Genomic DNA, 72,089 nt, shown 5'->3' on the forward strand with positions numbered 1-72,089 from the left:
ACCAGAGATGCCCACATTGTCAAACTGAATGAGCCCTTTTCTACCTGGATAGTGAAAATACTCCTGAGATGCTTAATTCTATGTGTCAACTTGGCTAGGCTGTGATGTCAAGCTATCTGGTCAAACACCAGTCTAGAAGTGGCTGTCGATGTTTTTCAAATGGGATTAACATTTAAATCAGACCTAGAACTCTTGACTTCATTTGGCACAGCTAAGACTGCCCCCCTTTTGAAACAATTTTCCCTATGCTTTCTACAAAGGAAGACTTCTCACCTCACACTCCTGCTCTGGTTCACAGTGGAATGAACCAGTCCTTCCTGACATCCTTTGGGCCATGTTTAGTAGGAGTTGAGGGCACTATTGTATAAGATCACAGATGGAGAATGCCATGTCCCCTGCTCACTCTGCCATGGCATTTCCCAGGTGAAATACCAGCTTCTCAACATCTGAGCTAAGCTCCCCCTCTTCCCTGCCTTTTCTGCACCTAAGGATGCCCACACTGTTTCTTTCTCTCTCTTCCTTCTTCCTTCCCTCTCTCTCCACTCTCCCTGGTAGTATCTCTCTCCCCTACCCACTGAAGTTGCCTGGATGGATGAGGTAGGGCTGTGCTTTTGCTTACCCCAGAAATTGAGGGGATGGTCCTGATTGCTCCTGCTTCTTATCCCCTTTTGCAATCAACACCAAGTTTGCTGATTCTATTTTCAAACTAAAGCTTGACTCCAGCCACTTCTCTCAATCCCCTCAGTCATCACCCTAGTCCACCATCTTCTCTCACTTTGATGGTGGAAATACCCCCTGAGATGGTTAATTCTGTGTGGCAACTTGGCCAGGCTGTGGTGTCAAGCTGTCTTGTCAAACACCCATCTAGAAGTGTCTGTGAAGGTGTTTTTCAGATGTGATTAACATTTAAATCAGTAGATTTTCAGGAACGCAGATTATCCTCCATAGCTGGGCTTCATGCAATTTTTGATAGCCTGAAGAGAAAAGATCTAGGTCCCCTGAAGAGGAAAGAATTCTGCCTCCAGATTGCCACTGGACTCAAGACTACATCAACCCCTGCTGGAATTTCCAGCCCACTTGCCCTGTATACTTGCCAGCCCCCACAATTAAGTGAGCCATCTCCTTAACATTCTCTCTCTCTCTCTCTCTCTCTCTCTGTGTGCCCCCAACCTCTAGTCATGCTCTCTGGAGAACCCTAATATAGCCCTCACAGTGGTTTCCCTACCACAGCTCTCCTGTCTGGTCTCCACAAGGTAGCCAGAGCGTTTGTTTTTAAGGCATAAATTATATCATGTCATTTTCCAGTGTAAAACATGTCTGTCACTTTCCATCACATTTAGAATAAAATCCAAAATCCTTAAAATGCTCTTCAAATCTTGACATGATCTGATCTCTGTCCCCACTCTGGAGCCTCCTCTCCATCCTGTGGCTACTTGATGCACCCCAATGGGCTTCTCTGTCCCTCCAGTGTGCCAAACTGCTTCTCCCCTCAGAAGCTCTTCCCTTGGCCTGGGGCACACTTCCTAACCCTCTCACAGGGCCTCCTCCTAATCATCCCTGTCATTTCCTCCATGAGGCTCTCTCCCTGACCCCCAGTAATAATACTAGCTAAAGGTTAACACTGTGCTGGGCTCTGTTCTAATCATTTTGCATATGTTAATTCATTCAGTCCTCACAACAGCTCTATAAAGTAGGTGTTATTATCGCCATTTTACAGATGAGGAAAGGGAGGCACAGGAAGCTTAAGTAATGCACCTAGGATGACACAGCTAAGAAGTGGCAGAGCTGGAATTTGATCCAGGCCTCCTGGATCCAGAGTCTGTGAATTTAACCATTGAGTTAATCTGCCCCTAGGAGGCAAAATTGAATGGCTGCCTTTCATTCACAGTATTTACTAAAATTCACATTTTACATATAAATATACACACAAATACACACACATACACATACATATACACATAGAACATGCACACACACATATACATGTTTGTATGGTTATTTGCTAGCTCCCACCACTATCCGAGCAAGTACCATTAGGACAAGGACACTACCTTGTTTTACTCACCTGTGTATCTAGTTCAGTGTTTGGTACATTAATAGTATGCAATACTTATTAATATTTATAGTCATATGCCCTTGTCCTCCTTGTCCCTAGCTTCTCATTTTAAAGGTTGCAAATTCTCAAAACTCAACTTCATTGCCCCAAAATCAGATAGGAATAAAAATGGCAGTCTGTAATAAAGAGGAAAAGAGAGAACAATCAAGTACACACAATAAAAAATGAGAAAGGGGATATCACCACTGATTCCACAGAAATACAAACTATCATCAGAGAATACTATAAATACCTCTATGTAAACAAACTAGAAAATATATAAGAAATGGATAAATTCCTGGACACATACACACTCCCAAGACTAAACCAGGGGGAAGTCGAATCTCTGAATAGACCAATAACAAGTTCTGAAATGGAGGCAGTAATTAATAGCATACCAACTAAAAAAAGCCCAGGACCAGAGGGCTTCACAGCCAAATTCTACCAGAGGTACAAAGAGGAGCTGGTTTCATTCCTTCTGAAACTATTCCAAACAACGGAAAAATAGGGACTCCTCCCTAACTCATTTTATGAGACCAGTATCATCCTGATACCAAAACCTGGCAGAGACACAACAAAAAAAGAAAACTTCAGGCCAATATCCCTGATGAACATCGATGCAAAAATCCTCAGTAAAATACTGGCAAACTGAATCCAGCAGCACATCAAAAAGCTTATCTACCACTATCAAGTTGGCTTCATCCCTGGGTTGCAAGGCTGGTTCAACATATACAAATCAATAAATGTAATCCATCACATAAACAGAACCAATGACAAAAACCACATGATTACCTCAACAGATGCAGAAAAGGCCTTTCATAAAATTCAACATCCCTTCATGCTAAAAACACTCAACAAACTAGGTATTGATGGAACACATCTCAAAATAATAAGAGGTATTTACAACAAACCCACAGCCAATATCATACTGAATGGGCAAAAGCTGGAAGCATTCCCTTTGAAAACTGGCACAAGACAAGGATGCTGTCTCTCACCACTCCTATTCAACATAATATTGGAAGTTCTGGCCACGGCAATCAGGCAGGAGAAAGAAATAAAGGTATTCAAATAGGAAGAGAGGAACTCAAATTGTCCCTGTTTGCAGATGACATGATTGTATATTTAGAAAACCCCATCATCTCAGCCCAGAAAATCCTTAAGCTGATAAGCAACTTCAGCAAAGTCTCAGGATACAAAATCAATGGGCAAAAATCACAAGCATTCCTATACACCAATAACAGAGAGCCAAATCATGAGTGAACCTCCATTCACAATTGCTACAATGAGAATAAAATACCTAGGAATACAACTTACAAGGGATGTGTAGGACCTGTTACAAGGGATGTGTAGGACCTAGGAATACAACTTACAAGGGATGTGTAGGACCTGTTCAAGGAGAACTACAAACCACTGCTAAAGGAAATGAGAGAGGACACAAACAAATGGAAAAACATTGCACGATCATGGATAGGAAGAAACAATATCGTGAAAATGGTCATACTGCCCAAAGTAATTTATAGATTCAATACTATTCTCATCAAGCTACCATGGACTTTCTTCACAGAATTAGAAAAAACTACTGTAAATTTCATATGGAACCAAAAAAGAGCCTGTATAGCCAAGATAATCCTAAGCAAAAAGAACAAAGCTGGAGACATCACGATACCTGACTTCAAACTATATTACAAGGCTACAGTAACCAAAACAGCAGGGTACTGGTATCAAAACAGATATATAGACCAATGGAACAGAACAGAGGCCTCAGAAGTAACATGAAACATCTACAATCATCTGATCTTTGATAAACCTAACAAAAACAAGCAATGGGGAAAGGATTCCCTATTTAATAAATAGTGTTAGGAAAACTGGCTAGCCACATGCAGAAAACTGAAACTGGACCCCTTCCTTACACCTTATACAAAAATTAACACAAGATGGATTAAAGACTTAAACATAAGACCTAAAACCATAAAAACCCTAGAAGAAAACCTAGGCAATACCATTCAGGACATAGGAATGGGCAAAGACTTCATGACTACAACACCAAAAGTAATTGCAACAAAAGCCAAAATTGACAAATGGGATCTAATTAAAGAGCTTCTGCACAGCAAAACTATTATCAGAGTGAACAGGCAACCTACAGAATGGGAGAAAAGATTTGCAATCTATACATTTGACAAAGGACTAAGATTCAGAATCTACAAGGAACTTAAACAAATTTACGAGAAAAAAGCAAACAACACCATCAAAAAGTGGGCAAAAAATAATGAACAGACACTTCTCAAAAGAAAACATTTATGCAGCCAACAAACATATGGAAAAAAGTTCATCATCACTGGTCATTAGAGAAATGCAAATCAAAACCACAAGCAGATACCAGCTCACACCAGTTAGAATGGTGATCATTAAAAAGTCAGGAAACAACAGATGCTGGAGAGGATGTGGAGAAATAGGAATGCTTTTACACCGTTGGTGGGAGTGTAAATTAGTTCAACCATTGTGGACGACAATGTGGCAATTCCTCAAGGATCTAGAACCAGAAACACGATTTGACCAGCCATCCCATTACTGGGTATATACCCAAATGATTTAAATCATTCTACTATAAAGACACATGCACATTTGTGTTTATTGCAGCACTTCACAATAGCAAAGACTTGGAATCAACCCAAATGCCCATCAATGATAGACTGGATAAAGAAAATGTGGCACATATACACCATGGAATACTATGCAGCCATAAAAAAATGAGTTTATGTCCTTTGCAGGGACATGGATGAAGCTGGAAACCATCATCCTCAGCAAACTAACACACGAACAGAAAACCAAACACTGCATGTTTTTACTCATAAGTGGGAGTTGAACAATAAGAACATACGGGCACAGGGAGGGGAACATCACACACCAGGTCCTGTCAGGAGGTGGGGGCCAAGGGGAAGGATAGCATTAGAAGAAATACCTAATGTAGATGATGGGTTGAGGGGTGCAGCAAACCACCATGGCACATGTATACCTATGTAACAATCCTGCACATCCTGCACGTGTATCCCAGAACTTAAAGTAAAATTTAAAAAATGGCACTCTAGATGAAGAATTGGACTAATACCCTCAATGTCTCACCTTGTCTACATACCATCTGTGTTCATTACACGGACCAGCCCATAGCAGCATAGGCAAACTGCTATCTATGGGGTAAGATCTGAGAATTTCCTAACCTCCAAAATTTCATCCATCATCTACTTGAAATAAAATCATTAGAGTTGCTGTTCCTTCCAATCACTCATTTGAATTCAAATATTCCCTGGAAGGTAACAGCCTAAAGTCACTATTAGTTAACTCCCAGCTAGGATTACAAGACAGATAGCTCTGTGGGATCACAACATTGAGTGGGTGTATCCATACCCCATGTGCTGGTACCTGGAGCTGGGTCACCAGAACTAGAGTGGGAGGGATCTTTGAGTAGAGCAGAAAGGATGCAAAGCTAATTTCGCCTTTGCCACTGTGTTCAGGAGCTCCCAACTTGGCCCTGCTAGAGCTGCTTTGACAGGTATCATAAATGCCTCCTATGGTTTACAGAAAATCTCTAATTTTTATTTGGTTTAGCTAATGCTGTATCCACGCAACAAGAAAACCACCAATTTAAAAAGTGAGAAATTTAGTTAATCAAGAAGTTGTTTTGGCTTCAAGACACCACAGTAGTTTGGCTGATTTGTCACGGATTTAATGAAAAGTGCTGGGGTCATGTAGTTGCAATCCAATTAAACATTGTTTCTTTCCACCTCTCCCCTACTAGGGACAGTGGAAAACAACTTAGCAGTTAGGCTTAAATTGGGAAAATGATGATAGGCATCAAAAAGATTTCAGAAAATTAGGTTTTTCTTCCAACTTCTCAAATTCATACCTTTTCCTTTTAATTGTGCTATGTCAGCATTTACAGACAAACTCTTAAAAACTAACTTTGCATTCAAATTGAGTATTTCAGAAAGGAATTATTGAGCTTGCATTTGCAAAGTTGATCACCTTTCAGGCAAAAAAAAAAAAAAAAAAAGGGTCCAGTTTGTTTTCAGAATAGAGTTGAAGAGTCCTAACTCCAGTCCACTAATTCTGAAAACAAGAGTAGTTAAAACTATTTGAGATTTCACTTAGATAAAAAGTTACATACAGTTATATTGTGCTTACTAATGGATAAAATAGTAAAAGATGATTAACAGGCTTAATTATTTGACTGCCGTTATAAATCAGAACAAATAAAATGTTCCTATTTCTAGATCTGCGGGAAGAATTTCCAGAATAAAGTGCAAAACATTGAGATAACACTCAGATCACCAGTAAAAGGTCTAAGAAATCATCAGAGAAAAAGAACCACAAACACAATTGATCCTCAGAATCCTACTGCTCACCTACCCTTTCTGATTGAACTTGCTGACTAAGTCAACTCTCTTAAACTATTCACTAACACACCCATTGCTCTACATACTAAAAAAGAAAATAACTTTTTGAAATAAGGTTTAAAAGAGGTATAATGTACAACATGGTGACTACAGTCAACAACGATATATTGTATTCTTGAAAAACACTGAGAGTAGATTTTTAAGTGTTCTCACCAAAAAAAAAAATAACTATGTGAGATAATGCATATATTAATTAGCTTGATTTAGCCATTCCACAATGTAACATATTTCAAAACATCACAATGTACATGACATATACAATTTTATTTGCCGATGTAAAAAATAATACAGACACCCTAAACTCCTTTAAAAAATAAAGATTAAGTTTTTTCCCTCTGGCCATCAGTTGCCTAACCATTCTCCCCCATCCCATCAAACTGTTGGGAATGTGTTTATTGTTTTTATTAGCTAACATTTATTGAGTATTTACTGCATATCTGGCAAAAATGCTAAGTATTTTGCATGTAGTATTCCAAAGGGAAAGGGTCTTTTATAATCAGTATATAATGCATCACATTACATTACAGTGGCTGTGAATTAAGTTTATGGGGAGTAAAAGAGAATAAAGAGATAATGGCTCATAAATGTTTTTCCTAAACTCTCTTTAAACCACAGTGTATCAATCTTTTTACTACTCCAGATTGAAATTTAAGGGAAAAAAATGTTTAAATATGTTAAACACATAATAATTCTGGGAGCTTACATATGAAATTTTCATGTTTCAAAAACTCCCAATGCAGTTGTAGGAGGTGAGATTCCACATTAAAATATATCAATTGACAGAACAGCTTTGAATATTGGAAGCATTTATGTTACAGACTGGCAGTAAGAGTTGGCTGACTGACTGGCTGATCCTTCAAGTTCTCATCTTAGAGTTCCAGAAGGTTTCTACGAAGTTTCTTACACTGGGAAACTTTTAAGATTTCAAAACAGAGTTTGTTTTCTCATCATTTTCCCAGACAAACTTTTAACATTCTGTTTCCAAATAGACGAACAAATCATTTCACAAATGGCAAGTGGTGAAGCTGTACTTACTGGAAAGATAAAGACAAAACAAACCTGCCAACACAAAACATCAAATTTCGTAAGGGTTCAGATAAAAAAAATTGCTATTGATTGGACTTGACGCACATATATGTCAGCAGCCTTAAAGCTCTGTTCCATGAAGCATTTAAATGACTGCAACTAAAATTATTTCAAATGAGTCAGAAAACAGGTTGTTCCAAATAAGCAAAAGTCTATCTTCTTAATAACACACTAAATTTTGTCCTTGTACCTCTATTTTTATATTGAGGCCCCTCTTGATTTTTCTCTTTTATGCAACTTCGTTTTTACTGTGCATTTCCATATTTTACCCCATTATAAGCGTCTGTAATTCTGTAGATCATTGTGGTAGTTTTTATTTTTATTCCTAATTATTTGCTGATCCTTCCAGTGGGATGATTTTGCTTTCTGCTCCATTGATGTCAGGCCTGGCCATGTGGGTTGCTTTGGTCCGGAAAACGGGATGAAAATCGTGGCACCATTTCCAAGCTTAAGCTTTGAAAGTGACCACGTGACCTCTATGTCTTTCACCTCTGCCAAGAACACAGGCACGTCCCAGGTAGGCACCTCTTTGGCCTGAAGCATGGAAGAGAGGCACAAGTAAGATGAACGAGAAACAAATCCACATTGTTGTAAGCCTCTGAGGTCTGGAATTCACCCAGTATTCCTTAGACTATTGTTGACTAAGGCAATCAATGGCTTTCACATTTTTTAACTGTATATATCCTAAAATAATTTTGAGAAACTACAGGTCTCCTCTAAATTGTTAAAGTGAACAGCTAAAACTTTCCATTTTATGCCTTAAAATGTTCAAAAGTTGTCATTTGCAGCACATTGTAAAAATCAACCATTTAAATAAAACTATTCCATCATTCTTTCAAACATGCCAAATTGGGTAAAATATCTAGTCATAAGACAAGCTATCATATGCTTTAAAATGACATAAATAAGTTTTCTTTGATAGTTAGAAAATTTACATCATTCCTTTTTGCTCCAGAACTTATATTTTTCAATTTACTTTCCCTACAAAGTCAAATTCTGATATTATTAGTCACCTATTCAAACTCTTTCAAAATCAAATCCATTACTCTTTTTTCATTTCTATAGATGTAAGCAATTAAAAAATTCTTCACATAGGTAAGTAAATTAGAATGAAAAAAATTTTGCTTCTGACTTAAATGCCCAAAATTATATTGCAATCTGTCAAAAATTATTTTAATGTTTTATTGGCTGACAACTCAATTAGATTCTCCTTTAATTCTGTCAAAACCTAAGAATTGTAAATAACTGAGTTTTAAAATTATTCATTATCTAGTCACTATACTCATTCACTTAACTTCTGAGAATTATTTTTTAAATGGCTTAACTGAGGCTTATCATCAAATATATAATATACCTGCTACTCTACGTGAAAACATTTTGTGTAATGTAATATAGAATGAATTTGGAAAATCAAAATATTATTAATTATAGTACTCCTTACTCAAAATATTTTTGATAACTTTTTTTTTTTTTTTTGAGACAGAGTTTCACTCTTGTTGCCCAAGGTGGAGTGCAATGGCATGATCTCCGCTCACTGCAACCTCCACCTCCTGGGTTCAAGCAATTCTCCTGCTTTAGCCTCCCAAGTAGCTTGGATTACAGGCACGAGCCACCGCACCTGGCTAATTTTTTGTATTTTTAGTAGAAACGGGGTTTCACAATGTTAGCCAGGCTGGTCTCAAACTCCTGACCTCAGGTGATCTGCCCGCCTCAGCCTCCCAAAGTGCTAGGATTACAGGTGTGAGCCACCACGCCCAGCTGATAACATATTTTTATCTGATCATTCAATATATGCATCCAAACCTCAAACAGACTCAGCTCTGTCAACTTATGGAGGTATCCACCATGCAAAGCCAGTTGTCATTACAAAACCAATCAATCAAATTGGATTTGCTTTCTATTAGAAAAAGTCTGCCTCATTTTTCAATCTAAGTAACTGTTAACACATGTTCTTGTAACAAGCATCTCACTTCTGAATTCTAACATAGATATATATATTGAAACAGACCTTTTCCATGAGGTTGCTACCTGGACAAAATAAGGCTTCTCTAACCTTCAATATTTCCAAGCATCTTTAGAAGCAACCACGTTTTACTGCTATGTCTCTTCCTTCTCTCGTGAGCACTGTCACATACCAGGTAGGAGCTGCTCTGAGACTGCATCCTGAAGTGAAGAGAGAATGGAGCATATTCTCTTCTCTCTCCTCTCATGTGCCTCTCCCCGGGAAGTATTGCAGTCATTGACAAGCAGGGCATATAAGAAAATGTCATCGCTTCTGCTACCCCACTTTACAATATATTTGAGTTTGGAGAAATAATTAAATCAACCTAATTAACATATTTCAGCCACAGAAGCTGAAATGCCATTTCTAATGCCACAGTTTTCACCCCACAGAAATATGTAAAAGACAGAGAAAGTCATAAAATCCTTTAATCAGTGAAATCATCATCAAAACTGATATTTTTCATTGGATTGGAGATTTTTATACCCCTGAACTATTCACTGTGGTAAGATTTCAGAGGTGTGAATTTATGCCTTTCTTTTGGAAAGTGAAAACAAAGGCAGAAAAGGAGGATGCACGTGGCTTCCTGAATTGCAGGCTCCTTTCCAAGACAATAAATCACAGAAAAGAGTACGTATGGATGTTGAACATATGTAAACTGATGCTCTTAAAACAATTTGTTCCCATGTAGCTTTTGGAAAGATTTTCTATTCCCCAACAGGTACCAGGACCCCAATGTTGCTGTAGACGTCAAAGCAACTGGGAAGATTATATGTAATTCACAATTCTTGAAAAATAAGACATTTTATTCTCTACTATGTGCATGAATTTTCTATTACTGTATAACAAACATCAGCAGAAGAAATATACATTTATTACTTCACAGTTTCCATGGGTCTAAGTACACACAATCCCAGCACATCTTCACTGGGTCTTCAGCTCAGGGTCTCACATGGCTGCCTCAAGATGTCAGCTGGTGCTGCAATCTGAGGCTGAGCTCCTCTTCCAAGCTCACTGGTTACTGACAGGATCCAAGTCTTAGGATTGTAGGACTGAGGATCTCTCTCTCCTAGAGGCTGCACATGTTCCCTGCCGTATGACCCTCTCCACAATGTGGTAGTTTGTTTCCTTAAAGCCAGCAGGAAAACGTCTCTGCTTCTTTTCTCTCTACCTCTAGACCCTCCTTTAAAAGGCTCAACTGATTAGGTCAGGCCTACCAAAGTAATTTCCCTTTTGGTTAACCTAAAGTGAACTAATTAGGGGGTTTAATTACATCTGTAAAATTCCTTTACCTTTGCTATATAATGTAACATAATCCAAAAAGTAATATTCCATCATTTTTGCTATGGTCTACTGATTAGACACAAGCTACAGGATCCACCCACAGTCAAGAAAAAAGAGTTTTACAAGGGGTGAGTCATTGGGCATCATCTTAGAATTCTGCCTACCACACTATTTAAGCCAAAAATAACATTAAAATTATCAATATAACAAACATGGAGTGTTTTCTTCAAGTTTAGAGTATAAAATTTAAAGGACGGCCCCTAGAGCACTCATTATTTAGTGACTTAGAAGGATTACAAGGGAAATTAGTTTACAACATAGATTTTCCTAGCCCTACCCCTAGAGATTCTAATTCAGCTGGCAAAGAGTTGACCAGGAATCAGCATTTTAAATAACTTCTCCCTGATGATTCTGATATAAGCTCTGACCACACATTGAAAACCCCTAAATAGTGCTTCCATAATTAAAGAATGACTTAAATTTTCCTATGGCTCTGCAGTCTGGGCCAAAGAATTCCTCCAAATGGGCTTCTTAGTCCCTTTGTTTTATAAAAGCTATATTTCACAGGCTCCACCTCTCTGCTTAGCACCTAACATATTGAGAAACCTTTATATAGGCTCAGGAAGTACCCTTCTGTGTAGATAGAGTCCTTCTTGTAAGAGTAAGCAGACATCCTTCTCTCTGGTGTAAACCAAATTTAAAAATAGCATAGAGTGGATAGAAACCTGGTTTCTTCTCCAACTGGAGTTTCTACCATTCTTCAGAAAAGAATGGGAAAGGACAAAAGTCTAACTCTAAAGAAGGCCAGGAAACTCCCTTAAGCAGTGACCACTTCATTTATATGTTCCCTACTAAGACTCTTGCTGGTTTCTGAAGATAGGACCTCCTTGGACACTCTTTGGTCAAAATAGGGTGGGAAAGCAGTGGTGGCCCCAATGATGTGCCTCTCTATTTTCCAGATAGACTCTACCTAACTTATGAGACACAGCAAAAGTTCAAGGTGGTATGTAACTTGGGTTAGACTGAATTGTAAGACCTTCAAATGCCAGAGTTTTTCAGAGAAGAAAAACACTGGGAAAAGTTTAGAAGTTACTGAGGGACATCAGGACATCAGTAGACATCATCAGCATCAGTTACAGATACCCAAAGAGTAATAAGGTGCCATAAAGACAAGTAAGAGGGAAGAAACCCACAGCACTTGATTCACTCAACTTATAGCTATTGAGTGCTTATAATGTATTGCATCATGCTCTAAGCATTATCACGGCCCCTCTACATTTTGCACTAAAGAGAAGAGGTTTGCTTTCTCACTGCCTGGTTTTGCCACTTCTTGAAAAGCTTATAAAACATACCATACTCCTCTCAGCATAGGATCACCTGTGATCAAAAGAAAGACGGGTGTTTTGACAACTGTTCCTTATTCCCTCTTAACCCAAGGATACAAAACCAGGCCAATTACAGCTCCCCCTTGCAACTTGACCTTGACTTCTAAGGAAAATTCTCAAAGATAGAAAAAGAGGCAAATCAGTGTGGCTCTTAGGAAGTAGGGAATAATGCATGTGGCTCAGTCCACCTACAGATAGGTAACCCAGAGAGAATAGGTAAAACAAAGGAACCAAGATTTGCAGCCTCATAAGATGGTGGAGGTTGAAACATGCACTGTTCTACTTTCCCCACATGTTAAACTGGCTGTTCACACTGGCTGACCCAAGTAAAATATCTGAGTAGCTGAAATGTGACTGTGTCAACCCAACCTTCCAGATCATTTCTACATTCTTTCCCTGCCATAACCCTTCCTGTGTGTCCATGTTATCCTTCCTGGATTCCACGTACTATATCCTTGAGTTCTCTTCCTATTAAAAAAAAGTTCTCAGGAAAGAATCAGAAAGCCATTTATATGACTTAAAAAACAGGTTGATTTTTTAATCTTTATTTTTATTGTAGTTTAACAAATTATAGTTGTATATATTTATGGAGTACAATGTGATGCTATGATTTATAAATACAGTGAGAAATAATTAAATCAACCTAATTAACATATTCATGACCTCAAATACTTATCATGTTTTGTGGTGAGAACACTTGAAACTTACTCTCAGTGATTTAGAAATGTGCAATGGATTATTATTTACTATATTTGAAAATTTTAGTGGTGAAAGTTACCTAATCAGTTGTCACTACTGTATCTAGAAACCAATCTTGAAAATGTGTGATGGCTTTTTTAGCGCCATCTGCTCGTGGAGCCACCACTGCAACCCTGAGTCCCTGCCTGCGCAGCTCTGGCCGCCTGGCTCCCCACACTAGCTGCCAATATTTGGAGTTCTTACAACATGGCAGACATTGACAACAAAGAACAGTCTGAACTTGATCAAGATTTGGATGACGCTGAAAAAGTAGAAGAAGAAACTGGTGAAGAAACAAAAATCAAAGCACATCAGCTAACTGTTCAGACGATGCAAAATCCTCAGATTCTTGCAGCCCTTCAAGAAAGACTTGGTGGTCTAATAGAAACCCCAACAGGATACATTGAAAGCCTGCCTAGAGTAGTTAAAAAACGAGTGAATGCTCTCAAAAACCTGTAAGTTAAATGTGCACAGATAGAAGCCAAATTCTATGAGGAAGTTCACAATCTTGAAAGGAAGTATGCTGTTCTCTGTCAGCCTCTATTTGATAAGCAATTTGAGATTATTAATGCAATTACGAACCTACAGAAGAAGAATGGAAACCAGATGAAGAAGATGAGATCTCAGAGGAGTTGAAATAAAAGGCCATGATTGAAGATAAGAAAAAAGATGAAGAAAAAGAAGATTCCAAAGGAATTCCTGAATTTTGGTTAACTTTTTAAGAATGTTGACTTGCTCAGTGATATGCTTCAGGAACATGATGAACCTATTCTGAAGCACTTGAAAGATATTAAAGTGAAGTTCTCAGACGCTGGCCAGCCCATGAGTTTTGTCTTAGAATTTCACTTTGAAGCCAATGAATATTTTACAAATGAAGTGCTGACAAAGACGTATAGCATGAGGTCAGAACCAGATGATTCTGATCCCTTTTATTTTGATGGACCAGAAATTATGGGTTTTACAGGATGCCAGATAGATTGGAAAAAAGGAAAGAATGTCACCTTGAAAACCATTAAGAAGAAGCAGAAATACAAGGGACGTGGGACAGTTAGTTCTGTGGATTAAAACAGTTTCCAATGACTCTTTCTTTAAATTTTTTGCCCCTCCTGAAGTTTCTGAGAGCGGAGATCTGGATGATGACGCTAAAACAATCCTTGCTGCAGACTTCGAAACTGGTCACTTTTTACCTGAACATATAATCTCAGGATCAGTGTTATACTTTACTGGAGAAGCTATTGAAGATGGATGATGATGATTATGATGAAGAAGGTGAAGAAGCAGATGAGGAATGAGAAGAAGAAAGAGATGAGGAAAATGATCCAGACTATGACCCAAAGAAGGATTAAAATCCTTCCTCCCAAAAATGCATACCCTGGCCTAATTGCAAAGAAAACAATTTCCAATTAAGGAATATTATACAAAATGTGTAGTCAATACTCAAGGTTTTCAAGTCATTAATGACAAGGAAAGTCAGAAACTGTCCACCAAACAAAGCATAAGAAGATATGGCATCTAAATGTAATGTAGTATCCTGGGTGGGATGCTAGAACAAAAGAAGAACATTAGGTAAAAACTAAGGATATCTGAATGAAGTATGGATTTTAGTTAATAATACAGGCATATTTCTTTTTATTGCACTTTGCTTTATTGCAGTTTGCAGACACTATAGTTTTTATGAAATGAAGGTCTGTGGCAACCCTACATCAAGCAAATTTATTGATACCATTTTTCCAACAGCATGTGCTCACTTCATATCTCTGTGTCAGCATTTTATAGTCATGAAGTATTTTTTAACCAAGGTATGTACATTGCATGTACATAATGCCATTGCACACTTAATATACTACAGTATAGTGAAAACATAACTTTTCCATTCACTGGGAACCAAAAAAATGTGTAACTCACTTTATTGTGATATTCACTTTATTGTGGTAGTCCGAAACCAAACTTGTAGTATCTCTGTGGTATGCCTATAATATATTAATGTTGGCTCATTAATTATAACAAAATACCATACTAATGTAAGATATTTATAAGAGGAAAAACCGGATGTGGGGTGTGAGAAACACATTTAACAATCCAAATGTCTCTGGACTCAGACACACAAAGAACAGTGGAAGCAAGTCTTTTAATGGTGATCTTGCAAGATCAGGTGTCTGGTAGGCAGGCACATCTGAAGCAGTTACAGCAGGTAATTTATCTCCCAGTATGCAAGTCCCTCCCCCAGTTCCTCATTGGTTGAGTGCTATGGGGTTAAAATCTTCCTGGATGTCACCTAGGTTTCATTATCCCCCTTATAAGATTATACCCCAGTCCCTTTCCCCACTTAAGTTTTGATTTCCCAATAATGAAACTTTTTTCCCTTTTATGGGCTAACCCACCTCTACATTCTGTCCACTTATTGTGACTTTCTAGGTGCATGAGCCGTGCGGTTTGTCACATCCGCAGGCTGGCTGCCAGTACATAAGATTTATCATGCCTTGAAAATGGACCATTTAAATGTTTTCTCACAGGGGTATGTGGAAAGTCTCCACACAATTTCACAACTTTTCTGCAAATCTAAAGCTATTCTAAAATGTAAAAGTTTATTAAATGCAGTATCCAGCACACCATAAAAAAGTATGAGATGTGAAAAAAGTAACAGATGACTGATAAACAGAAAGTTAAAAAATAGTCAATGAAAGGAAACCAACAGATTAAAAAGTTATTGGAATTAGAATAAAATGACTTTAAATTGACTCTTATAGACTAAATTAACCTATAAGTAGGTTAAATAAATGGGAGTAAAAGATGAACAAAATGAATAAAAATATGGAGAACATCAAAAGAGAAGTGAAATCCCTAAAAACTAATTCACGTATATCCTAAGATTGAAAAACATAGTATCTGAAATTAAGAATAAATTGGAAAGGCTTAATAGCAAATTGAACATCAGAGGAAAGGATGCATGAATTTGAATACTGTCAATGAAATTATTCATACTGGAGAATAGAGAGAGAAGAATGTGGGGGGAAAACACAATGTGAGAGGCACATGGGATAATACCAAGCCTTCTAACATACACGTAATTGGAGTACATTTATTGACTTGCATATGTTGAACCAACCTTTTTAGACATAATGGCCAAGAACCTTCCAAAACTAATTTTAAAAAACCATCAAATTCACACATAACAATATTAACTTTAAATGTAAATGGACTAAATGCTCCAATTAAAAGACACAGACTGGCAAATTGGATAAAGACTCAAGACCCATCAGTGTGCTGTATTCAGGAAACCCATCTCACGTGCAGAGACACACATAGGCTCAAAATAAAAGGATGGAGGAAGATCTACCAAGCAAATGGAAAACAAAAAAAGGCAGGGGTTGCAATCCTAGTCTCTGATAAAACAGACTTCAAACCAACAAAGATCAAAAGAGACAAAGAAGGCCATTACATAATGGTAAAGGGATTAATTCAACAAGAAGAGCTAACTATCCTAAATATATATGCACCCAATACAGGAGCACCCAGATTCATAAAGCAAGTCCTGAGTGACCTACAAAGAGACTTAGACTCCCACACATTAATAATGGGAGACTTTAACACCCCACTGTCAACATTAGACAGATCAATGAGACAGAAAGTCAACAAGGATACCCAGGAATTGAACTCAGCTCTGCACCAAGCGGACCTAATAGACATCTACAGAACTCTCCACCCCAAATCAACAGAATATACATTTTTTTCAGCACCACACCACACCTATTCCAAAATTGACCACATACTTGGAAGTAAAGCTCTCCTCAATAAATGTAAAAGAACAGAAATTATAACAAACTATCTCTCAGATCACAGTGCAATCAAGCTAGAACTCAGGATTAAGAATCTCACTCAAAACCGCTCAACTACATGGAAACTGAACAACCTGCTCCTGAATGACAACTGGGTACATAACGAAATGAAGGCAGAAATAAAGATGTTCTTTGAAACCAACGAGAACCAAGACACAATATACCAGAATCTCTGGGATGCATTCAAAGCAGTGTGTAGAGGGAAATTTATAGCACTAAATGCCCACAAGAGAAAGGAGGAAAGATCCAAAATTGACACCCTAACATCACAATTAAAAGAACTAGAAAAGCAAGAGCAAACACATTCAAAAGCTGGCAGAAGGCAAGAAATAACTAAAATCAGAGCAGAACTGAAGGAAATAGAGACACAAAAAACCCTTCAAAAAATTAATGAATCCAGGAGCTGGTTTTTTGAAAGGATCAACAAAATTGATAGACCGCTAGCAAGATTAATAAAGAAAAAAAGGGAGAAGACTCAAATAGATGCAATAAAAAATGATAAAGGGGATATCACCACTGATCCCACAGAAATACAAACTACCATCAGAGAATATTACAAACACCTCTACGCAAATAAACTAGAAAATCTAGAAGAAATGGATAAATTCCTCAACACATACACCCTCCCAAGACTAAACCAGGAAGAAGTTGAATCTCTGAATAGACCAATAACAGGAGCTGAAATTGTGGCAATAATCAATAGCTTACCAACCAAAAAAAGTCCAGGACCAGATGGGTTCACAGCCGAATTCTACCAGAGGTACAAGGAGGAGCTGGTACCATTCCTTCTGAAACTATTCCAATCAATAGAAAAAGAGGGAATCCTCCCTAACTCATTTTATGAGGCCAGCATCATCCTGATACCAAAGCCGGGCAGAGACACAACAAAAAAAGAGAATTTTAGACCAATATCCTTGATGAACATTGATGCAAAAATCCTCAATAAAATACTGGCAAACAGAATCCAGCAGCACATCAAAAAGCTTATCCACCATGATCAAGTGGGCTTCATCCCTGGGATGCAAGGCTGGTTCAATATATGCAAATCAATAAATGTAATCCAGCATATAAACAGAACCAAAGACAAAAACCACATGATTATCTCAATAGATGCAGAAAAGGCCTTTGACAAAATTCAACAACCCTTCATGCTAAAAACTCTCAATAAATTAGGTATTGATGGGACATATCTCAAAATAATAAGAGCTATCTGTGACAAACCCACAGCCAATATCATACTGAATGGGCAAAAACTGGAAGCATTCCCTTTGAAAACTGGCACAAGACAGGGATGCCCTCTCTCACCACTTCTATTCAACATAGTGTTGGAAGTTCTGGCCACGGCAATTAGGCAGGAGAAGGAAATAAAGGGTATTCAATTAGGAAAAGAGGAAGTCAAATTGTCCCTGTTTGCAGATGACATGATTGTATATCTAGAAAACCCCATTGTCTCAGCCCAAAATCTCCTTAAGCTGATAAGCAACTTCAGCAAAGTCTCAGGATACAAAATCAATGTACAAAAATCACAAGCATTCTTATACATCAATAACAGACAAACAGAGAGCCAAATCATGAGTGAACTCCCATTCACAATTGCTTCAAAGAGAATAAAATACCTAGGAATCCAACTTACAAGGGATGTGAAGGACCTCTTCAAGGAGAACTACAAACCACTGCTCAAGGAAATAAAAGAGGATACAAACAAATGGAAGAACATTCCATGCTCATGGGTAGGAAGAATCAATATCACGAAAATGGCCATCCTTCCCAAGGTAATTTACAGATTCAATGCCATCCCCATCAAGCTACCAATGACTTTCTTCACAGAATTGGAAAAAACTACTTTAAAGTTCATATGGAACCAAAAAAGAGCCCGCATCGCCAAGTCAATCCTAAGCCAAAAGAACAAAGCTGGAGGCATCACACTACCTGACTTCAAACTATACTACAAGGCTACAGTAACCAAAACAGCATGGTACTGGTACCAAAACAGAGATATAGATCAATGGAACAGAACAGAGCCGTCAGAAATAATGCCACATATCTACAACTATCTGATCTTTGACAAACCTGACAAAAACAAGAAATAGGGAAAGGATTCCCTATTTAATAAACGGTGCTGGGAAAACTGGCTAGCCATATGGAGAAAGCTGAAACTGGATCCCTTCCTTACACCTTATACAAAAATCAATTCAAGATGGATTAAAGACTTAAACGTTAGACCTAAAACCATAAAAACCCTAGAAGAAAACCTAGGCATTACCATTCAGGACATAGGCATGGGCAAGGACTTCATGTCTAAAACACCAAAAGCAATGGCAACAAAAGCCAAAATTGACAAATGGGATCTAATTAAACTAAAGAGCTTCTGCACAGCAAAGGAAACTACCATCAGAGTGAACAGGCAACCTACAAAATGGGAGAAAATTTTCGCAACCTACTCATCTGACAAAGGGCTAATATCCAGAATCTGCAATGAACTCCAACAAATTTACAAGAAAAAAACAAACAACCCCATCAAAAAGGGGGCAAAGGATATGAACAGACACTTCTCAAAAGAAGACATTTATGCAGCCAAAAAACACATGAAAAAATGCTCACCATCACTGGCCATCAGAGAAATGCAAATCAAAACCACAATGAGATACCATCTCACACCAGTTAGAATGAAAATCATTAAAAAGTCAGGAAACAACAGATGCTGGAGAGGATGTGGAGAAATAGGAACACTTTTATACTGTTGGTGGGACTGTAAACTAGTTCAACCATTGTGGAAGTCAGTGTGGCGATTCCTCAGGGATCTAGAACTAGAAATTCCATTCGACCCAGCCATCCCATTACTGGGTATATACCCAAAGGACTATAAATCATGCTGCTATAAAGACACATGCACACGTATGTTTATTGCGGCATTATTCACAATAGCAAAGACTTGGAACCAACCCAAATGTCCAACAATGACAGACTGGATTAAGAAAATGTGGCACATATACACCATGGAATACTATGCAGCCATAAAAAATGATGAGTTCATGTCCTTTGTAAGGACATGGATGAAACTGGAAATCATCATTCTCAGTAAACTATCACAAGAACAAAAAACCAAACACCGCATATTCTCAGTCATAGGTGGGAATTGAACAGTGAGAACACATGGACACAGGAAGGGGAACATCACACTTCGGGGACTGTTGTGGGGTGGGGGGAGGGGGGAGGGATAGCATTGGGAGATATACCTAATGCTAGATGACGAGTTAGTGGGTGCAGCGCACCAGCATGGCACATGTATACATATGTAACTAACCTGCACATTGCGCACATGTACCATAAAACCTAAAGTATAATAATAATAATAATAAAAGAAAAAAAAAGAATTCGAAAAAAAAAATAAAAAAAATAAGGTCAGCTACAGAAAAATAAAAATAAAAACCTAATTGTTCATTGTAAAAAAAAAAAAAAAAAAAAAAACCACAGAGGGTGCAGCAAGATGGAGGAATAGAAGTCACACCATTCATCTCCCCACTGCTGGAACTCCAAATTTTAACAACTATCTGCACACGGGAAAGCACCATCACAAGAACCAAAAATCAGGTGAGCAATCACAGCACCTGGATTTAACTTCATATTTGGGTTTTGTTTTTTTTTTTTTGTAGCAGTTGTTAGCATTTAACAAACCTCCATCCATGTGGTTTCATATCACCAGGACTCAAGCCCCACCTCCAACACCCTTAATCCTCTCCTCAGCTCTTCTGCTGAAGAATTTGGCCTTCGTGATGACAGGTTGCTTTGGTAGATTTCCGTTTCCCAGAACTTTGTAGTAGCCTGATCACACCACATCAATGGTGGGAGCAGCTCCAGTTTTGTCTTTAGCAGCATTCACCTGTGTCTGTACACTGCCCAAAGTCCACAATTTATCGGGGTTGGCATTTGAGCAGGAGCTGTGGTTCCTCTTTAAGTGGTAACCCTTATACCAACTTTCCCAAAGGAACCTAGGTGAGGTTTGTCAAAGTTGATCCTGTGGTGATGCTTGCCACCAGTATTACTCCTGCCTCCAGAGTGCTTTTGGTGCTTGCTGATGAGGCTGTGGCTGTGGCTCACGTGGCCCAGAAGTTTCTGGGTCTTCCTCAGCCTGAATGGTATGTCAGAAACTCTTGGGTTATAGCCTACGTTCTTGATTTTTTCCAACAAACAGCATAGCCTGGAGGACACTGAGCTGTCATGTTGGGTTGTCATGGATGGCACCTTATATTCTAGTTGGGGACATGCTGCAATGTGAAAGAGTTGCATGGTCTTACCATTTCTCACTATTCTGATGTTTTGTCACTGCTCACATTCATTTCTGAAGAATTCTTGGTTTTAACAGAACTCTGTCTCATTATATCTTCACATTGATATGAAAATAAATCAAGGACAAATATAGTCTTATATGACATTAAGTCATAGTTCTTAATTGTGGATATGTGTTCATCAGACTTAGCAGAGGAGTTTTAAACATGCATAACCAGACTTGAAATAAAATTCTCAGTATGGCCCAGGCACATGTATTTTAAACAAGCTCCATAAATGATTCTTTTTTTTCCTTCAACTTTTAAGTTTCGGGGTATATGTGCAGGATGTGCAGGCTTTTTACACAGGTAAATGTGTATCATGGTGGTTTGCTGCACAGATCAACCCATCACCTAGGTATTAAGCCCAGCGTTCCTCAGCTATTCTTCGTGATGCTCTCACTCCCCCACCCCCACCCCAAACAGGCCCCAGTGTGTGTTGTCCCCCGTCATGTGTCCATGTGTTCTCATCGTTCAGCTCCCACTTATAAAAGTGAGAACATGCGGTGTTTGGTTTTCTGTTTGTGTGTTAGTTTGCTAAGGAGAACAGCTTCCAGCTCCTCCATGTCCCTGCAAAGGACATTCCCTGTTATGGCTGCACAGTATTCCATGGTGTATATGTACCACATTTTCTTTATCCAGTCTATCACTGATGGGCATTTGGGTTGATCCCATGTCTTTGCTATTGTGAATAGTGCTGCAGTGAACATACATGTGCATGTATCTTTATAATAGAATGATTTATATTCCTTTGGGTATATACCCAGTAATGGGATTGCTGGGACAAATTGTATTTCTGCCTCTAGATCTTTGAGGAATTGCCACACTGTCTTCCACAATGGTTGAACTAATTGACACTCCCACCAACAGTGTAAAATCATTCCTTTTTCTCTGCATCCTTACCAGCATCTGTTGTTTCTGGACTTTTTAATAATCACCCTTCTGACAGGCATGAAATGGTATTTCATTGTTGTTTTGATTTGCATTTGCTTTTTTTCATATGTTTGTTGGCTGCATGAATGTCTTCTTTTGAGACGTGTCTGTTCATGTCCTTTGCCCACTTTTTAATGGTTTTTCTTTTTTCTTGTAAATTTGTTTAAGTTCCTTGCAGACTCTGGATATTATACCTCCATCAGATAAATAGATCACAAAAATTTTCTCCCATTCTTTAGGTTGTCTGTTCACTCTGATTATGGTTTCTTTTGCTGTGTAGAAGTTCTTTAGCTTAATTAGATCCCACTTATCAATTTTTGCTTTTGTTTGCAGTTGCTTTTGGTGTTTTTGTCATGAAATCTTCACCTGTGCTTATGTCCCGAATGGTATTGCCTAGATGTTCTTCTAGGGATTTTACAGTTTGGCATTTACATTTAAATCCTTCTTGGGTTAATTTTTGTATAAGTTGTAAGGAAGAGGTCCAGTTTCAATTTTCTGCATATGGCTAGCCAGTTCTCCCAGCACCATTTATCAAATAGGAAATCCTTTCCCCAGTGCTTGTTTTTGTCAGATTTGTTAACGATCAGACAATTGTTAACTGTGTGGTCTTTTCTTTGAGTTCTCTATTCTGTTCCATTGGTTTATATGTCTGTTTTTGTACCAGTATCATGCTATTTTGGTTACTCTAGCCTTGTAGTATAGTTTGATGTTGAGTAGCGTGATGCCTCCAGTTTTGTTCTTTTTGCTTAGGATTGTCTTGACTATTTGGGCTCTTTTTGGTTTCATATGGGTTTTAAAATTGTTTCTTCTAATTCTGTGAAGAATGTCAATGGTAGTTTAATGGGGATCGCACTGGATCTATAAATTACTTTAGGCAGTATGGCCATTTTCATGATATTGATTCTTCCTATCAATGATCATGGAATGTTTTTCCATTTGTTTGTGTCCTCTCTTATTTCCTTGGGCAGTGGTTTGTAGTTATCCTTGAAGAGGTCCTTCATTTCCCTTGTTAGCTGTATTCCTAGGTATTTTATTCTTTTTGTAGCAATTATGAATGGGAGTTCATTCATGATTTGGCTCTCTGCTTGCCTGTTGTTGGTTTATGTGAATGCCAGCAATTTTTGTACATTGATTTTGTATCCTAAGACTCTGCTGAAGTTGCTTATCAGCTTAAGAGGCTTTTGGGCTGAAACAATTGGACTTTCTAGATATGGTGTCATGGCATCTGCAAACAAAGATAATTTGACATCCTCTCTCCCTATTTGAATATCCTTTCTTTCTTTCTCTTGCCTTACTGCTTTGGCCAGAACTTCCAACACTATGTTGAATAGGAGTGCTGAGAGGGCATCCTTGCCTTATGCTTGTTTTCAAGGGAAATGCTTCCAGTTTTTACCCATTCCCTATAATATTGACTGTGGGTTTGTCACATAATAGCTCTCATTATTTTGAGGTATGTTCCTTCAGAACCTAGTTTATTGAGAGTTTTTAACATGAAGGGATGCTGAATTTTATCAAAGGCCTTTTTTTGCGTCTATGGAGATCATCAAGTGGTTTTTGTCTTTAGTTCTGTTTATGTGATGAATTACATTTATTGACTTGCATATGTTGAACCAACCTGGCATCCTGGGGATGAATCCAACTTGATCATGGTGGATAAGCTTTTTGATGTGCTGCTGGATTCAGTTTGCCAATACTTTATTGAGGATTTTCAATCAATGTTCATCGGAGATACTGGTCTGAAGTTTTCTTTTTGTTGTTGTTGTATCTCTGCCAGGTTTTGTTAAGGATGATGCTGGCCTCATGAAATGAGTTAGGGAGGAGTCCTTCCTTTTCAATTTTTCAGAATAGTTTCAGTGGAAATGGTACCAGCTCTTCTTTGTACCTCTGGTAGAAGTCAGCTATAAATCTTTCTGGTCCTGGGCTTTTTTTGTTGTTGGTGGTAAGCTATTTATTATTGCCTCAATTTCAGTACTCATTATTGGTCTATTCAGGGATTCAATTTCTTCCTGGTTCAGTCTCAGGAGGGCGTATGCATCCAGGAATGTTTTCATTTCTTCTAGATTTTCTAGTTTATGTGCATAGAGGTATGTATAGTATTCACTGATGGTTATTTGTTTTTCTGTGGGGTCAGTGGTAATATCCTCCTTATCATTTCTGATTGTGTCTATTTGATTCTTCTCTTTTTTCTTCTTTATTAGGCTAGCTAGCAGTCTATTTTATTTTATCCAAAAAACATCTCCTGGACTTGTTGATTTTTTGAAGTTTTTGTGTCTCTATCTCCTTCAGTTCCACTCTGATCTTGGTTATTTCTTGTCTTCTGCTTGCTTTGGGGTTTGTTTCCTCTTGATTCTCTAGTACTTTTAGTTGTGTTGTTAGGTTGTTAATTTGAGATCTTTATAGCTTTTTGATGTGAGCATTTAGTGTTATTAATTTCCCTCTTACCACAGCTTTAGCTGCATCCTAGAGATTCTGGCACATTGTCTCTTTGTTCTCATTAGTTTCAAAGAACTTCTTGAGTTCTGCCTTAATTTCATTATTTACTTAGGAGTCATTCAGGAACAGGTTGTTCAATTTCCATGTAGTTGTGTGGTTTTGAGTGAATTTCTTATTCTTGAGTTCTAATTTGATTGTGCTGTGATCTGAGGGACTGTTTGTTATTATTTCAGTTCTTTTGCATTTGCTAAGGAGTGTTTTACTTCTGATTATGTAATCAGTTTTAGAGGAGATGCCATGTGGCCATGAGAAGAATGTATATTCTGTTGTTTTGGGGTGGAAAGTTCTGTAGATATCTATCAGGTCTGTTTGATCCAGAGCTGAGTTCAGGTCCTGAATATCTTTGTTAATTTTCTGTCTTGATGATCTCTCTAATAATATCAGTGGGGTGTTAAATTCTCCCACTATTATTGTATGTGAGGCTAAGTCTCTTTGTAGGTCTCTAAGAACTTGCTTTATGAATCTGGGTGCTCCTGTATTGGGTGCATATTATATTTAGGATAGTTTGCTGTTCTTATTGAATTGAACCCTTTACCATTATGTAATTCCCTTCTTTGTCTTTTTTTGTATCTTTGTTGGTTTAGTCTGTTTTGTCAGAAACTATGATTGCAATGCCTGCTTTTTTCTGTTTTCCATTTGCTTGGTAAATTTTCCTCCATTCCTTTAATTTGAGCCTATGTGTGTCTTGGCATGGGAGATGGGTCTCTTGACAATAGCATACTGTTGGGTCTTGACTCTTTATCCAGCTTGCCATTCTGTGTCTTTTATTTGGGGCATTTAGCCTATTTACATTTAAGGTTAATATTGTTATGTGTGAATTTGATCCTGTCATCATGATGCTAGCTTGTTATTTTGCAGACCTCTTTATGTGGTTACTTTATAGTGTCACTGATCTGTGTATTTCAGTGTGTTTTTGTAGTGGCTGGTAATGGCTTTTCCTTTCCATATTTAGTGCTTCCTTCAGGAGCTCTTTCAAAGCAGCCCTGGTGGTGGTGGATTCCCTCAGCATTTGCTTGTCTGAAAAGGATCTTATTTCTCCTTCACTTATGAAATTTTGTTTGGCTGGATATGAAATTCTGAGTAAGAAATTATTTTACTTAAGAATGTTGAATATTAGTCCCCTTAGTTCCCAATCTCTTCTGGCTTCTTGGGTTTCTGCTGAGAGGTCTGCTATTAGTCTGATGAGTTTCCCTTTGTAGATGGCTTGGCCTTTCTGTCTGGCTACCCTTAATATTTTTTCTTTCATTTCAACCTTGAAGAATCTGATGATATTATAGGTCTTGGGGTCGATCTCATGGGGTATCTTACTGGGGTTCTCTGGGTTTCTTAAATTTGACTGTTGGCCTGTCTTGTGAGGTTGGGGAAGTTCTCCTGGATGATATCCTTAAGTATGTTTTCCAACTTGGTTCCATTCTCCCAGTCTCTTTCAGGCACCTCAATCAGTCATAGGTTCAGTCTTTTTACATAGTCCCATCTTTCTCAGAGGCATTGTCCATTCCTTTTTATTCTTTTTTCTCTATTCTTGTCTGCCTATTGTATTTCAGAAAGACAGTCTTCAAGTTCTGAAATTCTTTCCTCCACTTGGTCTATTCTGCTATTGATACCTGTGATTGCACTGTGAATTTCTCATGTTGTGTTTTTCAGCTCCATCAGGTCAGTTATGTTTCTCCCTAAACTGGGTATTCTGGTTATCAGCTCCTGTATTGTTCTATCATGATTCTTAGCTTCTTCACACTGGGTTACAACATTCTTCTGTAGCTCAGCGTAGTTCATTATTAGCCACTCTCTGAAGCCTACTTCTGTCAATTCAGGCATCTCAGCCTTTGCCCAGTTCTGTGCCCTTCCCAGAGAGGTGCTGTGGTCATTTAGAGGAGAAGAGGCACTCTGGCTTTTTGAGCTTTCAGCCTTGTTACACTGATTCTTTCTCATCTTTGTGGGCTTATCTACTTTCCGTTTTTGAGGTTACTGACCTTTAAATGGGGTTTTTGTGGGGTCTTTTTTGTTGATGTTGATGTTGTTGCTTTCCATTTGTTTGTTTTTCTTTTCATAGTCAGGCCATTCTTTCATAGGGCTGCTGCAGTTTCTTGGGGGATCGCTCCAGACTCTAGTTGCCTCAGTTTTTCCCTTACCTGGAGGTATCACCAATGAAGGCTGTGAAATAGCAAAGATGGCAGCCTGCTCCTTCCTCTGGGAGTTCCATCCCAGGGGGCTAGTGACCCGTTGTCAGCCTGGACGCTCCTGTAGGAGGTGTCTGGAGACCCCTCTTGGGAAGTCTCACCCAGTCTTGGGGGACAGGATCAGAATCCTTCTTGAAGGAGCAGTCTGGCTGCTTTGGGTAGAGCAGGTGTGCTGTGTTGAGGGGAACCCTTCCTCGTCCAGACTGCCTGGACTCTCCAGAGCCAGCAGGCTGGAAAGGCTGCGTTGACTGAACCACAGAGATGTCAGCTGCACCTCCTCGAGGGGCTCCGTCCCAGGGAGAGATCCGAGTTGTTTCCATATAACCTTGGCTGCAGTTGCTGAAATTCCTGCAGGGAGGCCCCACCCAGTGAGGAGGGATGGATCAGGTTCCCTCTTAAAGATGTTTTCACTTTGTTGAAACACAAGGGGAAAAAATAAGCTATAAAGTGTTATGTTTATCAAAGTATAAAATAATGATATGCTTATATCTTTTTCTCTTTTGACAGACATTAACTTCTCAAAGGAAGTGATCAAGATCACTTGGAGAGTGCTCTGCTAATGAGTAAAACATGAAGGACTGGAGGAGGATGAAAAGTCATTCTCTTATCTAGCAAGGAATGACAGGAACTCATCTTAATTAGCATGAAAGGAAAACCACCATGGAAGGGAAGACTTTTAGGGAAGGTGTTGGGGTTCCTACCTTGTTAAGGTAGGAAGTGTAGATAGTCCTAAGCTTCAAGAAAGTTAATGCAATGAGACCCTTCATAGCGCAAGAGGTGAAAGGGTAAAAGTTGCCCAATCCCTAATAATATAAATTGGCAAAGAGACCTAAGGAATTGTTTTTTGTTGTTTTTTGTTGGGTTGTTTGTTTGTTTTGAGATGGAGTTTCGCTCTTGTTGCCCAGGCTGGAGTGCAATGGCACAATCTCAGCTCACCACAACCTCCACCTTTTGGGTTCAAGCAATTCTCCTGCCTCAGCCTCCACAACAGCTGGGATTACAGGCATGTGCCACCATGCCCGGCTAATTTTGGTTTTGTTTGTTTGTCTGTTTTTAGTAGAGACCGGGTTTCTCCATGTTGGTCAGGTTGGTTTTGAACTTCTGACCTCAGGTGATCCGTCTGCCTCTGCCTCCCAAAGTGCTGGGATTACAGGCATGAGCCATCATGCCTGGCTAGGCATTGTTTTGCAAGGAGGAGACTCCAGTGTCAGTTTGTTAACAGTGCTCTTGGGGCATCTGGTGCCTTGGAAAATGGCTTCAATGGGCCAGAAATAATTGGGTGTCAAAAGCTGTGTCCCTAAGAACTCAAGTGTGTGATACCCTTGACTAAACATGACAAAGAAACAGTGGGTTATACACCACTGAAGACTAACCTTTAAAGATTCTCAGTGGCTTACATAGACCTGAGCCAGAAGCAGGCTGGTAGCATCTGTCAAAATGACTGACTGTTCACAGTGACACCGTGTGGCTGCAAGAAGTAATGACAATATCTGACCCATCTCCATGTTTCCCTCACTAATCTGAACCCTTACATACATGTAAGTCCCTAGAGTTCATAAAATATCAGGAGGCACACTAAAAGGAAGATGCTGTGAACTTCCTCCAAATCTGGCATTAGCAAGTTCCGCTTACCTTGTGGTTTTTGCTGTTGTTGTTACTGTTAAAATGAAAAACAAAGAAGTTACAGCCATAATTGTCCTGTAGTACTGTATATATAGCAATTCAAACTGGAAAAAAAATTTGCAACTCATATCACAGAAAGAGGAGCCTTTTTAAAGATCCCTGGAATCCTTTTTATAGAGGAAATATATTGGAAACTCTGGAACTAGATACACCAGAAACTATCAGTCTGAATCCAAGGGGTCTCCAGGCCCCCAACCTCCACAGCTGTGTGGCTGCCTGTGTGGCTGCAGAGGATGATGTATGGCCCAAGAGCACTGCAGAACACTGGGTCAAACCCAGTTTCTGGAAGACATAAAACTGGGGAAGAATTTAAATCAGAGGATGATATCACCACATATCTGTGTGCTGCAGAGGATGTTTTTTAAGGGTATGAAGAGGACTAGGTAAGAGTGGGAACAAGATGGCAAGAGTTTCACCAAAGGACAGACAACCTTTTGACAGGTATCAGGTCATAAATAATGTTAGACATCTATACATGCAAAACATGCTGAGCTGAATTTATTCAGAAATATAAAGTCTATTCATAAATTATTATCAATAACAGGCAAGAAAATCAATCACATAATACTAATAAGAAATCTCTGACTACCTTGGAAATATGACTATCATCACAATATTCTTAAACACTTTTCTGTTGAAAAGTTGTTTTATACTAGATTTTTTTTCCTCAAATCCAGCTTGTAAAAATTATTTTCATCAAAATGCACTCAAATTCCACTGAAAACTAGGGGATTTAAATGTGTTGTGATGAAATCATGTTTCCAAGCTAATTTTTAGGGAGAATCTAATAAAAGAATTCTTAAGAGAAAAGTACAGAGTGCCTGCTGGGATAAAAATGAAGTGAAGTTTCAAGCAACTTTTGAGTAAAAATCTGGTAGAAAACACTATTTTTAACAGAAAATGTGAAATTTAAGCACGTTGTAATGCATGTCATGTTTTCAAGCTAGTTTTGAGAAAAAAAATCAGTAAAAAAACAACATTTGAAATAGAAACATTTGGGATTTAATCCTGTTGTGTTTTCCAAGCTAGTTTTGAAGGACATTTTAGTATAAAAGACATTAATAACAACAACAAAAATGAACAGTTCAGGAATTAAGCAATACTATTGAAACAATGGACACAGACTAACCCTCCAGAGGTACCCTCAAGTTGACATGAGATTGTCCTAAATATGTCAGAAGTGGTCAGGCCTTTGTGTCATCTGCTTCTCAGCTTTCCCCAGTGATCAGGTATAGAGTGTAGGCTGTCCCCAGGTTTGGGCCAGAAGCTTGGGTGAAGCAGTTGCCTTTACCTCAGGGCGATTCCCTAGAAGTGACTGAGCTGTGAGCTGTCAGCAGCCTCAGAAGTGAATGCCGAAGTCCTCTTTGGGGGATCTGGGTAGTGCTTGCAACACTGTGGGCAAAGAGCATCTGCAGGACATTCAGGGAATTTAGGAAGAGGTATGAGACGACACCATAGAGAACTCCAGGTACATCAGAGCTTAACAGTCTCACTAGCTCAAGAACAGATGTCTGAATGAAGATTCAAGTTCTCAAACAGGCAGCAAGAAACTGTTTTAAAATATTTAAACAAGAAAAAGGGAGGGAAGCTAAACAAGGTAACCTATTTCACCATGTGGAAACTGACAAATTCCAAAACCACATGCTGTTGAAATACAAGAGACAACTTAGAATAACAAAAGCAAGTTCAATCACAACTTCAGATGAGAAAGTCTGGGATTGCCTTGATGCAGCTGTGTTGTAGTATGTACAGGATGTGGAAAAGAGTTTTTCCTAATTCCCAAAATTTGGAGTCAGCTACCCCAAGCTGAGACCAAGAAAACAACACGTAACACACAACTAGAGACGGACACCCACCACGGAACACTCTCAAAGTTCACTGCCCATCCTTCTCTTAGTCTATAAATGCAAACCTGAGAATCAAAGAAATCACTGGAGGATACAAGTCAATGGAAATGCGGTATTCACAATGAGTTTTCCCCAGCCTTCCCTGGGATCCCTATCTCAAGTCAAGCAAGCAACTGGCCAAGAGAATCATTCTACTTGGCCACCAGAAGGGATACTAGCATTTTATTCTCTCACTGGGCAGTGGCCTCGCTGATCTCTCTGTGTGTCTATTTGAGAAAAATGCAAGAGCATGCGGACAGGGTTGCCAGATAAAATATATGATGTATGGAACTTACTTATACTTAAAAATATTCATTGTTTATCTGAAATTCAAGTTTAACTGGATATCAATCACTTCTTGGCCCTTTGGCTAAGATCTAGTGCAAATTCAGCTGGGTGTCCTGTGTTTTATTTGCTCAATCCAGCCATTGGAATTGGGAGGGACAGCAAAGCAGAAAGAGCTGGAGGCAGATGAACAGCAGAAAATGGACACAATTGAAGGTAGCTGGACTTGAGCCAGCTTGCAGATGCCCATGCAAGATCCTGCTGACAGGCGGATCCCAACAATGAGAACCTGTAGAGTGGATTGTCTGGGATGGAGACTCTGTAGAGGAATCAGAAAAGATCAGGAAACTGCAAGGAAGCTCCAAAGCGTTCTACAAAGAACCCACTCACACATGTCCTGAAAGAGGTGAATGCTTGTCCAAGAGACATTTACTCAAAGCCAGAGAAGCAAAGTAACAGCAGAAAAATGATGAAGATGTCAGACAAGAAACACTGTGTCTTTTCATATCCCTCCACAGCTCCTACCAAGGGAGACAGAAACCCAAAAGAGCAGAGGTGGAGAAAGAAATGAAAGGGCAGGCTCTGCAAGTCTCCTGACCACAGAAAGAAAGGGGAAAGGAGGATGATAGAAAATAATCATTAAATTGGATGTCCAGTTGAAATTTTAAGCTGGGTCATTACATTCATTATTGATATAGGTTGGATGTTTGTCCCTGCCAAATCTCATGTTGAAATGTGATTCCCAGTGTTGGAGGTATGGCCTGGTGGGAGGTGACTGGATCATAGGGATGGATCCCTCATGAATAGTTTAGCTCCATCCCCTTGGGGATAAGTGAGTTCTTGCTGTTAGTTCTAGAAAGATCTAGCTGTCTAAAAGTCTGGGACCTCTCCTTTCTCTCCCTCTTGCTCCCTCTGTCACTATATGACATACTGGTTCCCCTTCTCCTTCCACCATAATTGGAAGCTTCCTGAGGTTATCACCTGGAGCAGATACTGGCACCACACTTCCTGTACAGCCTGCAGAACCATGATCCAAAACAAATTCTTCTTTCTTATAAATTACCCAGCCTCAGGTATTTCTTTATAGCAATACCAGAATGGACTAACACAGTTTGGTCTCTTATAAGAGATGTAGTGGCTTAAAACCACACACATTTACTCTCGGTTTCTATGGGCCAGGAATCTGGGTACAACTTAGCTGGGTGTTCTGCTTCAGGCTGCAATCAAGATGCTAGCTGGGGTTACGGTAATCTCAGGGCTCCACTGGGAAGAATCCACTTCCAAGCTCATTCATGTGGTTGTTGGCAGGATTCCATTACTTATGACTTCTTAGACTGAGGGCCTCAGTATCTCCCTTCCTGTTGGCCAGAGGTTACCCTGAGTTCCCTGCCATATGGGCCTCTCCAACATGAGGATCATTCCAGAAGCTGCCTCCCACAGACTGCATTAACAGAATAGCTGAAAGTGATCTGAGGGCTATGGTGCTACCCAAAATGTCATTTATGGCTGGAGAAAGAAGCCTGAACAAAGCATAGGTGAAAAAGGCATTGGAGAAAAACATTCAAACTTTTACATTTATATCCATCAAGTTCAAACAGTTCTATAAATTGGATAAAAGCATTTACCTTCTTAAAGGAGGCATCAGTTGAGTAGTAAGGAAGGGAGACAGTGTGGTCATAGAGGGATCTCCTGAACTCATTCTTTTTTTTTTATTATACTTTAGGTTTTGGGATTCATGTGCAGAACGTGCAGGTTTATTACATAGGTATACACGTGCCATGGCGGTTTGCTGCACCCATCAACCTGTCATCTACATTAGGTATTTCTCCTAATGCTATCCCTCCCCTAGCCACCCCCACCCAACTGGCGTGTGATGTTCCCCTCCCTGTGTCCATGTGTTCTCATTGTTCAACTCTTACTTATAAGTGAGAACAGGCGGTGTTTGGTTTTCTGTTCTTGTGTTAGTTTGCTGAGAATGATGGTTTCCAGCTTCATCCATATCCCTGCAAAGGACAAGAACTCATTCTTTTTTATGGCTGCATAGTACTCCATGGTGTATACGTGCCACATTTTCTTTATCCAGTCTATCATTGATGGACATTTAGGTTGGTTCCAAATCTTTGCTGTTGTGAACAATGCTGCAGTAAACATACGTGTGCATGTGTCTTTATAGTAGAATGCTTTATAATCCTTTGGGTATATATCCAGTAATGGGATTGCTGGGCCAAATGGTATTTCTGGTTCTAGATCCTTGAGGAATCACCACACTGTCTTCCACAATTGTCGAACTAATTTACACTGACACAACAAAAAAAGAAAAATTCAGGCCAATATCCCTGATGAGCATTGATGTGAAAATCCTCAATAAAATACTGGCAAACCAAATCCAGCAGCAAATCAAAAAGCTTATCCACCACAATCAAGTCAGCTTCATCCCTGGGATGCAAGGCTGGTTCAACATACACAAATCAATAAACATAATCCATCACATAAACAGAACCAATGACAAAAACCACATGATTACCTCAATAGATGCAGAAAAGGCCTTCGATAAAATTCAACACTGCTTCATACTAAAAACTCTCAATAAAGTAGGTATTGATGGAACTCATTCTTTGGAGACCATGAGAACCAGATTTGAAGCCAAGCCTCACCACAGCAAGTACCCTTGGGTTAATTAACACCTTTGAAATGCAATCTTCTTCTCGGTGATCAGGATTGGATGAGCATAGTAGATGATGTATATGTTTGTGTGAGGTGTTTAGCTTATACACCATGGCTATTAATATCATTATCCTTATGTAGTCCTCTAAAGCAGTGGTCCCCAACCTTTTTGGCACCAGGGACTGGTTTCATGGAAGATAATTTTTCTATGGACTGTGGTGGTCATTAGGTTCAGGATGAAACTATTCCACCTCAGATCATCAGACATTAGATTCTCATAAGGAACACAAAACCTAGATCCCTCACATGCGCAGTTCACAGCAGGGTTCGCACTCCTATGAGAATATAATGCTGCAGCTGATCTGACAGGAGGCAGAGCTCAGGCAGTAATGCTCGCTCACCCACCACTCACTCCTTCTGTGTGGCCCAGTTCCTAACAGGCCACAGACAGTACTGGTCCATGGCCTGGGGGTTGGGGACCCTTGCTCTACAGTTCATCTATGCAACATTAGTGACTGAAAGAACCCAAAGGCAGTTGTCCTTATTTCTATTTTAAATAACAAACATGGCAGAAGTCACAACAGTCATTTATGCATATGTAAGTACAGATTTTTAGATTGTACCTGAATTTTGTCTAGGTAAGTAATTTTGATAAACTAACTCTCTGCTCAGTGACCTGAACTTTCACATAGAAAGTGAAAAAGCAGTCTGCTGACATCTAGGCAGAGAGCTCTGCATGAAATGAAATATCACCTGTGTGTATCCTCCCATAAAGCATCACACAGTCAAGGTGCCAGGAAAGAAACCAACACAGTCATGAACAAGTAGAGTTTCTTCACTCACCAGCAACAGCCTCTCCCTTGAAGCAACATTGCAACACTCTTTGCCCCATAATTCAGAAAAAAAGAAAAAATACAAAAGGGCTTTTATAAAAAAGATTTATTTTACCTCCTAAACAGGAGACTTTGGGGCTCATACCAGCAGCTTCCTCCTCCTCTTGCATCACCATCACCACAACCATCACCACCACCACCATCACCACTATTAGTTACTGAGGTTTCCCCTTGTATATTATTTATCTATTGCTTATACAGACTATGCTAAAACCTAGCAGCTTAACAGTTTAAAACGACAGATGTTTATCATCTCACATAGTTTCTGAGAGTTAGGAATTTTGAAGTCATTTATGAGGTTCTTCTGGTTCAGGGGCTATCATGAGGTTGCAGTCAATCTGTCCATAGGGTAGGGGGGACAGGCTACAGTAATCCGAAAGCTCAACTGAGACTGGAGGACTCACTTCCAAGTTTAGATATGTGACTGTTGATCGGAGATTTCAGTTCTTCATCATGTAGGCCTCTTCACAGCGCAATATGGAAGCTGGCTTTCCTCAAAGCGAATAATTCTAGAGAAAGTGACCAAGGCAGAAGCAACAGTGCTTTTCTATGTCCTATTCTCCAAAGTGTTCGCCATCACTTCCACTACTATCTGTTTCTTAAAAGCGGGTCACTAAATCCAGCTCACACTCAAGGGGAGAGGAATTAGGCTTTAACTCTTGAAAGAAGAAGTATCAGAGAATTTTTGTATATATTTTTATAATTCCATGTTATTTGGACTATGGTAAACATGATACATATATTTCCTAATGCGAAAGAAGTTGTTTTGTTCATGCAACAAACATGTTGGATGCCTTTGTTCATGCAATAAACCTTTACTGTAGTCTTTACCTCCCCAAGAGTGAGTTCTAAGTGCCTGCTCTGTACAGGAGTTTTAACCCTTGATGGTTCTCTTAACTAGCCTATTATTTTCCTTATGGTACCTGTGAGGGTCTCTTCCTACAGACTTGCAATAGCACCTTCTTGCTTTTGTCCACAAAAACATCCCCACACTTACATTTCTTTCAAGCCAACTTAACTCATTATAAACTAGTACTTTAAGTCTGCACTTACATATAACATTTATAATTTAACCATTGTCTGCAGCAGAGATATAATACAACATACCTAGTGGCTATTATTATCATTATCTTTATGCAAGGTGGTATCTTCTCAAAAATTTAAACACAGAGTTTCCATATGAACCTGAAATTCCACTCCTAAGCATATAACCAAGAGAAATACATATGTATATTCATACAAAAATATGTAAATGAATGTTTATAGCACACTATTTACAATAAACAGAAAAGTGAAAACAAATTAAATGTCTATCAATTTAAGGAATAAGACAAAGATGGCCACTCTTACCACTTCTATTCAACATAGAACTGGAAGTCCTAGCCAGAAAAACTAGGCAAGAAAAAGAAATACAATGGATCCGAATAGGAAAGGAAGAAGTAAAATTATCTGTTTGCAGATGATATGGTGTTATATATAGAAAGCCCTAAAGAGTATACCAAAAAACTGTTAGAACTAATAAATGAATTCAGTAATGTCACAGAATACAAAATCAACATATAAAAAATTAGTAGTGTTTTTATATACTAACGACGAACTATACAAATGAGAAATTAAGAAAACAGTCCCATTTACATCAATATCAAGAAAAAAACAGGAATAAATTTAATGAGGTAAAAGATCTGTATACTAAAAACTATAAAATGTTGATGAAAGAAATTGAAGAATAAATAATAGGAAAGATATCATGTGTTCATGGATTGGAAAAATTAAAATCGTTAAATTGTCCATACTACCCAAAGTTATCTACAGATTCAATGCAATCCCTATCAAAATGGCAATGGCATTTTTCACAGAAACAAACAATTCTAAAATTTGTATGGAATCACAAAAGATTCTGAAGAGCCAAAGCAATCTCGAGCAAAAAGAACAAAGCTGGAGGCATCAAAGTATCCAATTTCGATATATACTACAAAGCTATGGTAATCAAAACATCATAGAACTGGCACAAAAGCAGACATATTAACCAATGGAACTGAATAGAGAGCTCAAGAATAAATCCATGCATTTAAGGTCAATTGATCTTTAACAAAGGTGCCAAGAGTTCATAATAGAGAAAGGACACCCTCCTCAATAAATGACGTTGGGAAAACTGAAAATCTACATGGAGAAGAATGAAATGGGACCCTTACCTCAAACCATATAAAATATCAACTCAAAAGTGAATTAAAGACTTCAATGTAAGACCTGAAACGGTAACACTACCAGAAGAGAACATAGGGGAAAAGCTCCACGGCATTAGTCTGGGCAATGATTTCATGGATATAACCCCAAAAGCACAGGCAACAAAAGCAAACATAGACAAATGGGATTATATCAAATTAAAAGGCTTCTGCACAGAAAAAGAAAACCAAGAGACAACAACAGAGTGGGAAAAAACGTTTGCGAACTACATACCTGATAAGGGGTTAATATCCAAAATATATAAGGAATGCAAGCAACTCAATAGAAAGAAAACAAATAACCCAATTTAAAAATGGGCAGAGGACCTGAATAGACATTTCTCAAAAGAAGACATACAAATGACAAACAGGCATATGTAGAAATGCTCATCATGACTAATTATCAGGGAAATGCAAATTAAAACCACAATGAGCTATCACCTCCCACCTGTAGAATGACTATTATCAAAAAGATAAGAAATGTTGGTGAAGGTGTGGAGAAAGCGAACCCTTGCACACTATTGGTGGGAATGTAAATTAGTCGAGCCATTCCTGAAAACTGTATGGGCAATCCCAAAAAAATTAAAACTAGAACTACCATATGATCCAGCAATCCCACTGCTGTATACACATCCAAAGGAAATGAAATCTGCATGTTGAAGAAATATCTGCACTCCCATGTTCCTCACATTACTCACCATAGCCAAGACATTAAATCAACCTAAGTGTCCATCAACAGGTGAACATATAAAGAAAATGTGATGTATATATAACATATATATAATATATACAGATATAGGAATATTATTCATCCTTTAAAAAGAAGGAAATCTTGTTATTGTAACAGCATGGATAAACCTGGAGGACATTATGCTAAGTGAAATAAGCAAGACACAGAAAGACAAATACCTCATGATCTCACTTATATGTAGAATCTAAAAAAAAACTGAACTCCTAGAAGCAGAGAACAGAATGATAGTTGCCAGGGTCAGGGGGTGAAGGATAGTGGGAAACAGGAAAATATCAGTCAATGGGTACAAAGTTTCACTTAGGATAGTTCCACAGATCTATTATACAGCACAGTAACTATAGCTAATATTAATATATTGTATGCTTCAAAATTGCTGAAAGTAGATCTTAAATATTCTCACCACAAAAAAAGTGTGTGACGTGATTGACATGTTAATTTGCTTGTTTAAACCATGTCACATGCATACATATATCAAATTACATTGTATGTGATAAATACTGCATATATAATTTTTATTTGTCAATTACACCTAAATAGAGCTGGGAAAAAATAAATGTCTAAAAACAGATGAATAGATCAACAAAATGTAGTATACGCCTCAACAAAATGTAGTATATGCATGATATGGTTTGGCTGTGTCCCCACCCAAATCTCAACTTGAATAGTATCTCCCACAATTCCCATGTGTTGTGGGAGGGACCCAGGAGGACATAACTGAATCATGGGGGCAAGTCTTTCCCATGCTATTCTCATGATAGTGAATAAGTCTCATGAGATCTGATGGGTTTATCAGGGGTTTCCACTTTTGCTTCTTCTCTCATTCTCTCTTGCTTCCAACAGCAAGAGAATGCCTTTCACCTTCTGCCATGATTGTGAGACCTCCTCCAGCCATGTGGAAGTGTAGGTCCAATTAAACCTCTTTTTGTTCTCAATTTTGGGTACGTCTTTACCAGCAGTCTGAAAACAAATACAGTAAATTGGTACCAGTAGAGTGGGGTGTTGCTAAAAAGATACCTGAAAATGTGGAAGGGACTTTGAAACTGGGTAACAGGCAGAGCATGAAACAGTTTGGAGGGCTCAAAAGAAGATAAGAAAATGGGGGAAAGTTTGGAAGCTCCTAGAGATTTGTTTAATAGCTTTGACAAAAATGTTGATAGTGATATGGACGATAAGGTCTGGGCTGAGGTGGTCTCAGATAGAGATGAGGAATTTGTTGGGAACTGAAGCAAAGGTGACTCTTGTGTTTTAGCAAAGAGACTGGTGGCATTTTGCCCCTGCCCTAGAGACTTGTAGAACTTTGAACTTGAGAGAGATGATTTAGGACACCTGGTAGAAGAAATTTCTAAGCAGAAAAGCATTCAACAGGTGACTTGGGTACTGTTAAAAGTATTCAATTTTAGAAGGGAAACAGAGCATAACAGTTCAGAAAGTTTGCAGCCTGATGATGCAATAAAAAAGAAAAAACAATTTTTTGAGGAGAAATTCAACCCAGCTTCAGAAATTTGAATAGGTAGCAAGGAGCCTAATGCTAATCCCCAAGACCTTGGGGAAAATGTCTCCAGGCTATGTCAAAGACCTTCACAGCAGTCCCTCCCATTGCAGGCCTGGAGGCCCAGGAGGAAAAAATGGTTTCATGGGCCAGGCCCAGGGTCCCCATGCTATGTGCAGCCTAGGGACTTGGTGCCCTGTGTCCCAGCCATTCCAGCCATGGCTGAATGGGGCCAACTTAGAGCTTTGGGCTGTGGCTTCAGAGGGTGGGAGCCCCAAGCCTTGGCAGCTTCCATGTGGTGTTGAGCCTGTGGTTGCACAGATGTCAAGAATTAAGGTTTGGGAAACTCTGCCTAGATTTCAGAAGATGTATGGAAACCCCTGGATGTCCAGACAAAAGTTTGCTGCAGGGGCGGGGCCCTAATGGAGATCCTCTGCTAGGGAAGTGCAGAAGGGAAATGTGGGGTCAAAGCCCCCACAAAGAGTCCCTACTGGGGTACTGCCTAGTGGAGCTGTGAGAAGAGGGCCACCGTCCTCCAGACCCCAGAATGGTAGATCCACTGGCAGCTTGCACCATGCACCAGGAAAAGCCACAGACACTTAATGCCAGCCCATGAAAGCAGTCAGGCGGGAGGTTGTACCCTACAAAGCCACAGAGGCTGAGCTGCCCAAGACCATGAGAACCCACCTTTTACATCAGCATGACCTGGATGTGAGACCTGGAGTCAAAGGAGATTATTTTGGAGCTTTAAAATTTGACTGCCCTGCTGGATTTCAGATTTGCATGGGCCCTGTAACCTCTTTGCTTTGGCCAATTTCTCCCAATTGGAAAGGCTGTATTTACCCAATACCTGTACCCCCATTTTATCTAGGAATTAACTAGCTTGCTTTTGATTTTACAGGTTCATAGGCCAGAAGGGACTTGATTTGTCTCAGATGAGACTTAGGACTGTGGACTTTTGGGTTAATGCTGACATGAGTTAAAATTTTGGGGGACTGTTAGGAAGCCATGATTAGTTTTGAAATGTGAGGACATGAGATTTGGAGGGGCCAGGGGTGGAATGATAGGGTTTGACTGTGTCCCCACCCAAATCTCAATGTGAATTATATCTCCCAAAATTCCCATGTGTTGTGGGAGCGACCCATGGGGGCATAATTGAAACATAGGGGCTTGTCTTTCCCATCCTATTCTCATGATAGTGGATAAGTCTCACAAGATCTGATGCGCTTATCAGGAGTTTCCACTTTTGCTTCTTCTCTCATTCTCTCTTGCTGCCGCCATGTAAGAAGCACCTTTCACCCTCCACCATGATTGTGAGACTGTCCCCAACCATGTGGAACTGTAAGTCCAATTAAACATCTTTTTGTGCCCAGTCTTAGGTATATCTTTATCAGCAGCATGAAAATGAACTAATACAATGCATAAAATAGAATATTATTCAGCAATTGAAAGTAATTAAGTGTTGACACATATTACAACATGGATGAACATTGGAAACATCATGCTAAGTGAAAGAAGCCAGTCACTAATGACCACATATTGTATGAGTCCATTTATATGAAATGTCCAGAACAGGCAAATCTATAGAGACAGAAAGTATATCAGTGGTTGTCTAGGGTTTAGGGGCAAGGGAGGAGTTGGATGGAAATAAGGAGTGACTGCTAATGAGTACAAGATGATGAAAATGGCCCCAAAATAGATAGTAATGATAGTTGCACAACTGTGAATATACTAAAAACCATTAAAATGTACACTTTAAATGGTAAATTGTATGGTGTGTGAATTACACCTCACAGATGTAATTAGAGCTCAGTTGAGCTGTTAAAAAATTTAAAATAAAAGATGAATGTAATGGTATAAGACCAAAAGGCAATATATATTAATATGTATTGTAGTCAGTTTGTAAGACACTGAGCACCTGGTGTGTGCAAACCACCATCAGTAAAATTATGAAAAAATTCACAGTGCATGTTAAAAATAATTCATTCCATGATACTATATGAGTAGTTCAATGCATGCTATAGATGCCTAATAAATGAAGAAAAGGTTACTAACATTTATTTTCTGCACAGGCATTTCTTCAATTTTTTAAGTGAAGGAGAGAAATCACGTCGCATAAAATTAAAATGCTAATTGCTCAGCCCTCGGCTCTATTTTGTAAAGAAGGTAAATAAACACAAGACTGTGATCAGAATCTATGGAAATCCTCAGAGAATATCAGAAGCAAATGAGCTGCTGGAGGATGTTTCCATACAGAATTAAACACTACCCTTTCAAGACTAACAATTGATTTATTTATAATTGCAGACTCTTAGTTGAAAAGGCTAAAAATTACTTCAAATTTAAGAATTTTCTAAAATTTTAGCTTTTACCTACTATCTCAGAGTGAAAAAATTATTAGTTGAGAGACTTCACCTTGAAAGATGAGAATCTGAGGTGATTCATTCTCATTCTAATAATGAAGTAAAAACATCCCCTATTCAATGAGCGTCTGAAATAGCCAATCCCCAAAGAAACTAAAAATTATGTTCAGTGACAACACATTATTTAACTCACCAGGGCATTTTGAGATAACACAGTGTAATTCAGATCTGTGCAAGGAAATTTGTCAGGCGAAAGCGTTTCTTCCTTAAGAAACACCTTTGGCAACCGAGATGGCAAAAAATGCATGTAAAATTGTGAGCATGTTTAGAGAATGACCCTGACTGATTCTGTAACTCTGTACAGATTAGTTTCCTTCCAGATCTTTAGTGGGGGCATTTCCAAAGGCTTCAAGCCAGATAGATGGCTTGATAGGAGAAGGTAGCAGTTTTAAATTTTTATATATTTCATATGTATTTATGTATAAAATATATAATTTATATATTTATAAATATTTTTCTATTTTTATCTATGTATTTTTAATTTACTTATAATTTTTACATATTTATATCTACAACTTATATATGTGTGGGTGGGTGGGTGTGTATGTATGTGTATATATATTTGTGTGTGTGTGTGTATATGCATATGTCTTCAACACATCCTAGGTAAATTTCGAGTGGGGAAAAAGTCATAACATAAAGCTGGCTGTGCTTTTTGACCCACTAAGTCAACACCTACTTTTCCCCTGAAAGTTTCTCAAACGCCCTCATGTTAGCTTTTCATTTCACGCATCCTCTACGGGAGACAGGAAGGAAAAGACTCAGCATCCCCTTTATCACCATGTGCTCGTGGGTTATCTGAGATGCAAAATAAATGGGAGGGGACTGCCATATTGTCTCTCTATAGTTTCATATTTGCAATTTTACCTAAGCAGCGATTTTGCTAAAAAACTTTTTAAAGTACTCCATTTCTAGGTGAGAACTGCCCTCACCCCTGTATCAACTGCTATAAACATCTATACTACTCAGTCATTTGATGTCTTTAATTAGCACGCCTCTGAGATTCACAAGACTGAAGTGCTCATACACATACAATACACAGAAAAGATCTAACTGGACTGTAAAGTAGGCAATAATTGGTTTCTGTCTCCCATGGGAGTGCAGCCCCCAGTGTCCTTCATGAGTAAGTGTGAACAGCACCCTACTTTGAGGGTCTCCGAAGCCTATTTTACTCTGTGCCCAGCACCTTCCCTGCACTGGCTACAATTTAGTCTACATGTCCCACAATGACTCCCTGCTGCATGTACATTTCCAGGGTTTTCCTTGCTGTTTCTGACAAGTGATCACAGCAGCAAAGAGTATTAAATTTAAAATTATTAGGGATTCTTTTTCCTACCACCTTGAAACTACTTAACCTGAACATTTCTTAGGATAAGCTCAGAGTAAAACTCACCATTCCCTAATTCTGCAAAGAGAGACTCTGTTCTGAACAAGTTTTGTAAGGAAGGAAAAAAGAAAAAGAAATAAATTATTATTAAGCCTGTAAACGCCCGGCACTTTAAAAACAGGCATAGAAAAAAGTAAGGGTGAATGCCAAAATGATAGAAGTGATTATCTCTATGCAGCAGGATAAGAGGACTTTTTTATTTTCTTCTATGACCGAGCAGTATTTTCTAAATTTTCTATGAAAAAATGTATTTTGAAGTAAAATTTTTAAATGGAAGGGAGGGGAAGATTCCAGATAATAAAAGGAATTCTCACTTGCTCTCCCTAAAAATAATCACACTAGCTTTTTATTGTCTTTTTACCAGCTTTTCTCCTAACTGATGTGGATGGGAAACAGATGACGTTAACAAAAACTATTACAAATTTATTTGCTGTTTTTAATCCTGGTTTTACTTTGTTGGATGATTCTTTAGACACCTAAAGCCTTCCTGCTCTTCTCTTCAATTCCTGTAGGGGGAGTCACCCAGGCTACTCCCTCCCTGGGTTCTCGGTCCTCCCCTGAACCAGGAAAGGGTTCCCCTTACAAGAAGTATCAGGAACTCAACACTACATTTGCAGTCTCCTCAAGCCCCTGGAAAAGGCCCCCACCCCATCCAGTGAGGGGTTTATATCTCAAGTGCCAGAGAAGCTCTAAAGGGGAATCTCCCTATACACACAATTTCAGCCTCCTCAAAGCTCACAGAAATGATGGTCACTTCAAGCCACTGTCCCACTCATGTGAAAGAATTGGATATCCAGGGATCTTCTCATGTGGGCTTGCTCTTGTATTCCCAAAGAAAGAGAATTTAGCACCTGTTCCAACAAAACTTTAAACAAGCCAGTGTTAATCTACAGGGAAAAGACCAGGAGGAAAGAAGAATTGAAATGAACATTATTTAGAAACTTTCTGTTAAGACTGCAGAAAGCTATTTTATCTGAAGGCAGAAACCTCCCTGGGTTGGGGGCAGACTCCTGGGTACCATCATACCTAATATTTCAAATGGAGTCCCCTACAACTTAAGTAGGACACAGACTAATTAAAACTCTGAAAAAAAAAAAACAACCAAAATATGCCAGGATTAAACAATATCTATAAGGAGAAACTTGGGAGGCAAATAATCTCTCTAATAGGAAAACGGAATAAATCCTTGGCAAGGCAATACTTTCAGTGAAGAGAGTAAATTATTCAAAAAAACCTAAGGAAATTTTAGGATTCTAGCTAGAGAAAAAAGAAGACCCTAGTTCTAGAGAAAGCCAGATTGAGGCTGCTACTTACTGAAGTTCTTTGTAGCAAGCAGAGACAACATAGCCTACGTCCTCATCCCAGAAGATATCAGGTGCCCTCAAAGTAGGGTCTTCTCCAGAGAAAGAAGTTTTGAAGAATTACAGGTCTAAAGACCCTAATCCCAACCCCTTGGCACCCGGTATGTTTTAGAATTCTGAATTGTGGGGATTTTAGGAAAGAAATCTGGTGCATAATCAACAATATTATATAACTTCTGCAGTGGGATCTGGGGCAACACCCCGTTAATCTTTCTTAAGTAAAACATATGAAGATCCACACTAAGTGGGACAAATAAAGGATATACATAAATAGACTCACATCAGTTCAAGTTTTGCTGCCAGAAAAGTTGTGGAAAAAAGAATTCAATTTTATGAGGTTTTTGGATTTCAGAAATGTGACTCAGGGATTATGGACCTGTACATTTTTTAAATGACTGTCTTTCCCAGCAGAGATTGAGATCAATGCTTTATTTATCTTCCCCAGTTTCTAGATTATGACTGGTGTTCAGTAAGCATGTTGGATTTAATTGATTAATTCTCGGGCTGTGAGCCTCTCTCCCATTTGCTAGTGGCTGTTCCCTAAAGAGCCACTGGACACCCATGGAGGGCCAAATTGCAAGAACAGGGTACTCAGCTCAAATGTACTCTTCTTTGAATTGAAGTAATTAAAGACAAAGTAAATGTTATACCTAATTTTAATCCATTATTTTCCAATTCCAAGTACTTCCATTGTTTAAGCCACCCAAAGATTATAAAAACCAATAATTAGATATTTGCAATATTGTCTTGTTTGAGGATTTGGTGACAATGTTCTGGAAAACACTGCAACAATGACAAGAATGTCCCATCTGGTTCCCATAATTATTCATTCTTGTCTCTTTGAATGTACTGGCCTGGAGACAAAGGTAATACTAAAGGCATAATAAGAATAGCAGTTCCGGCACACACCCACGGCAGACGCAATTCAGTCCCCATTTCTCCTCTCCGCCAGGTTTCCATGCAGGGCCCCATGCAAGTGGCCACGTGCACGTTTCCCACTCACCGCTGCCAACCAGACATCTTCCTTATAGACCCGCCTCCTCTTTGTCTTCCTGCCAGTCACTGCTGCTTTGGCTGGAAATAGATGTGTCAAGTTGTTCTCTAGATTTCAGGTCCTTTAGCATATGGGACAAGGTCATCCTTCTTTCTCAGTCATACAGGCAGAATAATTAGTCTTATCTTTCACTCCATGAGAATTAGAATGCAACTTTAAACTTTAAAGCAAGGAGAACAACATGGGTTTACTGTTAAACGCCCAAAGCAACATGGACATCAGAAAAGACAGCCACAAATACAGCATCAGCATTTAAACACCCAGACCAACTAGATATTTCTATTTGCTATCACATAAGACTGGTCCTTTCACATACAGAGTTGCTTGATCTAGAAAATGCCATATGAAGACATTTAAATCTAGAGAACAAATACATTTACTCTCTAATGACAATATTGAAAATTTTTTAAAAAGTCACCCCAAGGTTGCTTTACTTACTAAAATGCCTCACATGTATTTTTTTGCTTTTTTTTTTTTAAGTTATTTATAGAATAGGTGATACATGTACAGAGTTTTTAAAGGGAAACAATTAGGCCAGGCGAGGTGGCTCACAAGTGTAATCCCAGAGCTTTGGGAGGCTGAGGTGGGAGAATTGCTTGAGGCCAGGAGTTTTGAGACCAGCCCAGGCAACATAACCAAACCCCACCTCAAAAAAAAAAAAAGGGGGGAGGAGCCAAGATGGCCGAATAGGAACAGCTCCGGTCTACAGCTCCCAGCGCGAGCGACGCAGAAGACGGGTGATTTCTGCATTTCCATCTGAGGTACCGTGTTCATCTCACTAGGGAGTGCCAGACAGTGGGCGCAGGTCAGTGGGTGAGTGCACCGTGCGCCAGCCGAAGCAGGGGCGAGGCATTGCCTCACTCGGGAAGCGCAAGGGGTCAGGGAGTTCCCTTTCCAGGGGTGACAGACGGTACCTGGAAAATCGGGCCACTCCCACCTGAATACTGTGCTTTTCCGACGGGCTTAGGAAACGGTGCCCCAGGAGAGTATAGCCCGCACCTGGCTCAGAGGGTCCTACGCCCACGGAGTCTCGCTGATTGCTAGCACAGCAGTCTGAGATCAAACAGCAAGTCAGCAGCCAGGCTGGGGGAGGGGCGCCCGCCATTGCCCAGGCTCGCTTAGGTAAACAAAGCAGCCTGGAAGCTTGAACTGGGTGGAGCCCACCACAGCTCAAGGAGGCCTGCCTGCCTCTGTAGGCTCCACCTCTGGGGGCAGGGCACAGACAAACAAAGACAGCAGTAACCTCTGCAGGCTTAAATGTCCCTGTCTGACAGCTGTGAGGAGAGCAGTGGTTCTCCCAGCACGCAGCTGGAGATCTGAGAACGGGCTGACTGCCTCCTCAAGTGGGTCGCTGACCCCGGACCCCCGAGCAGCCTAACTGGGAGGCACCCCCCAGCAGGGGCAGATTGACGCCTCACACGGCCGGCCAGGTACTCCAACAGACCTGCAGCTGAGGGTCCTGTCTGTTAGAAGGAAAACTAACAGAAAGGACATCAACACCAAAAACTCATCTGTACGTCACCATCATCAAAGACCAAAAGTAGATAAAACCACAAAGATGGGGAAAAAACAGAGCAGAAAAACTGGAAACTCTAAAAACCAGAGTACCTCTCCTCCTCCAAAGGAACGCAGTTCCTCACCAGCAACGGAACAAAGCTGGACGGAGAATGACTTTGACGAGCTGAGAGAAGAAGGCTTCAGACGATCAAATTACTCCGAGCTACGGGAGGATATTCAAACCAAAGGCAAAGAAGTTGAAAACTTTGAAAAAAATTTAGAAGAATGTATAACTAGAATAACCAATACAGAGAAGTGCTTAAATGAGCTGATGGAGCTGAAAACCAAGGCTCGAGAACTACGTGAAGAATGCAGAAGCCTCAGGAGCCGATGCGATCAAATGGAAGAAAGGGTATCAGCCCTGGAAGATGAAATGAATGAAATGAAGCGAGAAGGGAAGTGTAGAGAAAAAAGAATAAAAAGAAACGAGCAAAGCCTCCAAGAAATGTGGGACTATGTGAAAAGACCAAATCTACGTCTGATTGGTGTACCTGAAAGTGACGGGGAGAATGGAAACAAGTTGGAAAACACTCTGCAGGATATTATCCAGGAGAACTTCCCCAATCTAGCAAGGCAGGCCAACATTCAGATTCAGGAAATACAGAGAACGCCACAAAGATACTCCTCGAGAAGAGCAACTCCAAGACACATAATTGTCAGATTCACCAAAGTGGAAATGAAGGAAAAAATGTTAAGGGCAGCCAGAGAGAAAGGTCGGGTTACCATCAAAGGGAAGCCCATCAGACTAACAGCGGATCTCTCGGCAGAAACCCTACAAGCCAGAAGAGAGTGGGGGCCAATATTCAACATTCTTAAAGAAAAGAATTTTCAACCCAGAATTTCATATCCTGCCAAACTAAGCTTCATAAGTGAAGGAGAAATAAAATACTTTACAGACAAGCAAATGCTGAGAGATTTTGTCACCACCAGGCCTGCCCTAAAAGAGCTCCTGAAGGAAGCGCTAAACATGGAAAGGCACAACCGGTACCAGCCACTGCAAAATCATACCGAAATGTAAAGACCATCGAGACTAGGAAGAGACTGCATCAACTAACGAGCAAAATAACCAGCTAACATCATAATGACAGGATCAGATTCACACATAACAATATTAACTTTAAATGTAAATGGACTAAATGCTCCAATTAAAAGACACAGATTGGCAAATTGGATAAAGACTCAAGACCCATCAGTGTGCTGTATTCAGGAAACCCATCTCACGTGCAGAGACACACATAGGCTCAGAATAAAAGGATGGAGGAAGATCTACCAAGCAAATGGAAAACAAAAAAAGGCAGGGGTTGCAATCCTAGTCTCTGATAAAACAGACTTTAAACCAACAAAGATCAAAAGAGACAAAGAAGGCCATTACATAATGGTAAAGGGATTAATTCAACAAGAAGAGCTAACTATCCTAAATATATATGCACCCAATACAGGAGCACCCAGATTCATAAAGCAAGTCCTGAGTGACCTACAAAGAGACTTAGACTCCCACACATTAATAATGGGAGACTTTAACACCCCACTGTCAACATTAGACAGATCAACGAGACAGAAAGTCAACAAGTATACCCAGGAATTGAACTCAGCTCTGCACCAAGCGGACCTAATAGACATCTACAGAACTCTCCACCCCAAATCAACAGAATATACATTTTTTTCAGCACCACACCACACCTATTCCAAAATTGACCATATACTTGGAAGTAAAGCTCTCCTCAATAAATGTAAAAGAACAGAAATTATAACAAACTATCTCTCAGATCACAGTGCAATCAAGCTAGAACTCAGGATTAAGAATCTCACTCAAAACCGCTCAACTACGTGGAAACTGAACAACCTGCTCCTGAATGACTACTGGGTACATAACGAAATGAAGGCAGAAATAAAGATGTTCTTTGAAACCAACGAGAACCAAGACACAACATACCAGAATCTCTGGGATGCATTCAAAGCAGTGTGTAGAGGGAAATTTATAGCACTAAATGCCCACAAGAGAAAGCAGGAAAGATCCAAAATTGACACCCTAACATCACAATTAAAAGAACTAGAAAAGCAAGAGCAAACACATTCAAAAGCTAGCAGAAGGCAAGAAATAACTAAAATCAGAGCAGAACTGAAGGAAATAGAGACACAAAAAACCCTTCAAAAAATAAATGAATCCAGGAGCTGGTTTTTTGAAAGGATCAACAAAATTGATAGACCGCTAGCAAGATTAATAAAGAAAAAAAGAGAGAAGAATCAAATAGATGCAATAAAAAATGATAAAGGGGATATCACCACCGATCCCACAGAAATACAAACTACCATCAGAGAATATTACAAACACCTCTACGCAAATAAACTAGAAAATCTAGAAGAAATGGATAAATTCCTCAACACATACACCCTCCCAAGACTAAACCAGGAAGAAGTTGAATCTCTGAATAGACCAATAAAAGGAGCTGAAATTGTGGCAATTATCAATAGCTTACCAACCAAAAAAAGTCCAGGACCAGATGGGTTCACAGCCGAATTCTACCAGAGGTACAAGGAGGAGCTGGTACCATTCCTTCTGAAACTATTCCAATCAATAGAAAAAGAGGGAATCCTCCCTAACTCATTTTATGAGGCCAGCATCATCCTGATACCAAAGCCTGGCAGAGACACAACAAAAAAAAGAGAATTTTAGACCAATATCCTTGATGAACATTGATGCAAAAATCCTCAATAAAATACTGGCAAACAGAATCCAGCAGCACATCAAAAAGCTTATCCACCATGATCAAGTGGGCTTCATCCCTGGGATGCAAGGCTGGTTCAATATACGCAAATCAATAAATGTAATCCAGCATATAAACAGAACCAATGACAAAAACCACATGATTATCTCAATAGATGCAGAAAAGGCCTTTGACAAAATTCAACAACCCTTCATGCTAAAAACTCTCAATAAATTAGGTATTGATGGGTCGTATCTCAAAATAATAAGAGCTATTTATGACAAACCCACAGCCAATATCATACTGAATGGGCAAAAACTGGAAGCATTCCCTTTGAAAACTGGCACAAGACAGGGATGCCCTTTCTCACCACTTCTATTCAACATAGTGTTGGAAGTTCTGGCCAGGGCAATTAGGCAAGAGAAGGAAATCAAGGGTATTCAATTAGGAAAAGAGGAAGTCAAATTGTCCCTGTTTGCAGATGACATGATAGTATATCTAGAAAACCCCATTGTCTCAGCCCAAAATCTCCTTAAGCTGATAAGCAACTTCAGCAAAGTCTCAGGATACAAAATCAATGTACAAAAATCACAAGCATTCTTATACATCAATAACAGACAAACAGAGAGCCAAATCATGAGTGAACTCCCATTCACAATTGCTTCAAAGAGAATAAAATACCTAGGAATCCAACTTACAAGGGATGTGAAAGACCTCTTCAAGGAGAACTACAAACCACTGCTCAAGGAAATAAAAGAGGATACAAACAAATGGAAGAACATTCCATGCTCATGGGTAGGAAGAATCAATATCATGAAAATGGCCATCCTTCCCAAGGTAATTTACAGATTCAATGCCATCCCCATCAAGTTACCAATGACTTTCTTCACAGAATTGGAAAAAACTACTTTAAAGTTCATATGGAACCAAAAAAGAGCCCGCATCGCCAAGTCAATCCTAAGCCAAAAGAACAAAGCTGGAGGCATCACACTACCTGACTTCAAACTATACTACAAGGCTACAGTAACCAAAACAGCATGGTACTGGTACCAAAACAGAGATATAGATCAGTGGAACAGAACAGAGCCGTCAGAAATAATGCCACATATCTACAACTATCTGATCTTTGACAAACCTGACAAAAACAAGAAATGGGGAAAGGATTCCCTATTTAATAAATGGTGCTGGGAAAACTGGCTAGCCATATGTAGAAAGCTGAAACTGGATCCCTTCCTTACACCTTATACAAAAATCAATTCAAGATGGATTAAAGACTTAAATGTTAGACCTAAAACCATAAAAACCCTAGAAGAAAACCTAGGCATTACCATTCAGGACATAGGCATGGGCAAGGACTTCATGTCTAAAACACCAAAAGCAATGGCAACAAAAGCCAAAACTGACAAATGGGATCTAATTAAACTAAAGAGCTTCTGCACAGCAAAGGAAACTACCATCACAGTGAACAGGCAACCTACAAAATGGGAGAAAATTTTCGCAACCTACTCATCTGACAAAGGGCTAATATCCAGAATCTACAATGAACTCCAACAAATTTACAAGAAAAAAACAAACAACCCCATCAAAAAGTGGGCGAAGGACATGAACAGACACTTCTCAAAAGAAGACATTTATGCAGCCAAAAATCACATGAAAAAATGCTGACCATCACTGGCCATCAGAGAAATGCAAATCAAAACCACAATGAGATACCATCTCACACCAGTTAGAATGGCAATCATTAAAAAGTCAGGAAACAACAGGTGCTGGAGAGGATGTGGAGAAATAGGAACACTTTTACACTGTTGGTGGGACTGTAAACTAGTTCAACCCTTGTGGAAGTCAGTGTGGCGATTCCTCAGGGATCTAGAACTAGAAATTCCATTTGACCCAGCCATCCCATTACTGGGTATATACCCAAAGGACTATAAATCATGCTGCTATAAAGACACATGCACACGTATGTTTATTGCGGCATTATTCACAATAGCAAAGACTTGGAACCAACCCAAATGTCCAACAATGATAGACTGGATTAAGAAAATGTGGCACATATACACCATGGAATACTATGCAGCCATAAAAAATGATGAGTTCATGTCCTTTGTAGGGACATGGATGAAATTGGAAATCATCATTCTCAGTAAACTATCGCAAGAACAAAAAACCAAACACCGCATATTCTCACTCATAGGTGGGAATTGAACAATGAGAACACATGGACACAGGAAGGGGAACATCACACTTCGGGGACTGTTGTGGGGTGGGGGGAGGGGGGAGGGATAGCATTGGGAGATATACCTAATGCTAGATGACGAGTTGGTGGGTGCAGCGCACCAGCATGGCACATATATACATATGTAACTTACCTGCACGTTGCGCACATGTACCACAGAGCCTAAAGTATAATAATAATAATTATTATTATTATTATTATTATTATTATTAAAAAAAAAAAAAAAAGAATGTAGGTGTGATGGTAGCGGTGCCTATAGTCCCAGCTACTCTGGACGCTGAGGTGAGAGGATTGCTTGAGCCCAGGAATTTGAGGCTGCAGTGAGCTGTGATTGCACCTCTACACTCCAGCCTGTGTGACAAAGCAAGACCCTGTCTCTATACATAAATAATAAAAACAAAATAGAAGCAATTAAATATTGCTTAAGTTAAATGTAGTGGAAATTAAGTCTCAGCTTCCACTCCTGTCCCAAAGGCCCTAGTTCCTCTTTCCAGAGGCAACTACTGTGACCAGACTGTAGATTCTTCCCAAAGTATTCTCTACATATACAAGTGTATATCACCTTTTCAATATAAACTCTATCACACCACACACACTGTTATATATTTTGTTCCTCTAAGTGCATTGAAATGGTTAATTAGAAAAGATTCTCTTAACCCCAGAGTCAGACCGGACTCCAGGCTTTTCCCATCCCTTCTCAACAGTTAGTCCCACTCTGGTTAACTGGACGGGGAGGGAAAACTGGGAGGGGCAGGCATCTAGAACATCACCACCTTCCACAACAGGTCAGGCAGCAGGGAAACAAAGGTACTGCACGTTCCATCCAGAGGGTTCAGCAAAAAGTACCCAAAAGACAAAAGGCTGCAGACAGTCTACATCTGGAGGACAGAGCGACAGACTTCGGTTCCAGGATCAGGGGAAGGAGCAACCTGGCTGTCCAGGTGCACAGGCAGAAAGCTGGCATTTGGCAGCCTTCCAGCAGGCTGTGGGGCTCACAAGTCGAAGCAGGTCCTGGGGAGCAGCCTGACAAGAAGACAGAGGCCCAGTGTTGAGGATGTGAACTCAGGCACAGGGAGGACACAGAAACCAATGCATAAGCAAGCACACAGGGGATGTGGAACCTCAAGCAGATTATTAGGACTGTGACATGAGGTTAGAAGAGGGCTAATGCCAAATCCCTCAGTATGTAGCTAGATCTCCTAGAATCAGACCCAAAAAGCTGAGAGTACAGCTGGCGCATGTGTACTGGCGCTTCTGGAGAAGCAAAAGGAGGCAGGAACCAGGCAGCACCAGGCCACAGCAATCCAGGCTCCATCATCCATCCTCACACCATTGTCACTATCCCCTAACTAGTTCCTCACCCACAAAATGAGGTTTATTAACCACCTTATCTATAAGGTCCCTTCCAACTCTAATTATCTGTCCTCCCCTCCTGAAATAATTTATCTTTCCAGTTTTCCCAACTGTCAGCTGGCAACTTAATAACCTTTATGTATGAGCCTGTCACCCTCCTCTGCAACAGACACACACATTCAGAACTCTTCATGGGCTCACAATGCCTACAGCTGAAGCCCTCAGTGCAGCATTCAGGGTATTCAAGTTCAATGCTTCCTAACTAACCCCAATAGGTGGTGCTATGGGTTGAATTATGACTCCCAAAAAGACACAGCAAAGTCCTAATCCCCAAAAACTATAATTGTGACCCCTTAATTGGAAATAGGGGCTTTGCGTATACAATTCAGATGTAAGTTAAGATAAGGTCATACTAGAGTAGAGTGGGCCCTTCATCCAACATAACTGGTGGGAGTCCTTATAAGGAGAAGACACTGAGACACACATACACAGACAGACGACAATGTATGGAATGAACCCTCCATAAAAAGCCCTAAGTCATACAGTTCTGAGAGCCTTTGGGTTGGTAAACACACTGAGATGCTGGAAAGTGGTACATCCCAACTTCACAAGAGCAGAAGCTTCTGTGCTTGGGACCCTTCTGGACCACACTTTATATACTTCTTCATCAGGCAATTCATCTGTATCCTTTACAACTCAACCATTAAATGTAAGTAAAGTGCCTTCCTAAGTTGTGAGCCATTTAAGCAGATTACCAAACCTGAGGGTTGTGAGAATCCCCAATTTATAGCCTGTCAGTCAGAAATACAGTTGGCCTGGGACTTGCAGTTGGCATCTGAAATGGGGCAGTCTTGTGGGATTGAGCCCTGTCAAAGAGTTAGAAAAGTGGTGTTGGAAAAGATATCATGTATTTGGTATCAGGAGGTGAAAATCCTCTCATTTGGTGTCAGAAGTGATGTGATTTAAAAAAAAACCCACTCAATATTTAAAAAGAAATCAATGATTCAATGGTATTAAAGGATTACTACTTTCAAGAAAAATATAAGGAAAATGATAAGAAAATTTATCAAAAAAATGATAAGAAAAATACTCTGTGACCCTTCATTAGGTATTCCAAGTTATGTTCAATATCTCTAATACAATGAAAGAAACCCTATTGAAAAGGTATTTTATTCTTTACTGTATTTCAAAAAGAAAACTGATTGTTTAAGGAAGGGATCCAGTTTCAGCTTTCTACATATGGCTAGCCAGTTTTCCCAGCACCATTTATTAAATAGGGAATCCTTTCCCCATTGCTTGTTTTTCTCAGGTTTGTCAAAGATCAGATAGTTGTAGATATGCGGTGTTATTTCTGAGGGCTCTGTTCTGTTCCATTGATCTATATCTCTGTTTTAGTACCAGTACCATGCTGTTTTGGTTACTGCAGCCTTGTAGTATAGTTTGAAGTCAGGTAGCGTGATGCCTCCAGCTCCTTACACCTTATACAAAAATTAATTCGAGATGGATTAAAGACTTAAATGTTAGACCTAAAACCATAAAAACCCTGGAAGAAAACCTAGGCATTACCATTCAGCACATAGGCATGGGCAAGGACTTCATGTCTAAAACACCAAAAGCAATGGCAACAAAAGCCAAAACTGACAAATGGGATCTAATTAAACTAAAGAGCTTCTGCACAGCAAAAGAAAATACCATCACAGTGAACAGGCAACCTACAAAATGGGAGAAAATTTTCGCAACCTACTCCTCTGACACAGGGCTAATATCCAGAATCTACAATGAACTCCAACAAATTTACAAGAAAAAAACAAACAACCCCATCAAAAAGTGGGTGAAGGATATGAACAGACACTTCTGAAAAGAAGACATTTATGCAGCCAACAGACACATGAAAACATGCTCATCATCACTGGCCATCAGAGAAATGCAGATCAAAACCACAATGAGATACCATCTCACACCAATTAGAATGGCAATCATTAAAAAGTCAGGAAACAACAGGTGCTGGAGAGGATGTGGAGAAATAGGAACACTTTTACACTGTTGGTGGGACTGTAAACTAGTTCAACCATTGTGGAAGTCAGTGTGGCGATTCCTCAGGGATCTAGAACTAGAAATACCATTTGACCCAGCCATCCTGGGTATATACCCAAAGGACTATAAATCATGCTGCTATAAAGACACATGCACACGTATGTTTATTGCGGCACTATTCACAATAGCAAAGACTTGGAACCATCCCAAATGTCCAACAATGATAGACTGGATTAAGAAAATGTGGCACATATACACCATGGAATACTATGCAGCCATAAAAAATGATGAGTTCATGTCCTTTGTAGGGACATGGATGAAATTGGAAATCATCATTCTCAGTAAACTATCACAAGGACAAAAAACCAAACACCGCATGTTCTCACTCATAGATGGGAATTGAACAATGAGAACACATGGACACAGGAAGGGGAACATCACACTCTGGGGACTGTTGTGGGGTGGGGGGAGGGGGGAGGGATAGCATTAGGAGATATACCTAATGCTAAATGGCGAGTTAATGGGTGCAGCACACCAGCATGGCACATGTATACATATGTAAATAACCTGCACATTGTGCACATGTACCCTAAAACTTAAAGTATAATAATAATAATAAAATAATAAAATAAATAAATAAATAAATTCAATAAAAAAAGAAAATTGATCGTTTAAATGTAGAATTCAAGGTAAGATAATTACTAGAAAGTTTACTATGAAAAATAGTGAATTGAATGCTAATGTGTAAGGTGACTCATGAAACCAAATGTAAATTACCAGAAATATGTTTCTTTGGAGCCAAAATAGTATCTCATTTTGGAATAGTATGCATTTTAAAATTCTAAAATAATGATTAAAGGAACTCTAATAGGCAGTTGATTTAGAAAGTCTAATAATATCCTGCCAACTTCTAGATGTTATTGGACTAGGAGAGGTGAGTGGACATTTATCAGCAGACTAGTACTAATGACCACCTGATTTACCTAGATCCTAATTTCCTTCTCACTAAATTATTTTAGGAGTAGTGCAGCTCCTAGAATCAAATATCTTAGATTAGAAAAGACCTTGAAAGTTGTATCATCCAATCTCTTGCCCAGGGTAGAATTCCTGCCACTTCCTCCCTGACATGCCCATCAAATCTTTGCCTAAATATAGCTGACAACAGTCTCTGCTTTGAAAATCATCTACTCCATTTCTGGGTTAGGAAAATAGGGACCCTAGTACCTGTTCCAAAGGGGGCATCCCAAAGGAGAAAGCCCAAAAAAAGGCCTCTCAACATTATCACCTGGCCCTCAGCTTTCAAACCTCAATAGGAAGATTTCACATCAGAAAAAAGATGAGTGGTGATTCTTTACCAGAACTGGTTTCACTAACCAGGTCAGTCAGCCCTCTCATTTCAGTAACCACCCCCTCAAGTCCTAGGAACCACCTATCTGACAGTACACCTTGGCATTTCCTTCCACATGAGGTTACCTCCAAGCATTACCAGTAAGATCAGAAGACCCCGAAAACACCATGAGTTTGGCCTTTGCTCTCATTACCAGCACATTCTTATACAAAGGCTTTGGGAATGGAAGAGCTGGACTGGGGGTCCTGAGGTTAACCTGAATGGATTTCAGGATGACAGCTCTTATGTCATTCCATAGGCATACAGACATTTGACCAGGGAAGTAGTCTGCATCTTTTCACCTTAAAATGAAGCCTTAAGTAGGATAGGTTAAAAAGAAAAAGGTTAAAAGGCCTTATATTAGTTTTTTTGCTTTGTTTTTTGTTTTGTTTTGTTTTGTTTGAGACAGGGTCTTGCTCTGTCATCTAGGCTGAGTGCAGTGGCACAATCACAGCTCACTCCAGCCTCGACCTCCCAGGCTTAAGCAATCCTCCCACCATATCCTCCAACATAGCTGGAACTACAGGTGCAAGCCACCACACCCAGCTAATTTTTGTATTTTTTGTAGAGACAGGGTTTTGCCATATTGCCCAGGCTGGCCTCAAACTCTTGGCCTCAAACAATCTACCCACTTCAGCCTCCCAAAGTGCTGGGATTACAGGTGTGAGCCACCATGCCAGGCCTCCTATTATATATTAGTTTTCTATGCTGCATTAAAAATTGCCACAAACTTAGCAGCTTAAAACAACACATATTTATTATCTCACTATTTCTGCAGCTTAGGATTCTGGGCACAGCTTATGTGGGTCCTCTGTAAGCTGCTACCAAGATGTCCACCAGGGCTCAGGTCTCCTCTAAAGGCACAACTGGCAACAAATCTTCCAAGCTCACTGGGGCTGTTAGCAGAATCCACTCCTTTGTCCTGGTCAGCTCCTAAGCACTGCCACTCGCAGCTTCCAAAGGCCACTCACAGTTCCTTGCCACATGGCCCTCTCCATTGCCTTCTCATAGCATGGCCAATTGTTTCTTCAAAGCCAGCAGCAGGAAGAGCAAGTCCACTTGCAAGGATTCTTACATAACCTGACATGATCACCCATCACCGTTGCCACATTCCACTGGTTAGAAGCAAGTCACAGACCCCACCCAAACTCACGGAGGGGGTTTACAAGGGTGTGAACACCAAAAGGTGGACTTGACAGGGATCATCTTAAAGTTAGCCCACCACAACCCCAAAAATCTGTATTTTTTAAAGTACCTCAGTGATGTTGATATTTACCCAGGCTTCAGAATATTGTTATAAGGTACAGCAGGGGAGGCAAAATAGGGGGAGATTATTTTAATGTTGTGGTTTGCAAACCTTGACTGCACCTTAGAATCACCTGAGGAGTTTTCAGCAATCCCATGACAGGAGGCACTCCAGACCGGCTGAATCAGAATATCTGCGGGTGGATCAGGTTTCTATTTTTAACATTTCAGGTGATTCCAAAGTGCAGCCAAGGCTGAGAATCACTGTTTTACCTGCACAATGAGGAATTGGAGTCAGTCTTCATGGGAAAAAGGCAATATTTGGAGCAACTATGAAAACCAAGTAGATGTTTTCTAGGTGAGAAAAAGGAGTGGCAAGATATAAGGCAGGAACATTTGTAGTGATTTAATGAAGCTGGTGGATTCAAAGAAAGAAATGGATTTGAGAAATACTTAGGAGGTAACACTGATTAAGACTTTGTGCCAAATGTGAGGCTAACCAAGAAGGAGGAACCTCAGATAACTTCCAGATCTTGGGTTGAGACACCTCGAGAGCACGGGAGCCACTAACTGAAAAAAGAATCAAGAGGAGAAGCTGGTTGGGGGACAGGGATGGTGGAGAAGATGATCAGCTCAGGTCTAGATATGTCAAGTTGCACGCATTTTTAAAGGAGATTTAAATTAACTTGAATTAATTATTAATTAATTGAAATTAAAATGAATGTTTTTTTGGTTTGCTAAATTCAGTTAATATAGATTGGGCATTGCCAACATTTTCCCAATTAATTTATTCTCCTCTATTTTCCATAGCACTCACCTGCCCAGTGCAGAGCCATGTAAATTCCATATCTGCCTCTGACTTCCTTTCCTCTAGGGTCATTTATTCTTTCACTAGTGGCATAACCCTTGGATGCCCCTTCCCATCACTAAATGACAAGCGACTGCTTTGCAATGCTAAGTACTGAAATCTTCATATGTGCTGATGTAGCAACTATTAGGTGTAAGGTTTTTCAGAACCATAAAAAATGAATTGTTTGTAAAAAGCCTCTTTAATGTGTTCAACTTGAGCTCTTCAGTTCCACTTTCTGAAGGCTTCCACTGAAATGAAGAAAAACTGAGTTCCCTGAAGCCATCAGAATAAGTCATCAGGCTTAAGCAAACAATCAGCTTAAAATTATTTTGCTCTAGGATGGAAAATTTTCACCCTAGGGCTTAACATACAACTACTGAAGGTATGATGTTGTCACAAAGTAGGAAATCTAGAGATATTTTAGACTTCTGTAATCCTGGTTACAGTCAAATGTTGATGAATGAATATCTCTAAAATTTGCAGAAGCTAGAGTGGTACACTATGTCATGTGGTATTTAATTATCCAACTAGTCCACACCAACATTCATTGGCTTATCTAAACATTAATCAGGAGTCTGACTAGTGTAAAACCTTGGGAGAATTTATGCTTTTGCACATAAGAATTTGACCTAAAAACTTCTCACAGTCTTGAAGTGTTAGCAATTGCTGACCTTTAATGATCCAGTGAAAACAGTATTATAACTATTGCTTCCTCTTATAGTGTCCATAATAAATGTTATTACCCAGCATTTCTACTGTAGTCATTTTCTTAAGCATTTTATCCTAAAATATAGTTTTTTAGTTCTCCGCCAAGGGAAAGAAAACCTCTTTCCAAAATTAAAAACATAATATTTAGACAACAAAAGACATTTAAAATACCACCTGAAGGTTTTGAAGAGAATAAAAAAATTGCATTGACATTCTTTTCTCTTTACTTATGAAAATAGAACACATTTTAAAACCCAACTCCAAGTTTTAGATGGTCTTTAAAGTGAAAGGAAATTTCCACAAAAGATATTACTAACTGAAAGCTCTTGGAAAGAGTAATAAACCGTGATTAAATAATACATTCACATAATCATTATTAAGAATGTTATTCAGTAGTCAGAAAATATATTTTACTACAAAATAAAATGATAAGGTGTTTATTGACAAGATTAGTTTGGGAAATGAAATAAATCTTCCCATTAATTAGATGAATATTATACTGTAAAATTCCCATAAATTAAGTGAATAGGAGTCAATAAGAAGCCAATGACTGAAACTGGACCCTTCCTTACACCTTATACAAAAATTAACTCGAGATTGATTAAAGACTTAAAACATAAGGCCTAAAACCATAAAAATCCTACAAGAAAACCTAAGCAATACCATTTAGAACACAGGCATGGGCAAAGACTTCATGTCTAAAACAACAAAAGCAACGGCAACAAAAGCCAAAATTGACAAATGGGATCTAATTAAACTAAAGAGCTTCTGCACAGCAAAAGAAACTATCATCAGAGTGAACAGGCAACCTAGAGAATGGGAGAAAAGTTTTGCAATCTATCCATCTGACAAAGGGTTAATATCCAGAACCTACTAAGAACTTAAACAAATTTACAAGAAGAAAACAACCACATCAAAAAGTGGGAAAAGGATATGAACAGATACTTCTCAAAAAAAGATATTTATGCAGCCAACAAACATATGAAAAAAGCTCATCATCACTGGTCATTAGAGAAATGCAAATCAAAACCACAATGAGATACCATCTCACACCAGTTAGAATGGCGATCATTAAAAAGTCAGGAAACAACAGATGCTGGAGAGGATGTGGAGAAATAGGAAGCTTTTACACTGTTAGTGGGGGTGTAAATTAGTTCAACCATTGTGGAAGACAGTGTGGCGATTCCTCAAGGAACTAGAACTAGAAATACCATTTGACTCAGCAATCCCATTACTGGGTATATACCCAAAGGATTATAAATCATTCTACTATAAAGGCACATGCACACATATGTTTATTGTGGCACTATTCACAACAGCGAAGACTTGGAACCAACCCAAATGTCCATCAATAATAGACTGGATAAAGAAAATGTGGCACATCTGCAAAATCATACCGAAATGTAAAGACCATCGAGACTAGGAAGAGACTGCATCAACTAACGAGCAAAATAACCAGCTAACATCATAATGACAGGATCAGATTCACACATAACAATATTAACTTTAAATGTAAATGGACTAAATGCTCCAATTAAAAGACACAGACTGGCAAATTGGATAAAGACTCAAGACCCATCAATGTGCTGTATTCAGGAAACCCATCTCACGTGCAGAGACACACATAGGCTCAGAATAAAAGGATGGAGGAAGATCTACCAAGCAAATGGAAAACAAAAAAAGGCAGGGGTTGCAATCCTAGTCTCTGATAAAACAGACTTTAAACCAACAAAGATCAAAAGAGACAAAGAAGGCCATTACATAATGGTAAAGGGATTAATTCAACAAGAAGAGCTAACTATCCTAAATATATATGCACCCAATACAGGAGCACCCAGATTCATAAAGCAAGTCCTGAGTGACCTACAAAGAGACTTAGACTCCCACACATTAATAATGGGAGACTTTAACACCCCACTGTCAACATTAGACAGATCAACGAGACAGAAAATCAACAAGGATACCCAGCAATTGAACTCAGCTCTGCACCAAGCAGACCTAATAGACATCTACAGAACTCTCCACCCCAAATCAACAGAATATACATTTTTTTCAGCACCACATCACACCTATTCCAAAATTGACCATATACTTGGAAGTAAAGCTCTCCTCAATAAATGTAAAAGAACAGAAATTATAACAAACTATCTCTCAGATCACAGTGCAATCAAGCTAGAACTCAGGATTAAGAATCTCACTCAAAACTGCTCAACTACGTGGAAACTGAACAACCTGCTCCTGAATGACTACTGGGTACATAACGAAATGAAGGCAGAAATAAAGATGTTCTTTGAAACCAACGAGAACCAAGACACAACATACCAGAATCTCTGGGATGCATTCAAAGCAGTGTGTAGAGGGAAATTTATAGCACTAAATGCCCACAAGAGAAAGCAGGAAAGATCCAAAATTGACACCCTAACATCACAATTAAAAGAACTAGAAAAGCAAGAGCAAACACATTCAAAAGCTAGCAGAAGGCAAGAAATAACTAAAATCAGAGCAGAACTGAAGGAAATAGAGACACAAAAAACCCTTCAAAAAATAAATGAATCCAGGAGCTGGTTTTTTGAAAGGATCAACAAAATTGATAGACCGCTAGCAAGATTAATAAAGAAAAAAAGAGAGAAGAATCAAATAGATGCAATAAAAAATGATAAAGGGGATATCACCACTGATCCCACAGAAATATAAACTACCATCAGAGAATATTACAAACACCTCTACGCAAATAAACTAGAAAATCTAGAAGAAATGGATAAATTCCTCAACACATACACTCTCCCAAGACTAAACCAGGAAGAAGTTGAATCTCTGAATAGACCAATAACAGGAGCTGAAATTGTGGCAATAATCAATAGCTTACCAACCAAAAAAAGTCCAGGACCAGATGGGTTCACAGCCGAATTCTACCAGAGGTACAAGGAGGAGCTGGTACCATTCCTTCTGAAACTATTCCAATCAATAGAAAAAGAGGGAATCCTCCCTAACCCATTTTATGAGGCCAGCATCATCCTGATACCAAAGCCTGGCAGAGACACAACAAAAAAAGAGAATTTTAGACCAATATCCTTGATGAACATTGATGCAAACATCCTCAATAAAATACTGGCAAACAGAATCCAGCAGCACATCAAAAAGCTTATCCACCATGATCAAGTGGGCTTCATCCCTGGGATGCAAGGCTGGTTCAATATACGCAAATCAATAAATGTAATCCAGCATATAAACAGAACCAAAGTCAAAAACCACATGATTATCTCAATAGATGCAGAAAAGGCCTTTGACAAAATTCAACAACCCTTCATGCTAAAAACTCTCAATAAATTAGGTATTGATGGGTCGTATCTCAAAATAATAAGAGCTATTTATGACAAACCCACAGCCAATATCATACTGAATGGGCAAAAACTGGAAGCATTCCCTTTGAAAACTGGCACAAGACAGGGATGCCCTCTCTCACCACTTCTATTCAACATAGTGTTGGAAGTTCTGGCCAGGGCAATTAGGCAAGAGAAGGAAATCAAGGGTATTCAATTAGGAAAAGAGGAAGTCAAATTGTCCCTGTTTGCAGATGACATGATTGTATATCTAGAAAACCCCATTGTCTCAGCCCAAAATCTCCTTAAGCTGATAAGCAACTTCGGCAAAGTCTCAGGATACAAAATCAATGTACAAAAATCACAAGCATTCTTATACATCAATAACAGACAAACAGAGAGCCAAATCATGAGTGAACTCCCATTCACAATGGCTTCAAAGAGAATAAAATACCTAGGAATCCAACTTACAAGGGATGTGAAGGACCTCTTCAAGGAGAACTACAAACCACTGCTCAAGGAAATAAAAGAGGATACAAACAAATGGAAGAACATTCCATGCTCATGGGTAGGAAGAATCAATATCATGAAAATGGCCATCCTTCCCAAGGTAATTTACAGATTCAATGCCATCCCCATCAAGTTACCAATGATTTTCTTCACAGAATTGGAAAAAACTACTTTAAAGTTCATATGGAACCAAAAAAGAGCCCGCATCGCCAAGTCAATCCTAAGCCAAAAGAACAAAGCTGGAGGCATCACGCTACCTGACTTCAAACTATACTACAAGGCTACAGTAACCAAAACAGCATGGTACTGGTACCAAAACAGAGATATAGATCAATGGAACAGAACAGAGCCGTCAGAAATAATGCCACATATCTACAACTATCTGATCTTTGACAAACCTGACAAAAACAAGAAATGGGGAAAGGATTCCCTATTTAATAAATGGTGCTGGGAAAACTGGCTAGCCATATGTAGAAAGCTGAAACTGGATCCCTTCCTTACACCTTATACAAAAATCAATTCAAGATGGATTAAAGACTTAAATGTTAGACCTAAAACCATAAAAACCCTAGAAGAAAACCTAGGCAATACCATTCAGGACATAGGCATGGGCAAGGACTTCATGTCTAAAACACCAAAAGCAATGGCAACAAAAGCCAAAATTGACAAATGGGATCTAATTAAACTAAAGAGCTTCTGCACAGCAAAGGAAACTACCATCAGAGTGAACAGGCAACCTACAAAATGGGAGAAAATTTTCGCAACCTACTCATCTGACAAAGGGCTAATATCCAGAATCTACAATGAACTCCAACAAATTTACAAGAAAAAAACAAACAACCCCATCAAAAAGTGGGCGAAGGACATGAACAGACACTTCTCAAAAGAAGACATTTATGCAGCCAAAAAACACATGAAAAAATGCTCACCATCACTGGCCATCAGAGAAATGCAAATCAAAACCACAATGAGATACCATCTCACACCAGTTATAATGGCAATCATTAAAAAGTCAGGAAACAACAGGTGCTGGAGAGGATGTGGAGAAATAGGAACACTTTTACACTGTTGGTGGGACTGTAAACTAGTTCAACCATTGTGGAAGTCAGTGTGGCGATTCCTCAGGGATCTAGAACTAGAAACTCCATTTGACCCAGCTATCCCATTACTGGGTATATGCCCAAAGGACTATAAACCATGCTGCTATAAAGACACATGCACACATATGTTTATTGCGGCATTATTCACTATAGCAAAGACTTGGAACCATCCCAAATGTCCAAAATGATAGACTGGATTAAGATAATGTGGCACATATACACCATGGAATACTATGCAGCCATAAAAAATGATGAGTTCACGTCCTTTGTAGGGACACGGATGAAATTGGAAATCATCATTCTCAGTAAACTATCGCAAGAACAAAAAACCAAACACCGCATATTCTCACTCATAGGTGGGAACTGAACAATGAGAACACATGGACACAGGAAGGGGAACATCACACTTCGGGGACTGTTGTGGGGTGGGGGGAGGGGGGAGGGATAGCATTGGGAGATATACCTAATGCTAGATGACGAGTTGGTGGGTGCAGCGCACCAGCATGGCACATGTATACATATGTAACTTACCTGCACGTTGCGCACATGTACCATAGAGCCTAAAGTATAATAATAATAATAATAATAATAATAAAAAGAAAAAAAAAAAAAGAAAATGTGGCACATATACACCATGGAATACTAGGCAGCCATTAAAAAGAATGAGTTCATTTCCTTTGCAGGGACATGGATGAAGCTGGAAGCCATCATTCTCAGCAAAATATCACAGGAACAGAAAACCAAGCACTGCATGTTTTCACTCATAAGTGGGAGTTGAACAATGAGAACACATGGACACACAGAGGGGAACATCAGACACCAGGGCCTGTTGCGGGGTGGGGGGATAGAGGAGGGATAGCGTTAGGAGAAATACCTAATATAGGTGATGGGTTGATGGGTGCAGCAAACCACCGTGGCACTGTATACCTGTGTAACAAAACTGAACTTTCTGCATATGTTCCTCAGAACTTAAAGTATAATAAATATATATATTTTTAAAAATACAAAATAATAAAAATAATAAAAATTTTAAAAAGAAGCCAAAGTGGAAAATCAAGCCTTTAAACTTTTTCATTTGTAAAATACTTCATATTTTCAAAATACCTTCACATCATTATCACATTTTATCTTAATAACATCTCTATGATAGGTAGATGCTCATTGTTCAGAAAAAAAGAGGGGAAATGAGGTATGCTAATAGACCAATAAGCTTTGCAAACTCCCTCCTTTGAAGCGGGTCAAGGTGAAAGCATGCAGGGGTATTTCCTATATAATGAGGATGATCACCCTCATTATATCAGCCTGAGGTCATTGCTGAGCCACTACACATAAAAACCTATTTCATAGCTTCTTTCCTCCTCACCAAACAGCAAGTAGAATACATGAGACTCTGATTCATTCTTCAGAATCCTTCAGAAAGGATTTCTGATTTCCTTCAGAAAGGAAAAGATATTGTCTATTCTCTAATATTTCATTTTCAGTAGCATCACTGTTTACATGTGACAGTCTACTTCTTCACAATGATTTCCCATTTTTCCTGCTTTATCCTTCTTTCTTCAACTTTAGGCAGACCATCTCAAAGCTCAAGAGAACCCTGGGTGATTTCTAGTTTTTTAGACTTCCAGAAAAATGAAATACAAAGAGAACCAAAATAGAATTGCAAATTTATGATTTAAAAAGTAATACTTTTAAGCAAATATGCATATAAAAAGATACTCAACATCATATGTCATTAGGGAATTTCAAATAAAACAACAATGAGATACCATTACACACCTATTGGAATGGCCAACATCCAAAACACTGATACCACCAACTGCTGGCAAGGATGAGCAACAAGAACTCTCATTCATTCATTCTAATTCTGGTGAGAATCCAAAATGATACAGCCACTTTGGAAGAAAGTTTGGCAATTTCTTACAAAATGAATGCACTTTTACCACATAATCCAGCAATCATGCTCCTTGATATTTACTTAGATGAGATAGAAATTTATTTCCACACAAAAATCTCTACATCGATGTTTATAGAAGCTTTATTCATAATGGCCAAAACTTGAAAACAATCAAAATGTCTTTCAGTAGGTGAGTGGTTAAATAAACTGTGATACATCCATACAATGAAATACTATTGGGTGCTAAGAAGCAATTAGCTATTAAGCCATGAAAAGACACAGAGGACACTTAACTGCATATTACTAAGTAGAAGAAACAAATCTGAAAAACTATGTGATTCCAAGACATTTTGGAAAAGGTAAAACTACAGAGAGGTAAAATGATCAGTGATTGCCAGGGGCTTAAGGGGAAAGAGGGACAGAGAGGTGGAACATGGAGGATTTTTAGGGCAGCAAAATGACTCTGCATGATACTATAATATTGGATACATATAATTGTACATTTGCCAAAACCCATACAGTGTACAACTCTAAGAGTAACTTCTAATGCAAACTATGGATTATGGGTGATAATGACATGCCATTGTAGATTAATCGATTGTAACCAGTCTTGTGGGGGGTGTTGATAATGGGGAACACTATGCATGTGTCGGGCAGGGAATATGGAAACTCTCTGTACTCTCCACACAATTTTGCTGTGAATCTAAAACTGCTCTGAAAAATAATCTATTCAAAAAATTAATGCTTATAACATGTACGTACACACACACATAAATACAAATGTATGTATAACTCCATTGAGAAATAACATCAAAGCTTTTAATTTGAGGCCCATAGCAATTAGTATTGGTAGTGGCAAACAATACTCTCTGGTTTAATGAGAAGGTAATTTATTAAAGGATATGGTTAGCTTGCAGAATTTCTAGAGAAACCAAAGAATTCCATCTAAATGGTGCATATCTTGAAACCATCCACAAGCAATACTCAATCACAGGAAAGACTAGCCACCATTGCCACTGGCCACTTGTCCCAGAACACACATGGGACTGGATGCCAAAACTTTGCCACAGGAGCCCCAGAAGAACCAGACTCCTCCACCATCGCTTACCAGATGGTCAGTCTTCCCACAGCTGCCTCCTTATGTTACTTCTCTACCCAAGTCTTGCACGGATGTATCTGCCTGGAAGTACCTGAATCACATTCTTCCAAATAGCCTAGAACAAAAATTTTTTAATCTATCATGAAATGGTGAGACTAACAATGTGGGAAAGTATCAAAATGCTGGAAATCTAGAAAGTATCCCAAATCCCAAGTTATAGTAAACCGACTTAGTATGGAACAAGTTAAACCTGAAGAAAATCCAAAAGAGCCCAACAGAGAACTAGGTGTGGGAATCTGTAGCTAATTGGAGAGGTTAAGCATGGAGATATACAGATAAGGAATCATAGTATGTGGCGATAGTTAAAACCTAGAGAGCAGATGAGAGAGACCAGGAAGAGAACATTCAGTGAAAAGAACAAAGACCAAGGCTGAAGCCTTTGGAATCACCAGTGTTTAAGGGTAAGACGGTGTAAGAGAATTCATGAAGGAGACGAAAATTGATTAAGGTCCTCAGCTTTCAAGAACAGAGTATCAAGGTTCAAAATCAGCAAAGCATTCCTGTAAGACAAGGACTGAAAAATCCCTCTTGGATTTGGAGATCTAGAGACAGCTGGTGAGCACCATGAATGTACCTGCATTCTAACACTACCATGGTACATCAAAATAGTCTGTTTTGTTGGCTCCTCTCTTAGCTTGTTATCTTCTAAAAGGCAGGAATGATGTCTCATCTAACTCAGAATCTCAGCACCTAATACAGTAGATGGAACAGGAAATTCATTAAAGATGTGTTGATCCTAACTGAACTGAGACCTGAGGTTTCCCTTTGAAAGTTCATCCAAGAAGCTAACAGTGAAATTCCTAAGCATTCAAATCTTTGTGCTTCTTGACACCCTGACTTGCCAACTTTTCTGATCCAGAATTACTCATTATTAGCTCCTAAGATCACAAGTTTAAATGAGACCCCCCCTTCCTTGCTTTTTGGAACCTTTCAAATAAAATAATTACCTTCTCTTTAACAAGGTAATGATAATTAAAACAATAATAGCAGAAATAGCAATCACCTGTAGAGTACTTTACATTTTACAAAGTATTTTAATACTCATAATTCCCATTCAATAAAAATAACAGCCCTGTGAAATGAGTATTTTTATTTTCCCTATTTTGTGATTGATCTAAAAATCACTCACACTTAGAGGTTCCTGCTGGACTCACCAAGGTCCTCTGGCTTCAAATCTCAAGCTCGTTTCTCTCTGCCACACTAGCTGGGATGGCCCACAAAGATGTTGGTTCTGTCATTTTATGCCTCCAGGCTCATATGTGATTAGCATTTGGAGATATAATTTATCATGTTGGCATCTGTTGCTGGAGGTACTGAGAGTGGATATTAGTCATTTCAAGGAATTCAATTTAAACCTAGTGAGTGAGATGATTTCTTAAACTCTTGGAGGAAGATGTTCGAAGACTCACACCTTGATATATTGAAGAGGGAAGAGATTTTTCTAAGTATTTGGGAATCAGGATTCCAACCTGGCCAGTTGACTTGACCTTTGAGTTCCTTCTTACATTTAGGAGAATGCTGATGTGGGTAGGACCCAGGGTAAATTATTAGGACTGTGGGGTTGGTGGTAGGTTCTGCTTCACCAGGTTCTGATGATACTGCAACTGACCAAGGAACCCAAAATTCCAGGGTTACAGCAATAGGGATAATGAAAGTAACTGCTGCTGCCCTTATTTTCCCCAAGTTTTACAAATACTTGCTCTTGTGTCTCGCTCTCTCTCTCAAATTTGAGCACAAAACTCAATTTTCAGGCCATATGGTTCAGTATCAGATAGCCCAGAACAACAAAAAAAAAAGCAGGAGCAACTGGGCAATTTCATTCAAAGCAAATCAAGCAAAGCTGTAACCTGAGCTTTTTTCTTCCTTAAAGGTGTTAAAAATCCTTCAGTACCTCAAGTGGATAGGAAATTGAGATTACGTTCTTTGATTTTAAAATATTTAATTCAGTTTCTTTCCAACATTCAGCTCTCAGGATGGCTCAACTCATAGCTCCTTCCTAATGTAAATGAATTCAAAAGCAAGACATGCTGGGGTGGGAGGGCAACTTGGAGGCCAGCAAAGTGGGGTATGAGGAAAAACTAGGCAAAAACTTGTAGTAAGGGGCCCAGTAGCAATGGCTGGCCAGGGAGAGCTCAGCCAAATGGTCTAAAGTATCCAAAGAATGTGGTTAGTCCAGATATGGCCCTGGGACTCTAACCTGGCAGCCAGGGCAAGTCATGGAGTGATCCCATGGGTCAGAGGATAATGCAGAATTGGGAAGAGCTGCATCAGCATCCTGGAAAAGAGCAGAGAAACAACATAGTAGAGAGCTCTGCCATTGAGCCAGAGAAACGTGGCTTGAAATTCAGGTTTGCTCTTCCTTAGCTGTGTAACTGAGGCTCCTCTTGAACCAGTTTCTTTTTTATAATGAGGGATGTTCATACCTTCCTTTTATGATTGTTGTGAGAATTAAAGAAAATATTTATAAAGCACCTTCTATAATACTTCTACAAAACAAACACAAAATGAATGTAAGCAATTATAATTATATAATGATCTGTCCTTTCACCACAGCCTCTAACAGTAGCTGGGAACATGGAGAATACAAAGAAGGTTAGCCAAAATTAAGAGGAATTATATCAAGATTGGGGTTTGGAAACTTGAAAGGGTATTTATTCCATAATTATATGAGGAGCTGCATATTACCCCAGGCATTGGGGGATTTTTCCTTAAACAAAAAATACCAAATAACACATAAGAGCAGTTATTATTACTTTTAATGTCCCCCTAGTAGGGACTCTTGTGGATAAATTCCAGCTTAGTTAGGAAAGGAAAGATGGATGTGTAAGTATAAGACGCAGCCACGCACTATAAATCATTTCTGACCAAAAGGCTGTCTAAAGTGAAACTGGCCACTACATCTGATCACAAATTACTTCCAAAGACACATAGAATAATTGGAGATTAAGATAAGAAAGATCGCCTGTAGGAGAGAGTATAGGTTCTGAGTTGTTTCTCTTAAAAGTTTTGATACAGATTTTTCTGAACAGGTCTCCATCCTGAAGAGCAAACCATCAATATAAGCACTCATTACTTCAACACTTGTGTTCATTGTTAAACATGTTTCTCCAGCAAAGATAGGCTAAAAATGCAAGGAAGATAAAATTCAATAAGTTTATTTTGCAATCCTTCTCAAAGACGCTGAAATAAATATTCAAAAAAGCTTAGCGATAGTGATTATCCCTAGGAATAGGGATAGTACATTTCATTTTTCACACAGATCCTAGCTTCATCCAAGGACAATCAAAAAGTCAGTAAATGACAAGTCTGTAAAAATGGCAAAGACAGCCAACAAATTAAGTAAGCCCAGAGACACAGCAGGAGGGAAGCCATGAATCCAAGACACAAAAGGAAATTAGTTCTTTGAACTTTTTTGTCTTCTTTCCTAAAATTAATGGCCTAAAAATGTAGCAATCATTTGTAAAAATATAAGTCACATATTCACTTACACAATTTTCCCATTTTACTTTCTATATTTACTCTCAAGTAAGGGAGGCTGACAGCTGGAGAGAAAAAGGTGCAATCTGCCAAGAAAGTGGCTTTAGAATGAAGCTAATAGGCAGTTATGTTGGTTAAAGCTGGTCTTGTAGCCAGGCTTCTTTAGAAAAACAGAACCAATAGGATAGATTCCACATAAATAGAGATAGAGAAAAGATGTATCATGGGAATTGGCTCACGTGATTGTAGAGGCTGAGAAGTCCTACAATCTGCCACCTGCAAACTGGAGAATCAGGAAAACCAGCGGTATAATTCAGTCCAAGTTGGAAGGTCCAAGAACAAGGAGCACCGACGTCTGAGGGCAGGAGAAAATAAATGTTCCAGCTCTAACAGGAAAAAAATTGGCTTTTTCTCTGCCTTTTTGCTTTATTCAAGCTCTCAGTGGATTGGATGATGCCTGCCCACCTTGGTGAGGGTGGGTTGTACTCAGCCTAGAGATTCAAATGTTAATCTCTTCCAGAAACACAGATACACCTAGAAGTACTGTTTGCCAGCTCTCTAGGAATCTTTTAGCCCAGTCTAGCTGACACATAAAATTAACCATCACAGCTGGTAAAAGAATTTCTCATAATGATAGTTTTCATTGTTCTTCAGGATAAAAATATGAAAATGTTGAAGTGCCCTAAGAAAATCCAGGAAATTGAGAGAAGGGCCTTGTTTTGGGAAGGTGAGCAGAGAGCCTCGGTTGCTACCATGCTGAGGAAAAAACAGACTTTGTCGAGTGAAAATGTAAAACTTGATTGATGTGGAAAAATCTCCTCCTCTGCCTTCCCTATAAAACCCTCAGTGACATCTTCTTTGGTCTACCGGGTATCTGGGTAAGTTGTTTCTTTAAGAGATGACAGAGAGTTGCTGGGTCTGCATCCAGGTAGTTACGGGATGAACACAGAGAAGGTGGTTGTGGCTTCTGGAGCCAGAGGATGACAGTACAGCTGACATCTGGGTTACAGGATGTGGGGAATCCAAGAATCAATCCACAGGTATTCATCAAAAACCTAATAAGTACTTAGCAGGGACCTTGCCAACCAACATAGGGAAACAAATTAAGAATAACACATAGTAGGGCTGGAAAGAGAATCTTGAGTGAAGAAAAAAACCCACTCATAAAGCACCACTTGGAGTAGAGAAGGAAGCCACAAATGAAACCTGAGTTTTCCAAATATTCTTAGCTTGAAAGCAGCCTGTTCATTAGAATAGCACAGGAATCTAGGGAAATCATCACTGATTTCTTCCTTCAAATACATCAAAATCAAAAAAATCATCTTTCTTTCATTCATCTTTTATGTTTAATATCTGGAAGTCTTTTCCATCCCTAGTCTCTCTTCTCTCAGCCTTTCTCACTTCATCTTTAGGTCCACAACATCAGAAAAGAAATGTAGTCATGTATGGTATAGATAGGTGTTTATGTCTCAAAACATTGCCACTTTCCAGTAAACAGCCATCAAATCCAGGAATAAAAAAGAGCCATCTCTCAAAATAAGGATGGACAGTATAGAGTGCTTTCTGTACAGTCAGTTTGGAGACTTATCAAGAGCAGAAAACACTGAGTTTCTTCTTTTGTTTCCTTGTGTGTCTGTCTCCCCTATTTGAA

The 72,089-nt window shown here is 39.2% G+C and overlaps 2 pseudogenes; one reads left to right on the forward strand and one right to left on the reverse strand.

The window, feature by feature from the left end:
* The first annotated feature begins 13,179 nt into the window (after positions 1 to 13,179).
* Positions 13,180 to 14,383, forward strand: LOC129011536 (nucleosome assembly protein 1-like 1; annotated as a pseudogene).
* Positions 14,384 to 20,568: 6,185 nt separating this feature from the next.
* On the reverse strand, positions 20,569 to 21,164 carry LOC129011315 (large ribosomal subunit protein uL15-like; annotated as a pseudogene).
* Between the last annotated feature and the right edge of the window lie 50,925 nt (positions 21,165 to 72,089).

The sequence above is a fragment of the Pongo pygmaeus genome, chromosome 14 (genome assembly GCF_028885625.2).
Source record: "Pongo pygmaeus isolate AG05252 chromosome 14, NHGRI_mPonPyg2-v2.0_pri, whole genome shotgun sequence".
NCBI lineage: Eukaryota > Metazoa > Chordata > Mammalia > Primates > Hominidae > Pongo > Pongo pygmaeus.